Raw genomic sequence first — 57,571 nt, 5'->3', positions numbered from 1 at the left:
TTCTCACTGAGCAGAGAAAAGAAAAGATGCTTTGAATATTCATGCGGAAAAAAGTATTTATACCACTAGTTACTTAGCTGGAAAACCAAAGAAAAAGTGTTCCCTGCACTAAATGAACTTCCAGTATTTGGGGATGGATGACATGGGTATTAAGTCATAAATAGTGGGAGGAGGAGGTGGAGAGCATCAAGTGCGTTCTTTCTTTCCAAATTTGAAACCAGAAGTACCTTCCTGGAACTCCCATAAATACCTCAAGTTCAGAATATCCCAAACTGAAGCCATTATCTTTCCATAACAAAACTGCTTTGCTTCTCTTCTCATTGTGGTTAACGGTTTCATGATCCTTGCATTTACTCAAGAAAGAAACCAGGGAGTCATCCTAGACACCCTCTCACCTTCACATCACATCAGTCTCCAGGTTCATTGCTGTGTTTAATCCCTCATCTCTCATCTGGACCATCTTCAATGGTCTTCCAGCTCTACAACCCCTCCAATCCAAGCTCCCTAAGAGTGGTTTTTAAATTGTGTTGTTTGGAACTTTAGTAGATCTTGTTTTTTGCTAGTTTCGTTTTGCTTTTAGTTGGTTGTTTTGGCTTTGTTTGGCTTGGGAAGCCTTACTTCCACTCCACCTAGAATGTCTTCTGCTTTGCTCAGGGAGCCTTCCCTACCTCCCCATGGAGGGGAAGCATTTCGAGTCTTCTGTGTATGTAGCAGCTTTCATATGTGCCTCTGTAATTGGTTATCTGACGAAAGTGTTGTAATTATTCCATTTATAAATCTGTCTCCTCTGGAGTGCATTAAACTTCTATTCTTTATATACTCAGATAATTGCAGAATTCTGGGTTTGATTTATGTTTGGACAAAGAGTGTACTGTATTGTTAGTAACAAAGGTAGGAACAGCAGGAAAGCGCTAGTTTGTGCAGGAGTTAAATAATTTGCTTTTGAAGATACTGAGTTTGAGATTTCTGTAAGCAATCAGGCTGGAATAATTAGTAAGCAATATGGATGTGGAATTCAAAAGAGACATCCAATCTGAAGACGCAAACTTGATCATTATCAGGATATGGATAGTTAGGGCAACTCCAAATGAAAGCCATCTGTCTGTTTAACCCATTGATTCTGCTGTGGAGAGAATGGCTCTAATGTGAGGAAGACTCTGTGTGTCTTCCACCTTCCCACAGAAATGTACCAGCTGAAGATTGAAATTTACATTGTAGAAGGATGTATGTAAAATATTTAACACAGATTCATAGGAAGTATTTTTTCTTTTAGGATTGATAAGCTAAAAACACTTTCCATTGTAGTATGGACCTGAGAAGGCCATTTCAGAAGAAATGTTCAGGGGGTAATCACTGGTCAGCCTTACATTTAAATCCTTGCTCTACGAAAACCTAGCAGTCTGATCTTGTTTAAGTCAAGTAACCTCTCCAGGCCTCAGTTTTCTTATTGGTAAAAGGAATAATAAACACCTAAACTTAGAAGTATGTTATTAATATTTTCAATGAGATAACATTTGTGAAAGTATCCTGTAATGCTTGCACATAGTAGGTGCTCAGTAAATGTCTTCAACAAGCATTTACTGAGTTTCCTCCATGTTCCAGGCACTGTTTTAAGCACGAAGATCCCTGCCCTCATGGAGCTTACACTCAGATGTGAGGAGGGGAGAGAAAACAATGAACATAATGAAGAAGCAAATTATATTGTACACCAAATGGCAACATAATCCATTTTATATTGAAAATTCATGTAGTGTAAGTAGCCATAGCCTTTAACACCTGCAGGGTCCAGGAAAGTAATCAAAATAAATAAGTTAGGTTGGTTGAAAAGAGCAGCCCTTTTTATTATTCTGCTTTTGTGAAGATAAGAGCACAAAAAATACATCTCTTTTCTTTCCTTCATCTACCTTCAGAAAACAATAGTACAAGTGTCATGATAAATGGCAATTGACAGCCTTCTTATCTGAGACATAAATGGCAAGCCTCATAGGGCTCTGGCACTGGCAGAGACCCTGGGAAAGTCACTTGTCACTTCCAAGCAATTGGTGGTCTTTGGGAATATGGACTCAGTGTTTCCAGACCCGCCAGTTTTTCAAGGGAAGTCACAAATTTGCATTTGGGGTGAAATATCCTGATTTTTAATATAGCAGTTTATTCATAATTTTTTCAACTGTAAAAGATTCTCCTCTGCTCCCCCAAAACCCCCCAAAATTTGCAGGCCACATATGGCTTAAGGATGTAATCAGGTTTAAATCTCTGGAAAAAACTGAGGTTTTATTTATGTCACTTTAAAAATAAGCTTTAGCTCTGCAGTATTTTGTAAAACTTGGCATGTGAAAGAGTGTGAGCCACTCAAACTACTATATAGTCCACTAACTATTTTTTTTTATCGGAGTATAGTTGCTGTCGAATGTTGTGTTAGTTTCTGCTGTACAACGAAGTGAATCAGCTGTATGTGTACGTATATGTCTTCCCTCTTGGACCTCCCTCCCACCCCCCATCCCACCCATCTATGTCATCACAGAGCACCGAGCTGAGCTCCCTGTGCTATACAGCAGGTTCCCACTGGCTATTTATTTTACACATGGTAGTGTATATATGTCAGTCCTAATCTCCCAATTCATCCCACTCTCCCCTTCCACCCCCCCTCCCCGTCCACATGTCCGTTCTCTATGTCTGCGTCTCTACTCCTGCCCTGCAAATCATTATATAAGGAATAAATATTCTGCTAAGAATCTTACTGACCTGGGGCAGGGAACACTGGTTAAGAATAAGAAACAATATTTCTCCTGCATATTTGCCCCCAGATTACCTCCTATCATTATTAAATGTCTTCCTTAGTTACAGTGCCCTGATTTTGTTCAGCTGATAAACCACATTTTTCACTCTCTCTTGCAGCTAGGGATGGACAAGTGACTAAGTTCTCCCAAGGATATGTAGGCAGGAGTTGTTGGAGGGAGCTTCTGGAAACGCTCCCTAAAAAGAAAGTCTTCCTCCTTCCTCTTTTTTTCTGCCTCAGACTCAGATGTGATAGCTGGAGTTGCATGAGCCATCTTGTGATTGTGAAGCAATTTGTACAAAGGATGGTTGAGCAGAAAAAGTGAAGGCTCCTGGGACATTGATGATATTAAGAAGCCCCTGTAAGTCCAAGACTCTGAACTTGTTTTACATTAGTGAAAATGGACTTTTACCTATTTAAACCACTTTATAAGAAATTGATTCTTTACAAGAAATTGATTAATTTAAGAGATAATTAAGAGGTAGAGTGAACTGGTTGTAGTTCTATGTGGGATGTTGGATGGGGGAGGGCAGAGGGGGAGGAGTCAAGGGTGATGCCCAGGGTTCTGGCTTTGGCTACTGGGAGACAATGTGCCCTGAGCAGGCAGGATCATGTGGCTCATGATGTCTAAATAAATAAATAAACTACTTTATTTCTGTCACCAAGTAGTCTAATACAAGTCCTGAGATCATTTTTAAAATACCTTTTTATATAGCCTCTAATGTGGAAGAGCAGAATTCCAACTAAGTCAATAGGCATATGGAATCACCATTTGTCATACAGCAAAACCATAAAATTGTCTTCTTTGTCACCTGCTGAAACCTCCTCAACTTCCTGTGTTTGTTAAACTCATCTTTACTCATTTTGAAGTCTAGTTGAATTGGCATAAGAAATATTTTAGATTGTGATGTAATTTGTTGGATTAATAGGAAAATAAATTGTATTTGCTTTTATTTACCTATATATTAATTAACTGAAAAATGAGATCATGCCTCAGGCTATTAGAATGCAACCAAACATTGAATCCCTCAGACTTAAGGGAACACATCCATTTGATCACACAATTTATAGGGACAGAGACTGAAGCAGTGGAAATAGTATGCTAAATCTTAAAAGGTGTGTTTTAAAATTAGGGAAGATGTTTTCATTTAAGTTTTTAATTTAATGCATCAATTAAATACTAAATGCCATGTATATATACTATTGACACACACAAAATAAACAAACAAACAAAAACTCTTGTCAAGCACAGGTGTAAGGGAGAGCACAGTGATGACTGAAACATAATCGCTGCATTGAAGAACGTCAGTTTGGCTTATAAAACCAACAAATAAAAGCCTTTTTATAGTTGAGGGGATTGAAGTAAATGAGCTTCAATGGCTTTTTAAAGATCATACAACAGGTTAATAGAAAAATCCAGACTGCCTCACTCCTAGAGCCATGCCTTCTGACAAAGTCAGGCTTCTGACAAAGTCAGGCTTCTGACTTTAGGGAGAACAGAAAAGAGCGTTTTCAAGTGAAGAAAAGGTACACCTTTTTGACTTCCATTAAATAATTAATATTTCATTTTGCCTTGAGACTGTTTAGAGAACACAGAACTAGCTTCAAGAACAACCATTTTTGAAATCTTAGCCAAAAGAAAATGAGTTCCCAAGGCAGATTAAGTTGATTGAATCATGACTTAAGTAAAACAATTATTTCCATCCAGTCTCTGTTCTCTCCCTATATCAGATTAGACTAGCTACATTTAACAGAAAATCTTAACTTTCATTGCTTAAGCACAGAAAGGTTTAGTCACTCAAGTGGACAGGTCCAGAGGCAGGAAGACCAGGGCAGGTTTGGAGGCTCCACAAAGTCACAAGGGATTTAGGCACCTTCTATCATATTGCTCCACCATTCTCAACAAACGGCTCATGGTTTCCAATCTGAAGCATCATAAGATGGCTGCTTGAGCACCAGGCATCACATCTGTGTTCTCGAAGTCATGAAATTCAATTGAGGGATGCAAAAAACAAAATAAAACAGAACAAAAGCAAACAAAAAACCCTAAAAATATCTTCCAGCTGAATCAGCTCCTTTAAAACACCTACTCAGAAATTTCATACACAGCAATTCACTTGCTTCTCGTTGACCAGAATCTAGGACACGTCACACTTAGTTCAAGGGATTGGGAAATAATGGTCTCTTAGTAAGGCCCATAGCCATTCTGAATGAAATCAAGGTCTGTCTCTAAGAAATAGCTAGGTTAGGGGATAGTTGGTAAACAACCACAAGTCTCTGTCACAACTGTCACAAAATATCAAGGGACATGTGTTTGTTAGTGGCAAGTGTCCCCTTGATATTTAACTTCAAATGTATTTAATATTAAAACATCAATACCAAATTCATATTTCATTTTAATAATTATTTGTTATCTATTTAATATTAATAACACATAAATATTAGCTTAAAATATTAAAGTAACTCTGAAAATTTGTCTTCGTTTCCTTCTGCCTGATTTCCCAGTCTGAAATGAAAAGAAATAATCGTGACAGTATGGTTACTCAGTAAAACACAACTGGTTCTGACAGCTTCCTAGCCACACCTATGATATTCAAAGTCAGCTACACCCAGAAAAATAAAAGCTTAAAGAAGTACATGGTGATGAACTGGCTCAGTATGAAAAGAATACGTCAAGTCACCTATTTGCCAAAATGATCTCAGGATACTGCGAGTGTGTTGCTTAAACTATCCAGGTTATTCAGGTTGGTTTTTAAACATAATTTGGTAAATTTGTTGGATAGACCCTGACCAAAAATAATGTCAAAATGTGATTTTTTTCCCCTCAATTATGGGTTGGCAAAATATATTCACTAAGTAAAGTGGCAGTGAGTATGCCATGTACCTAAATTTGGTTACCCTATGTGCCATTGTATACCCTCCAATATATGGCACCATAAGGTACAAAGTATACAGAGAGTCAGTTATTCAGGTACAGAAGAACACAGAGTAGGGTGGGAGATTCTGCTGTGTGGGTGGACAGAAGAGATGTGGCCTTGAATTGGGGTCACCAGGTGAGCCGGGACAAATTTCCTTACCATCTGGCAGCCGTAGACCTGCTGCCTGAGACTACCAGTGTACTCACTCTAATTGGCTAATTGTGTTGTTCATCTATTAGTTTTTGCAGGTTCTAACCAAGGGATCATCTATGCAGTGCTTGTCAAATTTCATGTACAAAGCGATCTTCTGGGAGAGCTTGTTGAAATGCAGATTCTGATTCAATAGGTCTGGGGTGGGGCCTGAATCCACTTTCTTCACCTGCTGTCAGGTGTTATGAACAGCACTGAGTAGCAAAGACCTAGTACAGAGGTGAACTTGTACACTGGGAACACCTGCAGGGCCTCCCCCACAGAGTGTTTTCTTCAGTGGATCTGAGAAGGGACCCAAGAATTAGCATTTCTGGCACATTCCCAGGTCATGCTGATGCCTCTGGTCCAGGAACCACACTTCAAGAACCACTGATCTAGAATTTCATTATGGATCTCAAAGAGGTGAGAAATATGGTGGATGTAGAATAGTAACCTAGCTCTCTTACAGAATGCCTACTATGGACGAAAGGTCTTTGTGAAGTTGGATTTTAAATTTTATGTAAATGAACCATATAAATGTCATCCACTCTTTTTTTTTTTTTAAGTTTTTTTTTTAAATTTTATTTATTTATTTATGGCTGTGTTGAGTCTTCGTTTCTGTGCGAGGGCTTTCTCTAGTTGTGGCAAGTGGGGGCCACTCTTCATCACGGTGTGCGGGCCTCTCACTATCGCGGCCTCTCTTGTTGCGGAGCACAGGCTCCAGACGCGCAGGCTCAGCAATTGTGGCTCATGGGCCCAGTCGCTCCGCGGCATGTGGGATCTTCCCAGACCAGGGCTCGAACCTGTGTCCCCTGCATTGGCAGGCAGATTCTCAACCACTGCGCCACCAGGGAAGCCCAAAATTTCCTTTTAATAGTAATTCCATGTTATAGCATTTAATGATCCCTAAACATGGACAAATAAAAACACTCCACAATTACAGATATTCATTGTTGCACTCTGACAACTAAATTTTTAAAAATTTGAAATCTTATGTATCCTCAGACCAAATACAGAGGAAGGTCACACTTATTTTTAATTGTTTTTTTCTCTAAAGTTAGTAAATAAACAACGTCTAACTCCATAGATTGATTTTATAAAGGGCATTTTATTCCTATCAATCAAAAAACTTTAAGTAAAGATTTTAAAATAATTTGATCTATCCACATGAAATGCATATTATAAATATACTTTGCACATAACATTTCTTACACAAGTATTCTATCTATATATTTGAAAGTGGTTATTATTTTATTGGTAGCGGCAAGGATTTGAGATCAAGTGTGGTTTTTATTTTTTATTCAACACTATCCTTTCAAAGAGTTTTTTAAAACTATGCTCGCTTAAATTTACTGGGCCCTACAAAGTATACAAGGATCCATCCATTCTTTTTTTTTTTTTTTTTAATTTTTATTGGCGTATAGTTGCTTTATCCATTCTTTATCCATGCTATACGTAGTACTCTTTTCTTTAACCTAATTATGTAGAAAGACAAAGGCAGTTTCTGGTCAAATGAAATGTTCCTTCACATTTATTAGAAAAGCAGATAAAAGAGACCAGAAACATGTAGCAATATACATAATTTGTTTCATTACCCTAATCTAATTGAGGATTTTCAACTAGTACAGGACTTTTATAACTAACGCACACCAAAATGGAGTTAGCTTTTCCTCTATGATAATAAAAATCCTCAACTCTAGAACATCTATTGTGAACATTTTCCAAATAACATAGCATATTCCATTTTCTACAAGTAAACATATGCATAGATATCAAATTTTACAAAATATTTTTAATAAACCTAGGAGGAATTAAAAGCTCAGCAAAGTTACGGAAGTATTTAACAAAGCTCATTTATAACAATTATATCAATTTTCATCTGTCTTGGTGTTTCCATGGAATTTTTTCACATGAAATAGTTTGAGATCTTGATCAGGATAGGAAAGTTTAATTGTACATTTTCCCTAACTATAGATTTAATCCTTGAAAACAATTCAGAATGATTAACTTACTGACAATTAATTAACAGACAATTAACTTACATGAAATAATCCATAAAATACAATGTTCTATTAACAAAGTAAATTTGTAAACAGTCCAGTAGAGTTTCATAAATTTCATCAATCATACAATTAACATTTCATTTTGAGTGTAAATAAAGAATGACTTTGAATTTCCTAAATAAACCAAAAGGCGTCATAGTTCCTCTGTGAGATAAATTTTAACGATATTTTGAAAACATTTTAAAATAGTCGAAACTGCTTAATACAAATTCATTTCCCGCACTTTCTAATAATTTTGGTTATAGTTTTACAGTGTCTTCTCTTGCTGATTGAGAAATCAGCCTTTGGCCTTTAATTGTATTTTATGTTCAGATACAAATTTTCTCTTTCATTCTTAAATTTAAGAAATATGAAGACATAAACAAACATGTAAGTTAATGTTTGACTAGTGATTTTTAATTGCTTAGCAAACATACTGCATCTACATTCAAGAATATAACTTAACACGTTATTATTATATATTTCCAAAATTTTAATATTATATTTTAAAATTTCAAAACTGGTATCATTGTCAGAGTAACATGTACATCAAATAACAGATATCCAGAAATTGCATTACTCTCCAAAATTATTTTACTGACAATGGCTATAAAAATGGACACCTTTTAAAATATAGTCTTACTTATTAAAACTACTTTGTTTTTCTGCTCTAATATCCAACTTCATATCAAGAAACACCTTTACTTAGAAACTGTGGAGACTAATCACAAAATTTAAGAAATCAGATACTCATTTGTTTCAAAGGTTAACTAGCTAATAGATTAAAAAAATTATTTTTGTCTGAACGAGAAATATCCTTGTGATATATACAGTTAATGTGTATAAATCTATAGAGTTTGGCACAAAACACTATTAAAATATTATTTAAATAAATGGTTTCTTTCTAAATTAATAAAATATAATGTCCTATTAAAATGCTATAGATTCAAAATAGTTTATTAACTCATGTTTTCATTTTTTTATCCATCACCATTCAAAAAATGTTTGGTAAGAATTGCGTTAATAGATTTCAATTTTTTAACGTATATATGCCAGACACTTTTTCTGAAAGTGATTACCAATGCAGCCTGAGTATTAGGTTCCAGGTCAGATAGTCATTCAATCTTTAGCATACTCAAAGGGCGGAGCACTGTGTATGAGGGTTGTAAGCCTAATGCCTGCTGGGCTAGTTCCCCAAATGCTTGAAGATGGTGGCGTGTGTCACACTAGAGAGAGCATGTCCTTGCCAAGGTATTTATATTTTAAAAAACTAATAATACATCATGGTGGGCAAACAAAACACATTTGTGGGTTTCAGTCAACCCATGGGCATCAAGGCTGCAATTCTTTCATGGAAATCCTCTCACGTGATCCTTCAGAAAAAATCTCAGCGGCTCAAATTGCCGTGAGCTTGTTCTGGTCCATGTCTTTCCAACAATTCTGGAACCTGTAGGAACCTGATGATGCATCCACATGGACAGAGATCTCAGGATCGAGCTGGGAGCACCTCCGCAGGGTGAAAAATATAGTGGGAGATGAGCCGTATTCACCAGTTGGAGACTGTATCAAAGAATGTTTAAAGAATCCTTCAGCACAGAGCCATTCAGATAGAGGAAGCAATTCTCTTGCACCAAAGACAATACTTCTAAAAGCATAATTGTCCCCAAGACTGAGAAGAAAATATTTAATTTTCATCTAAAATAAAAATGTACTTTTCACTAGCTCCCCCATATACTCCTCCAGAGCATATCAAGTAACATAAGTTTTCAGATAGAAGGTGCAAGACAGCACATAGTACAGTCCTAGAAAGGACAATACGTACATGCATATAAATGGAAATTAACAAATGAAACATTTATTTCTAGAGAACATGGAAGTTATCTCAGACAAGGAGAATTAGAGGGAGCTTCGTATTTATAGTATCCTTATCTATATGACTGGAAGTTTACCTCCAATAAACAAACACTTTAGCAGATGCTGCTGTCATTTTACATTCAATAAACTCCTACATGTGCATTCGCAGATGTTACTCTATTAAAAGGCACATTTATTTCTTTACACATGTCTTTGCTATGGTCCTAAATTTGGGTTCCAGATGATCTAGAAACTCAAACCCCTCTTCTTCCGGCTGATCACTGCAGCAGCCAAACTGAGCCGGCCACAGACTCTTTTCCTTCATAGTTAGAGGAGTGGACGTAGTCTGCAGACTGTTTATGCTCCTCGTCTTTTCCACACAGATACACCTTCTGTTTTGAAAAAGCACATTTTATTATTTTTTAAAAAACACCTAAATGTATTAGCATAAAAATAATGTCTTTGATTTACCTTTTACTGTTTAATTTTTAATCAGAGTGTGTCCTCTAATGGATTCCTACATATAAAAAATGCACATGATTGGTCTGTGTTATATTCATTATTAAAACATAGCAAATATATAAATGCTGCTACTGAACACATGGACGAAAACAAAAGCTCCACATACATCACACAACTAGTTTACAATTTCCCATTTAAACATGAGATTGTATAACTGAAATGTATCTCTGCAACTTTGTCACATATTTGGGGGAAACTAATATAAGCTATGATTCTTACGTTTATACACTATTATATACCTATAATAATATAATACATTAACTGGCTAATATTAATCTTTGTTGATTGATCTGAGCATAAAACAAGGAGCTAAAACCCCAAATAAAAGCTTAACGATCTATCTGGTTGATGGCGATAGTCAGGATTTCATAACCACATGGAGGATTCAACATACTAAAAATATTTATAATTTGTGATCTGCACAGTACTCCACAACGAATATTTCACTCTAGGTGATTTTCCTGGCAACTTTTAGAGAAGAAGCTATCAGTCTTTTTACACGTCCTAAAGTATAAAATGCCTACATATGCCACTCCTAGATCAAGTTTTGTAAACCTTATTTTAAAAATTGAACTTTACAAGATCGTTTTTCTCTTTGGGTTTGGCCCTAACGTCCATCTATCTCTATGATAATTCAACATGAAAAAGGTGATGAGCTCCAGATGTATGAGGAGGAAAACTTTGGGGAAATCCTGATTTATAAGTAGTGTTTACTTTCATGTAATATGAACTTGAAGACACTGGCACTTACTTTGCCAAGCCGAGGTTGGGTGAAGCTGTGCCAGTCGGTGTATGTGTATCTGCTGGTGTCCGTCACTCCTTGCCCTACACCCTTGACAGATTCCAAGGTCTGATGTCTGCCTCCTTTGATGGGATCCAAAGTGTAGCAGCCTTTGGCCACATCAAAACTTTGATGTGTTTTGACTCCCTGGCCACCAAGTGTGCCAACAGACATGCTTGTGTCACAGATGTTGGATTTCTGTGTGGGGAGTCTAATATTTGCTTCTTAAAATGAATAAATCAAATTGAAACTAACAATTTTCTTTCATTTATTTCCCACCATGGGCTAATCACTTACCTGCTGTGCCTCTCTATTCCCACATGCATGAAATCAGGATAATAATAGTACCTGTATCATAGGTGTTATAGGTTAAATTGTATCCCCTCCCCCCCAACAAAATTCATATGTTGAAGTCCTAACCCTCAGTGCCTCAGAATGTGGTCTTATTTGAAGATAGGGTCATTATAGATGTAACTAGTTAAATTAAGATAAGGTCATACTCAATTAAGGTGGGTTCCTAATCCAAAAGGGAAAAGTTGGACACAGACACACACACATACAGAATGCCATATGAAGACTTGATTTATGCTGTCATAAGCCAAGGAACTATCAGAAGCTAGGAGAGAGGACTGGAACAGAATCCTAGCACCTTCAGAGGGAGATGGTTCTGTGAATACCTTGATCTCTAATTTCTAGCCTTCAGAACTGTGAGAAAATAAGTTTCAATTGTTTAAGTTACTCAGTTTGCGGCGCTTTGTTATTGCAGCCCTAGGAAACTAATACAATAGAATTATGAAGTTTAAGTGAATTAATACATGCAGGGCACTTGGAGCTCTGCTTGGCATAATAAGTGCTCAATAAGCATTAGCTGTTGTTATTATTATTACTATTTTACATAACAATCAACTGTCATCATTGAACCACCATACAAAGCAAAGTGCAATCTGATTTACTATCACTTCTTCTCCGGGTGCTTCAGTATTTGATACAATTATGTTTTGCTCGGCTACATCTTCTGGAAAACATTTCTTTACTGTACTCTTAGCAGTAACACAGATACATGTAAACAAAACATCTAAAAAATAAAAATATATAAGTAAAATAGCATTTTTTCATGCTGGTATATATTAAATCATTTGAATCATTTGATTTGTTTTAAAGTTTCTTCAGAGAACTTTTAAAAATTTGTTCCATAAATTGAGATCTCTTTGGGTCATAAAATTTAAAACAGAATATTAACAAATGTATTAGTATACAGACCAGCTCTGTCTTAGTGAGGTTATGTTATTAGGCTAAATAAGATACAAATCAATAAAAAAGAAGAAAGATGAAGTGAACATAGTTTTTTAATAGCTCTCTTCCCAGGTCCAGAATTAAATGCTTTCCTTATTTCCTCCACACTGAAATAGTAACTTCATTTGATTGGAATTTAAGCTAGTATTATTGGTATTTAAAATCCACACAGAACAACTCAAAGATCTTAGAATCACAAAACAAAGAACATTAGGCATAAATCAAACAGGAAAGGCAATTATGTAAAATCAGTGCCTGGCTTTGAAAGTGTACATCAAGTGCTAAGAGGAATATCCAGTTTAACCTGAAACACAAATCAATGAACACAGACAAAGGAAAGACTATGGGAAAAGTTTGTAAATGCAAATAGGCTGTATGTAGTCAAATAGATTGTTAAAAAAAGAAAGAAGGGAGGAAGGAAGGGAAAAGGAGCAAACAAAGGAAAGAAGAGAGAGAGGAAGAGAGGGAGGGAGGAAGGAAGGGGAGAAGCCTGGGTAATGATTTCCATCACTTTTGCATCTCCCAAAACCAGTTTGCAGAATGCAAAATCTTAGGATTCTTTGCATCCATTACTTTTCCTCAGTGGCTCACCATATGACCATTTCCCCCACGTTGGAGTCTTATTAAGATGTATGCTAAATCACTTCATTAATATACATTAATAATGTTGAGCATAAACATCTAAGTAAATTTTGAAACTACTCTTTTCACTAACTCTTTTTGTGCATTCACTACATGAACGTGACTGGTTGAGAGACTATAATATTTTGTATGGGAGAGCATAACGTTAATTTTATCCAACCTCTTCACTTCACACATGGAAAAAAGCACTTAAAGAAGAGGAAATGATTTACCCAGTGTCTCACAGCTAATTCTTGGAAGAACTAAGGCTATAGTTCTGAAAATTACTTTAAATTTAATCTGCTCTTACTGATAGGTTTATTCTTCTATGACTCAGCACCTCAAGCCACAGAGTTCGCGCAAGATTTTTAAAAGGACACATTTATCAAAGGCTATAAATGTCATTGATGTAAAGAACTGCCATATGTTTTTAAAAATATTAGATAACATTTCAGCTAACACATTCTAGATAATTATACTTACATGACGACAATGCAGAACCCAACACCATGGCAAGAATAGCCCATCTCCCAAGTATTGCATTTGATCGCCTTGCATCTCTCGGAACTTTAGTAGTCATTCTACATTCAGATGGAATTGTACAGTCACATACTCTCACTGATAACATGTGTTTTGCAGAAATGCCATGTCTATCTTTTATTTGGAGAGGCACAGAATAATAGTTATAATCAAGATTTTGCAGTTCACGAAGAATGGCAGTTTTACCTATGTGAAAAAAAGACAGATTTTGATTTCTTGAAAAGCCAGGAAAATTAACTGACATTGCTCTATGCTTACCTATACTATTCTATATTTACTATACTATACAAATATTATATTAAAATGGATTTGTATGTTTTCTTAAAGATATTCAGAACAAGAGTCTAAATATAAATATATTATTCATTGCTTTAAAAAACAAGGTACTATCCTTTTTCTGGGATCAATAAAATAATTTACTAAAATTAATATTTATTTATTATAATGAACTAAGGTGAAAATCTAGACCACCATCTTAAGTTCCTATTGATTAGAAGGTTTAGCATAACTACATACCATCCGTTAATGTCTCTATTGTCCAAAGTTTGCTGGCAGAATTATCGAGAATGAATTGAAAAGGTGGCCCATTATCAGGTCCATCTTGATCTACAGGGTTGAGAACAGCAACATCCTTACCATGCCGACAAATTGTCACTTCTTTTTCAATTTGTGGTGGGTGATCATTATCATCTTCCTAAAGAACTACTTATGTTCCAGTGCAAGATCTGTTATCTAAGAAAAACAAAAAATAGGATATTTCTTCACTTAAAGTTTATTTTCAACAATCTCTATGATGCACAGTTGACATCTGCTTTCTACTAGTTGTCTGAACTGGAATTTCATACACTTTCCGAACCACAAATAGCATTGCTACCAGTACAAAATAGTGACATTACTCTTCCTTGGAGATTGGTCGCTGTATCAGATGATATCTTGAGGTGCTTTTTAAAACTAAAAGGTATGAGATTACAAGTAATGTCACTAAGGAATAACCAGTTAAGAAGAAAATTGATTTCTCACATCTTTCTTTAGGAAGAACATACTTTCATGCTTAAAATACAAACACTTTACATTTGGTCATAGTCACTTCCTTGACTTCCTCTCCTGACCTTTTTCTTCATCTACTTCATCTACTCCTTGTTCAAACTTTGTTCAAACTTTGTGTGCAGCTTTGGCACATTCTATTGCCACTGCTGGGAATACGTTTCTTCTCTTCTCTGCCTGACAAAACCTTATTATCCTTTAAGAATCCATTCAAATATCACCTCCGCATGAAACCTGCTGTGACTTCTGCGGACAATGGTAGCCACATTCTCCTTCAATTTCTCAGAACCCTTGGTTCATCTTTGGCTCACGCACTGAACTGTGAACATGTTCATCCTAAGGGCTAAGTTGTATTCATCTTGAGAGCCTAGTGATCTGGGCACAGTATTTCTTGGCTAACTTAAAACTTAATACTAACACATTGAATATAATGCACTTACTATTTTTAGACTTTGTAAAAAAATTAATTGAATAAACTGTAAAAAAGTTGCACACTGCCCCCCCCCGCCCCCCCGCTGAATTTAATCAATTTGCTTTTAAGAATAAGAACTGTTGGGCTTCCCTGGTGGCGCAGTGGTTAAGAATCCAGCTGCCAATTCAGGGGACACGGATTCAAGCCCTGGTCCGGGAAGATCTCACAAGCCGCAGAGCAACTAAGCCCATGCGCCACAACTACTGAGCCTGTACTCTAGAGCCCATGAGCCATAACTACTGAGTCCATGAGCCACAACTACTGAAGCCCACGCGCCTAGAGCCCATGCTCTGCAACAAGAGAAGCCACCGCAATGAGAAGCCCACGCACGGCAACGAAGAGTAGCCCCCGCTTGCCGCAACTAGAGAAAGCCCGTGCGCAGCAACAAAGAACCAACACAGCCAAAAATAAATAAATAAAATAAATTTATAAAAAAAAGAGATGGCTTCCCTGGTGGCGCAGTGATTGAGAGTCTGCCTGCTAATGCAGGGGACACGGGTTCAAGCCCTGGTCTGGGAGGATCCCACATGCCGTGGAGCAACTGGGCCTGTGAGCCACAACTACTGAGCCTGCGTGTCTGGAGCTTGTGCTCCGCAACAAAAGAGGCCGCGACAGTGAGAGGCCCGCGCACCGCGATGAAGAGTGGCCCCTGCTCGCCACAACTAGAGAAAGCCCTCGCACAGAAATGAAGACCCAACACAGCCAAAAATAAATAAAAATTAAAAAAAAAAATTAAAAAAAATCCTTAAAAAAAAAAAGAGAATAAGAACTGTTACTCATCTCCAGCTCTCCACTATTACTGGCCTAATGTTTCACACATAAGTCTAAATAAATATTTTTAATTAACATAACGCCCATTACTGGTGCTTACAAGATAATGAAGTTTAAAGAACATGTTCAAATTTTATCATTTGTAATAAAATTACAAACTACTATAAATGGTAAGCTTTCAAAATTGAAATAAACAGAAAAATAACTGATGAAATTTCTCACTTTTTTTGCTTTGAATGCTAGTCTAAATTTTGGTGCATAAATATTGAATTTATCATAAAGACTACCATAAATCATGTGTAAAGGTAATCTGTTTTTTCTTTTTAAGTTGAAATAACAATTAAGCCATATTGGATAGTGTATTTCAGTGAAACTTTTTCTGTTGAATAACTAAAAAATTAATTTATTCAAAGTGACTTTTAAATTAATCACTTAAATAAGGTAACTGCAGTATATACCTATTTTATCTGAACAAGTTTTACAATATCTAGAAATTAAAGAGAGATACAGCGGGCTTCCCTGGTGGTGCAGTGGTTAAGAATCCACCTGCCAATTCAGGGGACACGGGTTCAAGCCCTGGTCCAGGAAGATCTTACATGCTACGGAACAACAAAGCCTGTGTGCCACAACTACTGAGCCCACGTGTCACAACTACTGAAGCTCGCATGCCTGGATCCCGTGCTCCACAGCAAGAGAAGCCAACGCAATGAAGAGTAGCCCCCACCCGCCACAACTAGAGAAAGCCCGCACACAGCAACGAAGACCTAACGCAGCCAAAAATAAATAAAATAAATAAATTTATTAAAAAATAAAAAATAAAGAGAGATACAAATTTTATTTTAAAAAATCTGCAATAGCATATAAACATTTGGGACTGCCATAAATTTGTAAATAAATTTGAATACAAGTAACAACTTCAAACCCTAACGAAGACGTAAATAATGGGGAAAAAGAAGCTTTTATTTTTTTAATTAAAAAAAAATAGTTACAGATACTACCTGTGAGTCAACATGTGTGCTCTGATTTTACTTTTTAAAATTTAAGCAGAGAACTATTTCTCTTTAAAGAACAATAGAAATCACACTTTTAAAAAATCTAATAAAGAAATAGGGGGACTTCCCTGGAGGTCCAGTGGTTAATAAGGGTCCGTACTTCCAGTGCAGGGGACGTGGGTTTGATCCCTGGTTGGGGAACTAAGATTCTGCATGCCGCAGTGCAGCAAAGAAGAAAAAAAAAAAAAAAAATTCAACCAACATTCATCACATAAATGATTATTTTCCATCACAGTCTGTTTTAAGCATGTTGTTAAAAAGGGGAAAACTTGAAATTGTTAAAATGGATAGTAGTCAAAGCCGCAGCTGAAAACAAATTCCTAGATGCCTTCTAAAACTATGAAAGGCTGATTGCAAATTTTTTCCTTACTTCTGGGAAATAGAGCAAAAAATAAGTAATTACTGATAATAGTTGAAGATTGTGAAAAGGTAATTGAGTGTGTATGTTTGTCTACTTCTAAACCTTATTTTAAATTAAGCACATAAGCAAATGCCAAGTATCGGTGAGTAAGGAATGTCATAATCTTGGGGCTAGACAGTACATCTTGGGTTAACTAAAATCTAAACTTACATGTCAACAATAGGGACTCTGAAAAGCAAGAGTTCCCCATTGCTATTTAAAAGTTTCCAGGAACCGGAAGTTCACTGTTATGAATCAGCCCACTCCATGTACAGAACTCTTTAATTAACCACTAGAAAGTTTTCAGGTTCTTTCTTATCAAGCTATAATACACCTCCTAATCATTTCCAATTTTTTCATGGGTTATTTTGGACTATACACAAAATGTTTACCTCTTCCACATGACAACACTGAAATATTTATTTTAAGAAAATTCTTTTTACAGCCGAATATAACAAAGCATTTGTAAACTTTGGAACTCAAGTTTCTATAATACATTAAAACTAATTGTTCCAGGTGCCTATTATGCACCTGAACTTGCAAAGCTCTTGGTAGTGAAATTCACAACCTGGACCTGGAGATTCACAGGGCTATCAAACAACAGAGGAATGACAAATATCAGTACCTACACGAAGCAAACATGCCAAGATCTCTGCCAGATGCTTGGTAAAAAAGATATTTAGCAATGATAAGGGTCCTTATATGAAAATGAGTTCAGAGTCTAGCTAGAGGAAAAGAATGTACATGAGAAACAATGAGAGCACCCTTTTATAGAGAAGACACATCACCTGTGATAATTACGATATTATTCCCAGGGAAGGAGGGCATAAAAGGTGTTCGTAGAAGAACTGAACAGGGACTCCCCTGGTGGCACAGTGGTTAAGAGTCCACCTGCCAGTGCAGGGGACATGGGTTCGAGCCCTGGTCTGGGAGGATCCCACATGCGGCGGAGCAACTAAGCCCGTGTGCCACAACTACTGAGCCTGCGTGCCGCAACTACTGAAGCCCGCACACCTAGAGCCTGTTCTCCGCAACAAAAGAAGCCACCACAATCAGAAGCCCGCGCACCACAGCAAAGAGTAACTCCCACTCACCACAACTAGAGAACGCCCGCGTGCAGCAATGAAGACCCCACGGAGCCAAAATAAATAAAATAAATTAAAAAAAAAAAAAAAAAGAACTGAACAAAGACTAGTGAGAGCTATCACAGATGTCACTGCCATTCATTTGAAGAAGCAAAGGGACCTGAATTTCAAACAGGAGGGGCAGTCGAATTCTAGGTGGAGGGTGTATAAAACAGTGCTTTCTAGAGTGAAAGCAGGGAAACCAGACTGACTGACAAAAAAATTGACACAAAAAAATACAAGGAAAGAAACTGGATTCTAAGAAAGCTAGAATACCTAGATCATCATCATAAAATATGTATGAGCATCAAAACTAAACATTCATTTGGAAATATAAGTACTTACTTATATATTTGGCCCTTGGAAGCATATATTAAATGGATTAAAGTTCAAATAAACAAAATCCTTCATGACACCATACGGTCTTTCTTTAACATTTATAGCACCCTTATCTTTACTTCTTGAGCACATCCAGGTTATCCATGGGCCTGGGACATAGACTCACAAAGTTTAGATTCGACATTTCATTTCTTTGTGCTATGATCACTGTATTTAAAGACATTCTTTTGTCACCAAAAGACCAAGTTAATTTCTTATATCTCTGTTTTCCATATTTTCCTTCTCTCCAAAATGTATTTCATTTTCTATCACCAAGCTTCTGCATTTCCATGAAGTTTCCTCCCTTTATCCTTTAATCTGGGTGGGCAACTCTTTAACTGATTTCCACTTCTCATGATATCCATACATTCTTTGATGGGGGAAAATTTTCATACCAGGGAATCTGTTATGAGAACATAATAATCCCTCAACTGATATTGTGTGAAAATTTGACCTTGTCTTATGAATCCTAATTTTCATGGCCTAGTACTTGGAACTTAAAAGACAATCAACATTTGTGGAATAAGTGAGTAAATATAAATCCTTGTTTGACATCATAATTGTGTTCCTGAACCATTCAGATTTCACTTTTGCTTATATAGAAGCAGCAAATCACCAGGATTATAAAGGAGTGGCAATATGAACTATATTTCTCAGTTAATGTTTTCCCCATTCTTTAGTAGATTTTTTTCCCTACTTATACTGAAAGAATTACATTAAAAGATTGTGTGAGAGGTATCAAGAGGAAAGGAAGATCATATGCTCATGATTAAGTAATAATATTCAAATTGAGGTTTTCTTTCGGATTTTGAAACCTAAAAATTTTTGGCTCATGGGCATAGTTCTTTCAAACTGCTTGGTCATCTCACTGATTATGATGTGCAACAGACCATTTCCATCCCAGGGTAACAGGAATAGACCAAGGCTGAGAGAGGAAGTAAGGAAAAAACCTGAATGGGACACATGTAGATGAACTGGCTTGCCCTTCCTCTATAAATCATAAGCAGCAGTATCTTCATTAGTTTAACCTTTGTCTCTCATCAGAGAATCTATTTTTTTCGTAGATGTGGCTTTTAGCGTAAAGCTATAGAAAAAAGTATGGGTATAATATGTGAGAAAACATTTGTCTTTATCTTATTATCAAAATATCAAGGGGCAAAATGAATAAACATGAAACATTTCATGACTTACTTTCAACTTTTGTTTATTTCCGTGGGATTTGATATGTGTTTATTCCTACACTCGCCCATTCCTTCTAAAGAAATTCAGTGATTCTATAGAAAAAGACCACAACATTGCCGTACCAGCTTGTTTGTTTTGAACATCTAGTGTATAAAAATATGCTAACCATAAAAATAATGGAAACCATCTTGGATTAAGCAGATAGTCAAAAACATAGGCTCTGTCATAAAAGCCCAAGTTCATTCACCTTTATCATTAATGGAAATTTACCCCAAATGAGTGAGTGTGTAATTGGTGTGGTGGAATGCCATATTGTAACTTCTATTTATATTTTTTATAATCTTCTTTTAATATCTATTTTTATGATGTATACATTAGCATAGTAGTATATGTATATAAATAAACACACTAGTAAATATATGGGAGTGGTTGTGGACTGGTCTCAGCCTATCAATAACCAAGGTTGCAGCTGAACTGGCCCTTGTGGTTCCTCTTATGATTGCAAGATGCCCTAAGTAATAACGATCAGGAAACACTGAAAAAAAAAAAAGGTTTATTACTTACAAGTCCTGGAAATTACATGGCACACATGGGGCCACACAGCAAGAGTAAGTTTGTGGGGAATGGACGGGGTGGGGCAAGGGGAGTGACACCTGGGATTCTGCTTTTATTGAGGTGGAGGCTGGGGCCTTGGGTTTCACGGGCTCACTCTTTCTTGATGAATTTAAAACACAAGAGCAGGAATTTAAAGCACAGGAAGAGAAAAAGCAAGCAGCCCAGATGGTGAGTTACTGAAATCAACCAAGATCTCTAAAACAAAGGAGCCTGGGGAGATGGGGTAGGGGTCAGCCTGGCTCTTGATCTAGTTCTGTGGTTAGCAATGTGTTTATTTGAGATATCAATCAAAGCTTAAGTCAGGCACTTGCATAACAAAAAGAGAAGCCAACTGACAGGGCTTACGCTGCAAAGGTTCATATTCAAAAATGATTTACTGCTTGGAGGATATATTCAAAAGAGCTTTGAGATCTCTACTTTAGGACATTGGAAGGACATTTCTTCACAAAAGAGTTTCTAGAATTAACCTTGGAGAATGATTGCAAACCTCAGCAAAAGACATTAAAAATCATTGTTTGACCATTTATTTAGGAAATAGGATAAATGTTTTATTCCCCAGTAAGAGAGACTCAGAACAAATCTATCTGAACCCAACTGTTGTAGGTGGGTTGAATCCCTCCAGCAAGTTCAAATCAGAATAATCTAAATCTGTACTCCTGAGAAAAATAGGGATCCTTGATGATGCCACTATGTCCATGGAAGAAGTCAAATAATATGGACCTCGAAACTGGGACTTCGGCCATTCACCACCTCCAAGTTTTGCATTAGTGATGCACTGGGACCTAAATTGGGTGGTTTCCAAGCAATTAAGCAATCATAATACAAACATTTTTTGCATTAAATTTTGATCTGGAAACAAACAAATTTAAATTTAGCTCCAAGATTTCCTTAAAATGTCCTATATTTATATTTTATTTCTAGAAAATTACACTCACCTGCATCCATTGCAATCACGGAAACATTGTATTTATTGGTTGTCTTTTACAAATGTTGATTCTCTATCTAGAACTTTTACAGTTTTCAAGTCACCAGTGTATTCATTAATTTCAAACCAGTTATCTTCATCTCTTATCTTCTTATATCTAGTTTTTAGAAATCAAATGTAAATGCTCAAACCAAAGAGTGGACATAATCTCAAAATCTGTCATTCTAAAAATACATAGAATGTTCCCAAATTTGAAATCAATTATCATCACAATTAAAAAGAAGGAAATTTTGAAAATACATTACCTTAAGCCCTCAGCAGTGCCGCTGTCCGGATCCACTGCTTCGTATCCAAGGAGTGTTGTGCCCACTGGGAGACCATCTTTACTCTTAATAACTTTTCCTGGTGGTTGGCATTCAGGGCCCTCATCATGGTCTTTAACTTTAACAGTGACAGTTGTAATGCACATAGTAGGAGTTTGTGAGTTTGCTGCTTTAGAGAATTGTGCTTCGTTAAGTATACCAATTTGCAAAACCATTTGGCGATGGACTTCATAGTTCAATGACTGTTCGATAAACATACCATAATGAGTCTATACATATATACATATATATATAGAAGACATAACTATGATTCCAAGTTTTAGCACAAAAGGGAAAATCATTTTTATGTATAAAATGTTACCAAAAGTTGTTGCTAATGTATTAACGACGAATAATTAGCTTCCTATAGTGACAAACACTATCAAATGCAAAATTGTTGATTTTTAAGATTCAACCAATTTTTCTTCTCACTTTCCTTTGGAAAGGTCCTGCTTTCATTTTTTTTTTTTTTATTACAAGTTTAAATACTAATAGAAATACAGAATAAGTGTTTGAATAAATTCAAATGGACTATTTCTCATTATTTTATTATTATCAAATGGGATAACAGTGATAACTAAATTAGCAAAAGTCCCTCTAAGCTAAGTATATAAAATAATTAGATAGACTGTAACCAAGCAGGACCCTATGGGGCCTTCCCAGGGCAGACTTCTCCCCCATGTCCTCTGCTTTAGCTCTTTTCTGCAGTACCTAGATAATAGTATCTGATGCACTTCCTGAGTTGTTTTAAAGATGTGAAAACCCCCCACCAAATGGAAGATGTTAACTACTTGTTGACCATGAGCTCATAGCCCCCAGGCCTAAGGACTGATAATGTTAACCCCTATGACACCACCCTGTTACCTCACCATCAACCAATCAGAGAATTGTGCAGGGGCTGATCACATACTCTGGGATGCCCCTCCCTCACCTTGCCTTTACAAATGCTTTGCTAAAATCCTTAGGGAAGTTTGGAGTTTTTGAGTGCAAGCCACCTGTTCTCCTTGTATTGGCACCTTTGCAATAAAGCTGCACTTTCCTTCACTACAACCTGGTGTCAGTAGATTGGCTTCACTGCCAGCGGGCGAGCGGACCTGAGTTTGATCAGTAATAAGACTACTAGGACATGAGATTTGGCTATAATGGAGCAGTTACTCTGAGTATCTGAGTCAAAAGATATAATCATATTATCTAGCAGCACCTTTTCAAAGTATATTATATACGAATTTGTTAGTTCATGAACTGAGTAACTAGAAAGAATCCCAAAACAATAAATGATTAGAGATTAAAATCTATCAAAATAACAAAAAAAGAAGGAAAGAAATCTAGAAAAAAGTCCAAAAATATTTTAAAAAGAAATTTTAAAAAAAGGAAAAATAAGCAATATTATAACTAAAGGACATTTTCTAAAAATTTTATAAGGAACGCAACATTTATGCATATCACTTCTAAGAAAATACACTGTCTCCAAGAAATTAACAAGGAAAGATGTAAGAGGTTAGTGAGGAGTGTAGGTAGAAAGACTCAGAAAGAAAACAAGTTCAGTTAAAGTGATCACACTCTTGAGTCAGTAAATGCAATTAAATTTTAAAAATCCCAAAGCACTGGCTACTTCAAATATAGGGGAATTAATGGGAATAGCTGCTAAATATTTAGTAAATGGTCTGTCTTATAAAATACATTATAGAGTGGTAAAAGTATAATATGAGCATGAAGGGAATTGAGAAGTCAAGAGGTTGATTTTTTATTGATTCTTCCATTTCTCTCTGTCTTGTGTTTCATAAGATATGGAATTTAGATAAGTGGGTGTCTAAGACCTCTTCTAAGGCTAGTATCTATTTACTAATTCAACATGTCTCTGCCTTGGTTTTCCTTGTATATAGAACAATCAGTTTTGTACCGGCCATGCCTTTCCTCTAAGAGAAAATGAGGATAAAATAATAATAATAAAAGGTTTATGTGTAAAACAATATAAATCATTTCAGCATTGCATTGCAACACTCTAGCTATATACATACAGGAATTACTTTTATATATATATGTATATATATATATGCTCAAGTGTAAGTTAGAATCTTGTAAAGTATTGCTTGATACATATATGTGTATATATATTTATATATGTATATTTACATGTATATTTACATAAATATTGAGTATATATATGTATATATATATATATTTTTTACCTTGACAACACACAAGACCGCTTCATTTGTATTTGGGTCTGTGCTAATTTTGAAGTTTCAGTTTTTATCTCCCTGTAGGATCTTGTATACAGCTTTTGAGTGAGGCGTGTTTGGCAAATCCTGGTCACGCACCGCCATCCGTAAAATCTCAAAGTCAATTCTGTTTTCTTCTACTTCTGTAAAATACTGAAACAATTGTCTCTTGTTATTATAAATTAATGATTTTAATTATGTGATTTTGTTACTCAAAGTTATATTTAAAGACAAAGAAAGCAAAGTGATATGGAAATGTGCAATTTTACAATGGGAAGAATTTGCACATTTAACACATAAACTCACTTCTTTCCTCAGTAAACTAATAATGCTGCTTCAAATCTTATCCATTCTTCAAAGACTAACTCATGTCTTAACTTTTCAACTTCTCTGAGGTGATTTTCCTAATCATTCAAGCCCTCAGATTTGTCTCTATTCTGAAGTACACTATTTACTTAGTGTATTTCCTAAGTAAAAGTTTGCTCATATATAACCCAGAAGGAGCCTGTGTATAGATGGCAGTGGGCAACCTGTACTACTGACTCTCCAGCAAAGCAGAAGATGTAAACTAGTCCCTTTGTTATCTTATGAAGTTGAGGTGTAAAGAACACAGGCAGATGCCCTCTTCTCCTTCACCCTATAAAAGGAATTTAAGTACAAAGAATCTGATACCAGAGCTTGGCATCCAAGAAACATTGACTACATGAATGAACTCAAGAGCTAAGAACTTGTAGATGGCCAAGAGAGCAGCTATTTTCCTAGCATCCAGAAATAACTGGCAATTTGATTATTTTTACAGAAATCATATTTTTCTGCCAATGTTATTTGTAAGTGGTAGCTATTAAAACCAAAATGTGTAATCTCACAGAGCTACCAAATTCCAGATTTGTTTTTTGAAAAAGTAAGTGAACCTAGATAAATGAATACAGAGATATACTCACAGAATTTTCTGTAAAACATGGTGAATTGTCATTTTCATCCTCAAGCGAAATAGTAATTGTTCCTGTATTAAATAAACCAAAAGGTTGGCCCCCCATGTCTTGCACTTCCATTATTAACTTGTACGTATCACATTTCTGAAAAAAAGGAAAAAGGTACACTGATGAACACTTGTATTTCCTGTAACTTGTGATTCTCATAGCCATTTCTCAGGCTCTGACTATTTTACAAACATTCTTTTTTGATTTTTTTTTTCAAAAAAAGCCACCATAAATACAAATATAGAAATAGAGATATTTCAGTCAGTACAGAGGAAAGCTGATGTTTCTAATATAACATTTTAAAGTGTAAAGCTATTTTAGCATCCACACATCAAACCAGGTCAATGATCTCTAAGTGAGACCTTGTACCTTCCCATAGTCTCTGTGGGGACAAAGGAAGGGTCCTGAGAAGCCCTAAACATAGCCTCTACGGAAACATTCTTGGAGAGGTGGCCACTGGGGGCCTTACTGTAACTTCTTTGGGAGTTCATGATCAGTTTACACATAGTTTAGTGATTGAGAAATTAATTAAGCAGTTCATTACTTCTCTATCCAGTAAACGTGTAGTTGTGGTGATGAAACCTGTGTCTGGATGTACGGAGAAATGTTTTAGATTGTCAGGAATTTGCTGTAAGATTTTATATTTCAGATGAGTATGTAGAGTGTCAGGTTCATCAAGGTCTATGGCAGTCACTTTTCCCACTGAAGTTCCTGTTTAGATAAATCCAATACCATCAACAACTTAAAATAGCGATATAATTGAATTACAAACAAAAATAAAATCAAGGCATTGCTGTGGCATGTTCTCCCAAAAAACCCAGAAGTTGACTGATTTTACAGATAAGTAGAGAAGTATCTAAATGCTTCCAAGTTCCCCTAACCTGGAAACTTCAATTAGGTGGCTACTGTGGATAACATGATTGTGTTCTGCATGTGTGAGAACACCCACCCCACGGCTGGTAACAGTGGTTCTCAAATTCTTCCTCCCAATCCAGTTCATGGGCCATTTTTGGATAGGACCTTCTCTGTATATCTTGTTTCTTTTATACCCCACTTGATAGTGTTAAAGGAAAAGCACAGCTTTGCATATGATAACAAAGGTTTTATGCTTTTATATTTTAATAAATGTGCTGAATTGTTAATACATACAAGACAAACATTATGCAACAGTCTGAATATGATCTGGACAAGCTTTATGGCTCAGAAATCAGAGTATTGGCAATGTTACTTTAGCAAACCATTTATTGTGGGAAAATAATACTAAATATGCACATAGAAACTAAGAACATATCTTGCGATTTTTGAGAATGAACTAGACTTGTTATGCCCTGTGGTTTGATGAGGTCACAATCTTGGGTCCTGAGAGCATCAAACCAGTTTAAAATGTTTTCAATTTGTTTGGAAAATAAGCTAAGTAAAGAAATGCCTATGTTGTTATAAGCCAGATCAGCATTTCCATACCATAATCTATTTCTGGGTCCTTGAAAATGTATTGCGACTTTATAAAGATTCAAATGCTCTATTGCTTTATAAATACATCTGGGACACATATGTACATGATCAAAATAGAAAATATAAACAGTCTTTGTCTGTCATTGTGGATTAATCTAACAAAGTTAGTAACTTTGTGTATCAGTTAGCTGCCTTCTACATGTGCCTAGAAAATGAGCACAAAAAGGTTTGCCTTTGAAGAGCCTATGATCTTATAAGGCTACAAAGTTTTATGTAGAATATCCATGAAAGTCAAGCATTTAAAAATGTTTTGCATAACTGTGCCTAAAACATTAATGAAGAATTCAACTGAAGCAAAATTCTCATGTTTTTCCTAAGATGTGAACTTACCGGTTTGGCAATTCTCAGGCACACTAAAGACAGTCACTTTGTCTTCAAAATATGCGGCATTATCGTTATTATCTTCAACTTTGAATAGTAAGGGGAGTGGGTACTCAGGTGCATAACCGTCCACAGTAGTTGCATAGACGTAGATCTGAAAGGTAGACAAACACCATCAGCTAATTCTTGAATAAAAAATTAGGCACAAAATTCAACCTAGCGGTTGGGGAAAGATGTAATATTTTAAAAAATCATTGGCAAAGGCCTATGTCACTAAGAACTTATGCAACAGAGAGACAACACAGCAGCACAGACTATGCCTGCCCTATGTCTTCAATCCTTTCTCATTATTCTCTCACCAAGTACCACGCACTCCAGCTGAAGGAGGCTACTCTGTTCCCTGAATTAACTGCATGCAGCTTTGCTTGTTAGAATGCACGTAGACTTCCCCTAGTCATGCTAATAACAAGTATTTTTTTCTAAAGTTTATACAAAATGTGATTCTAGTTATTTGTAGATTTATATACACATATAAATATCAACTATTTCTGGGTGATTCGATTGTGTTCTTTTCTCTACCTGTATTTTCTCATTTTTCTATCAGTAACATGTATTTCTTGCGTAGTAAAAATGCTAATAAAATCATATATATATATATATATATTCCAAACTCTCTCTCAGAATGATATATCTTGGTCCCAAATGTGAAGATTTAATGCCCTTTTTCTTTAAATACCATCAAATTATTTCTGAAGTTTTCTGGTAACTGGTTGTTGAGTTAAACAGATTTTCTCCACTGACAGGAACAACTAAACTTGCCCAAAGTGAAGTCTGTGTTAACTCAGTTCTTCGCCACAACTAGCCTTCCTGATTTCCCTACCTTAACCATTTTCTAAAATGAACCAGGATTAAAATCTCAGGTATCTAACTCCTCCCCCTCTTTAGCCTTATATTAGTCAGTTGCCAGGTTCTAGAGATTACAGCATTTCTGTGTCTCCGTCATTCACTTCTCTTTTCTATTCTCAATGCCATTATCCTCATGTGACTCCAAATGTATCCTATCAACCTTCATATTGTATCCTACACACTTGTCCTACCAACTTTCCCACAGTTGTCCTAACTGACCTTCTCCAAACTATGTAGCCCTCAGGAGTCAGATTCATTTCCACAAAGCACAATTTTAATCATGATATTAGCTAATCAGACTCTTCAATGATCTTCCTATCATCTACCAAAGTAACACAAAATCCTCACTGTTGTATGGAAAGGAAACATTTCATCTTCACATCCTAACCTGGAGGGGAAGAAATTTCCACTCCAATCTCTAGGACAGAAGGCTTTGAAATAACCATTCATGTTCTCTCTGTTCCCTTTTCCACTTTTCCCCAAACAACCTCCAGCTGGGCTTTTTCAGTAATAAAACTTATACTTTGATTTCTGTCAGTCTGATCCCTGTATCTTAATAAATTCTGCACTCAGGGATACAGGAGTATATTATCACCACTTCACCACCACCACCATCACCACTACCACCACACTATTCAGCCTTCCTATCAATCCCTCCCTCTCCCCTCATATTTGACATATTTTTTTCTTTCTTTAAACTACTGTCATTTTGAGAGTTTTGGCTAGAGAAAGCTATGTAATTGTTTTATGTCCCTATTAGTTTCCAATTGTCCTCCGGGGTGAAGCCTGAGACTTAGGATATTTGTGTGACTGAAGCACCTAACACAGTGCCTTACATTGGGTAATTCACCAATAAATATCTTGTTGCATTCAATTCCATCCATCTTTTTTTTTAGGAAAATAAACCACCCCTTAAGTCTGCCCTCTGTAAAAACTGTCGTAAACATTCTATGGGACCACTTGTAATGAATTCTTCTACTTCATCACGTTGGTATTAAAACATCTCCCTATCTAACCTAAGTCCATCCTGCTGTAATTTACACTAATTTTTGCTCGTTTTTCTCTTCAATGGAAATGATCATCTACTTCTTGCTGTATAATCACTTGTAGTTTAAAACAGGTCCTGATACTCAACTACAAATAAGTATCATTATTCTACATTCCACTGATTTTCAGATGTAGTGATTTTGTTTCTGGTACTATTTCAGGTACTAGTTTGATTTTTCACTATTAATGTGCTGAGCATCTCCAAAATAAATAAAAATTCAAATAATTATTGTAAAGATGATTTAAACTAGAAAGGCAGCTGAACTTTAAACCACAGCCTGGATCCCTAGGAGAATCCACTAATATTCATATGATAAAGAAACTAATTATAAATATTTTCATAATTAGTCACTAAAGCAACAGTTTCAGAAAGCTCAATAAAACTAATGGTTTTGCAGTCTAGTTCCCATTATTCTATATTAAAAGCAATAATAATATATTTAAATATTGTTACAATACCTATAAATAGAATACTATACTCTAGTAGAATTAGTCATATTTTTAGCTAAGTTAGAAGAGTATTATTTAAATTTCTTGTATCTACTATTGTGATATTTCCCCCTTGAATTCTTCTGTAGCTTGAAGAACCTCATGTCTTTTAGCCCTTTTGCACTATAATTTGCCCTTATCTCTGTAATTGCTCTCATCTTTGGGAATGTGTAAACAGCTGTCAACAGAAGTTGGGGCTTGAATTTACCCTTGTAGAGAGGGGTATTGAGTGTAGACTGGGCAGAGGAAGGGAGAGAGCAGTGACACCAAAGCTGAGTGTGTACAGAATGTAACTAGCAACATGAATTTAAAGACAATGGATAGACTTGTGTGTCTGGAAAAGAAATCATATGTTACAAGATAGTAAGGCTCTGGCTGGATAGGTAAGAAGGGACCAGATAGAGCTGATTTTTCCCTATAAACTTATAAAAGGTACAGACTCTCCTCAACATTCAAAGAGGAAGAGTGTTTGCAGCTGCTTTCTTTCATGAAATAACTTGGAATTATTGAAGAAAATTCACTTCTTATACAACTCTTCTCTAAAAAACTTGCAAAAGGGCCTTATATAAATCCCTAAAAGACTAGATGCATTGAATGGTTTAAAACAAATTCCTCCAACTGCAATAATGGTGTGACCCATCCAGAAAAATCTTTACCAGCCAAAATTAAACAATACAACATGGGGCAATAGAGCAAATGGGAGCACAGTAATGATATGTATTGAATTAGACCCTGTTCCCAATAATCAAGGAAATCAAATTATTTCGAACAACAATAATTTATTAACACTTAACATTCAAATACATTAGATAAAAGCAAAGAATTGGAAAATCCCATCAAAAGCCCCAGTCTTGAGGACAAAATTCTGGAATATGTGCATTATTTGATCTGCCATTAGAATATTTTTAGAGAGCTTTACTGTTTATATGGTGATTTTGTCAGCATTATGGCATTTAATGATCACAACAGCTCTGAGGTAGATAAGACAACAATTAGCAGCCCATAAAACAGAGAAGAAAACAAGATTCTTGAAGTTGCGACTTGTCCAAGACTAAAAGCAAAAGTGGCAGATACTGAAGATCCACTAATTTCCAGAGAAATAAGCTTTCCAGTATAAAACAGTAAATGAAACTGATTTGATAGAAAAACAAAGGCATACTATTTTAATTTTAACCTCTATGTTGACAGAGAAGGCTTCTATTCCACATTGTCTCAAGTGATTTTACAACTTGTACCATGTTTACATCTGGTTGTTATACTTTATGAATTTTGTTGATTTGCAGTTGGTGTTTCTTAATGTCAATTCAATCTTAAGCATGTTAATGGAAACTAGAGAAACACAATTCTGAAGGAAAATTACTCAAAAGGCCAACTTTGAGCAAAATTTCCAAACTATTTTATTCCTTTGTCCTTTAAAAGACGTCAAAAAGTAGTGAAGTAACTTATTTTATTTTGTTTTATTTTATTTTATTTTAGGCCACACCATATGGCTCTTGGGATCTTAGTTCCCTGACCATATATATCCCCTCAGCAGCGAAAGTGCAACGTCCTAACCACTGGACCGCCAGGGAATTCCCAGTAACTTATTTTATTTTATTTTATTTATTTTTTTTTAAAGGAATTCCTTTATTTTTATTATTTATTTATTTATTTATTTATTCATTTTCGGCTGTGTTGGGTCTTCGTTTCTGTGCGAGGGCTTTCTCTAGTTGCGGCAAGCGGGGGCCACTCTTCATCGCGGTGTGCGGGCCTCTCACTGTCGCGGCCTCTCTTGTTGCGGGGCACAGGCTCCAGACGCGCAGGCTCAGTAGCTGTGGCTCACGGGCCTAGTTGCTCCGCGGCATGTGGGATCTTCCCAGACCAGGGCTCGAACCCGTGTCCCCTGCATTGGCAGGCAGACTCCCAACCACTGCGCCACCAGGGAAGCCCAGTAACTTATTTTAATTATAAACTATTCTCTTTCCCTTCCCTCTTGCAATGATCTTAATAAGAAGCCAAAAGAGACAGCAGATTGACCAGTGAGAAGCAGCTAAAGACCTCAAAAATCCATAAACAGCATGTTATCAGCAGAATAAGAAATGAAGTGTACATCACAATGTACAGAGCAGGCAGCTTTTTATTTCTCCACAAGAGTGACTGCTAGTGTTAGAGCTTTTCTTCCTATGAAGAAGTTATAAAAGCAGCAGAGAACTTATATATTTACATGCGCATGTATATAAATATACATATTTATCAATTCTTTATTTGGCTTTTTGATAAAAAGGTCAAAATGTTTAAAGTAGTGATTAGCATACTTCTCCAATAAGACCCTACGTAAGCTATTTTTTAAGGTGAGAGTTTGATATTATTATGAGTAAAGTATATTTATTCTAGAGAATTTGGAAGGGAGCATAAAGTTATACAGAAAATGTTTCATTCTAATCCAAGCATTTTATTTAACTATGAAATCCCTAAAGTGGAACATTTATGTTGTTTCAAAAATTTCACTACCTTATATTGTGCTTTGACATCCTTAACATAGGGGCCTTAGCATGAAATATCAGGTCCTTCCCACTCTGATCTTTACTCATTGCTCTAGCCTCACATTTCACAGTCTTCCTTAGCTTCAAACTACACTCCTGCCAGGGTTTGTTGCTGTTCTTGTTGATTTCTTTTAAACCCATGGGTCTTTCTATTGCTGATGCCTCTGCCTAGAGCGCTTAGCTACGCCCTCCCACTCCATGGCACCATTTATTGACTTCTTTCGTGGCTGCCTTTCTGTGGCCACCAATTCCTACTCATCTTTCAGATGTCTGCTAAGATATTACTTTCTGGACTGCCCGAGTATCAGTTTCCCTTTCATGTACTCCTTGAGCAAAGAATTCCTTTACTACACTCTTATAATTCAAAGATACCACGTGCTTAAACAGTTTCATTCACCATCACGCTGAAACTCACTGTAAATTTCTCTTGTATGTCAGATTAGGTATCAGAACACTAAGGAGATATGTGAAGCTGAAACAGAAAAACAAAGGATTTAATTTTCAGAAGAGTTAGAATTTTTCTTTGGAAAAGATTAGATGGAATAAGATGAATTGGTAAGTTCATTTTGCATGACTGAGGAAAGAAATTGATATTCAAGATATTTGTTGCTGAAGGACAGTCAGAGGGAAAGAAAGAAAAGAAGGTCAGTGCAACGCAAGAGGCTAAAGCAGGGGATCTTAACCTCAAGATACATTTAGAATCACCTTGGGTGACTTCAAATTTTCAATTGCCTGGACCCCATCCTAGAACAGTTAAATCAGAATTTCTGGGAATTGGCCGATCATCAGTTTTTTTTTTTTTAATTATCATGTGATTTATAATGTACAGTCAGGTTTGAGAATAATTGGGCTAAGTTATTATAGGGAACTTTAAACTCAATAAAATTCACTGTTATTGTCCCAGGATTATACAGATCAAAACCTGTCCTTTAAAATTGTTATTATATTTTCTATCGCTTTCCCCCACTTTCTTCCTTTGTGACATCCATTATCTTTCTTCATCTATGGCACCAATAGAAATTTGAAGTTTATATTACACATGAACACTATTTAAAATATTAAAAGAAATAATTGATTCTTCTGATACATAAATAAACAGCTTGAAAATATTAAACCAGTAATAAAAAACATAATTCCGAATTAATAATGCAATCATCTTACCAGAAACTCTTGATACTGCTCACGGTCTATGCTTCATGTACAAAAGATATCCCCCGTGTCTTTATTTATGAAGAACAGATTTAAGGACTCTTTGTCTACTCCTGGTCCACTTATGGAGTAAAAGATGGTGTAGTTCTGTGCAGCATCAGGCTGGACCTGTAACAATAAGTGACAATTTAGGAAAGGAACAAATATGTCATGATAAATATTTTTAACCCAATCTCTTGTGATGGTTTATTTTTTATCACTTGCTCTCTTTCCTACATATCTATTCTTTCTTTCCTCTGCTTGTCTACCTACTGTCCCCCATGTTTTTCAAATTCTTAATCATATCCTGCAATGTGCAAAGCCACAAACTGTCACTTATTTGATCCCAAATTCTTTTGAGTTATCTGCATATGTATGGAAAAATCATGGCGTTGAATATTCCTTTACAATTCTTATTCCTATAAAGTACAGTAATGATTTCAGTGATTTTGAATCATTTGGAATGGAAATTTTGTGACTGAAAAAACAGAAATAACGCAACTTTCCTCCCACAATTAATACTTCATGAATTGCATAATTTCGAAACTGGCCTATGCCTACACTCGGTAATGTGGCAGCGATAGCACTTTTTTGAAAACAGAAATACTGGCCTTTTTTTTTGTGAGGATAAGTGCTAATTAAAGGGAGAACTGAATCATGCAAAATCTGTAGGCATGTCTTCTGTACGTGAATGCTAAAATCTGGCAGGTTATTCAGGAGAATCTGGATGCAGAACTACAAACATCAGAAACTCAAAATATGCAACTTGTTTCTAAATTCTAAATGGGATTTTTTTGGAGGGAAGTGATAAAATTACACTGACTCTCTTCTATAGGACCCTAGTTCTGGTGAAGAGATGATCTTTATTAGTACCAACAGGTACTAATTCAATTCAATTCAAATGGAAAGTTCTAAAAACAGAGAAACAAAACTAACATATAAAATCAAACAAGATGGAATGTACCTGCTGAACGGTGCTGTGGAAATGGACCTAGTGAGTTCTCCATCAGCGAACACGGAATAGGCGCCCATCGCCTCTTGCTTCGCTTGAGGTCTGTATCTTTGGGATATCTCTTAGGAATCTGCATTTGATGAGAGGTGAAGAAATATAGCATTACTTATCATTCTAGATACATGATTTTCACATATATAGTAACGTAAAGAAAATAAGTAACGATTGTATATAACAATATCATGGATAATGCCCAAACAATTTCTGTTTATCATAAGTTCTGTTTTTTATTAATAAGACACACACACACACACACACACACACACGGAGTAAGAACCAGTTTCACCTATTTCCTGATTTAATCACTTGTCACTTAACCAACCAGAACTTTATAGGGTTTTGGTGAAAGATGCTATCTTGAGAAATGTTGACCCGCCTAAAAAGAGATAATCCATTAACAAATATTAAAGAATTGATTTTATTCCACTAGAAGTGGTACGATGAAAATTTGTTAAAATACTAGCTACTGTGCAAAGCATTTGTATACCTATAGAAAGACACACAGGTCAGCGTGTGTTCCAGCATATTTTATTTTATGGGATATGGAGACTCTTTACAATTTGGACATAAAATAATATTTTGTAAGCCTTATTCTAAATGTATAACAAATGTAAGGTATATGTAATATGTAAGCATATTCTAAATTTGATGAATTCTTGTAATCAAAACAAATTTAGCTGGGAAAGTCTCTTATAAATCGAGTCCCTTATTAATAAATCATCTCATAAGACCAGATTCATCGTGCAGAGTTTGCTTAAAGTGAGATTTATGTGAATTCCAGTAACCTTCTCCCTTCCCACTCGCTGGTTACCACCACTCACTGCAAGAAGACGAGCTTAGCGTCAGGACATTCAAACCAATCCAGTGCACCGGCCCTACTGCATTCTCTGAAGAGAGGGACCTCGTAGAATGTTCTATTAAGATGGGAATAAACTGTAGACGGTCTCATCTCCTCTTTAAAGAGAGACTCAAACCCATAGTTACTTGGGAGAAAGCCACTCATGGTGGAGCACCACATCTCCAGCCAGAATCAATCTTCACTGGCCCACCTTGCCTTGTTCTGCAGGTAGGGCGTTCTTATTGCCACACCTGAAAACATTTGATATTCTGACTTTGCTCCCTGGCTACTGCGTTGTTCATTTTTACACCAGTTGTAAATAGCCCTATTATTCCTTAAAACAGTCTAGTCTTTATGTATGTTAATTATAAGTGGAATAGACAAACAAGTGAGCATTCAAGAGCAAAAATTTTAGCACAGAAGGAAGTAGATGAGATGAAGGGCTCTTGTGAGCAGATTATCGTGCTTAAGTCTTGCCTAATATACCTTCCTTCCTCCTGCTTCCAGTACAATTTCTATCTCCTTCTGTTCCTGTCCCTGAGTGTCTGAAAGCAAAATGGAAAAACTCTTCTTTTCAGAAGACAAAATGAGGTCATGTGTTGTGTAAATGGAGCCATCTTCTAGAATTCTGAAGTCAGGATCGCTTGACTGAATTAGGCTGGCCGACTGGAGACACTCCTTCAGATTCACTGCAGGGAAGAAATTTCACTGTAATTTGTAAAGTGAAACAAGAACAGAACAAGTTTTACAGGAATGACAACCTCCAGTTAGTGCGTGAGAAGCAAATACGGGGAGGTGACGCTTGGAATGTGTGGAGTAATTACTATTCTAAAACTTAGAGGCCTTAAAAATTAGGTAATTAAATGGATGGAGTCACTGTTTCCACTGCTTTCATCATAAAATAATTTATGAACAGACATAAAATATTTTTAATGTCACTGGATTTATTGTTTCCACTTTAACTCATGTATATGTACAAATGTGTTGTTTTCTATTATATGTAGTAAACTGTATGATGTCAGATTTTGAACTTGTTTGCAATAATCTGTGATAGTTAAAACTATTTGCAAAAAATAAGAAAACTGGTCTATACTTAAGTAATAGTTCTCAGTAATACTGCAAGTACTAATTCTATAAAACCTTTTGGAGGCTTAATAAACCCCAAGCTTAATAATGCTTAGTGGTTGTATCAAAATATTTCCTTTACTGATTCATATTTAATATATTTACCATATTTACTATGTGTCTTTAGAGTATAGACTGTGTACCTTTTAAGTGCTTTTAAAAGATATAAGGGATTAATTCAAAACCTCAAAGTCCTGGGCAAAGTATACAGAAGTATACCACTTCTGTATACAAGGTGTGTTTTTCTAGATGTAAACTTAAGGCTAATGAAAAACATTGATGAAAGTAATGTTACCCCTGGACTCAGAACAACCAACCCATGCCTCAGGTATGGCTGTGATAGTAAGACTACTTAAATTTTTATTTGACTTTCAGAAGCTATTCTGTGAAATAGATCACATAAATTCTCGATGGGTACTTGGTCATTGTAATCAAACTCAAGCATAAATTTTATTTTGGGACATTTCAATTTTGACACATCTGTTTTACATGTAATCAATTAAAGAATGTTGGAAGCAGATCAGTCATAGGAAACTAAAACATGTTTCTGGTTTTGGTGCCTCTCTTTGTACTAAACTAAAATAATTTAGCCCTCTGATGTTTGCTAATTTTTCTGGCAAGAAAAGTGTACAGCTAACTTGGTACTTTAATTGTTTCTAACCACTACCAAAAAACAAGTAGTTTATCTTTCATTTCATGTCGAATTTTAATGCAAGTAGCTACCATATGGCTTTTATCCCAAACTTTACAAGAGCAGCTGGAAGCTAAATGTAGTAGTTAAAACTACGAAATTCATAACATGGTTTCTCACCTTTGCCTACAAGTGCTTCAGCCTGAAGATGAGAAGGAACCTGAAGAGAAATTTTCTGACAAGCATCGCAAAATAATATTAAAACTTCAAAAGAAGGGAAAAAATCAGGAATTACATTTGATCACAAACTTTCACATTACAGTTTTGTCTTATTGATAAAAGTATTGTCAATTTCAGAAACAAATTAATCTTCCAATCCTTCAATATTTTTCATATTCATTTTAAAAGGAAACAGCAAAGAAAGTGGCTTTAGGGACACAACAGTCATTTAGTATCAATGAAAAAATTAATATGAATAGAGTTCTTAGAACCCGAATTGTATTGCATCCTTTCAAGAAAATGTGTTACAAACCATTGACTCTATATAGAGTTTATCATCTCTAAGACCATTTGTAAATGTCATTCTGATTTCTTAGCATGAAGAAAGTACTTAACTCTGGAATATAATAATCACATATTTGTACACAAATCATCATTTTCACAGCCCCAAGCAATTTGACCTGTAGTTAAGTCGAGAAAATATTCGAGGATGTTTTTAACCATCTGAAGACCAACGTCCACAAATATTCACTGATCTCAAATTACTCCTTGGACTGGCTTTGCATAAACTTCAAAGTCTAAATGATCTCATTCACAAAACTAGTCTAAAAAGAAATACATTTCAAAATTTAGAGAGTAGACTTCAACAGGGTAAAGAGTTTTAATTAAATTCAAGACACAAATATTGCTTTAAAAAGCTATATACCTAACTCAAGGAAAGAAGACAGAGACTATCTGAAAAATAAGAGAAAAGCTATCAGTTTAAAAGTGAATGTAAGTTCAAAACCTATTTTACTTATTTTTCTCGGCATTTTCTGTTTATTTGCTTCCTCTACTGTTTTTCCAAATGACAGTTTCGTTATTATTTAAATATAAAACAGAGCTAGGACAGGGCTTTCTTGGCGGCATAGTGGTTAAGAATCCGCCTGCCAATGCAAGGGACACGGGTTCGAGCTCTGGTCCGGGAAGATCCCACATGCCTCGGAGCAACTAAGCCCATGCGCCACAACTACTGAGCCTGTGCTCTACCGCCTGCAAGCCACAACTACTAAGCCCGTGTGCCACAACTACTGAAGCCCACGTGCCTAGAGCCTGTGCTCCGCAACAAGAGAAGCCACCGCAATGAGAAGCCCACGCACCGCAACGAAGAGTAGCCCCCACTCGCTGCAGCTAGAGAAAGCCTGCATGCACCAATGAAGACCTAATGCAGCCAAAAATAAATAAGTAAAATAAATAAATTAAAAAAAGAAAAGATTAAGAAAAAAAGTCTTGACCAATACAGATACTAATTAAAATGCAATTAAAAAATAGAGCTAGAACAGATAGGTCAATTTTATAACCAATTTTTCTCTGAGGACATATTTCTAGAGTTATGGGACCCACTATTTGGGAGAAGGAAAGAAAACCATCAGCCATATTATGGGTGTATGTTTCTTTTCTAACTCAGCCCAAGTTTATTGACTATATCGTGTCAGCCTATTTAAACAGTCTGTAATTTTACAATGACTCTGTTAGGCAGATAATACTAAAAACTGGAATTTAAAAAGTTGCATTTGTATTCCACTTTAAATAACCACTTTTTAAAAAATGAGTCTTTTTATTTACTTGACATAATATTTTCATTTCTATAATATTTTCATTCCTTTTTTTAAAATAGTGATTACTTCTTTTTATTATGAATTTATTTATTTTTGGCTGTATTGCGTCTTCGTTGCTGCACGCGGGCTTTCTCTAATTGTGGCGAGCGGGGGCTACTCTTTGTTGCGGTGTGCAGGCTTCTCATTGCGGTGGCTTCTCTCGTTGCAGACCACGGGCTCTAGGCACACGGGCTTCAGTAGTTGTGGCTTGTGGGCTCTAGAGCACAGGCTCAGTAGTTGTGGTGCACGGTCTTAGTTGCTCCGTAACATGTAGGATCATCCCAGACCAGGGCTCGAACCCATGTCCCCTGCATTGGCAGGCGGATTCTTAACCACTGTGTCACCAGGGAAGTCCCAATATTTTCATTCTTAATACCAGGGAATGAAGTACACAGTTACAAAGCTATTAAAAACCTAAGTGGAAGCCAAGTTTCTGTATTTTTTCAAGACTGTCACATTTTTCTTTATTATTTTTTTTCAAGTTAAACGCCTTGCTTGAACTAAGAGCTCTGTCCTTCTTTTAGCCCTTCCTGGGTAAAATTAAGAAAGTCCTGGATATTTCACCTCTCCACCCAGAATCCTTTTCCTCTTCTCGCAGCTCAGTGGAACTAAGTATGTTAAATAAGTACAGCTTATTTACTAGTAGCAAAAGCAAACCTCAGAACCTCCTGGGTCAAATGGCTGAGGAGTGAATTCATTCCATCACTCCTTAGAAAAACACCACAGCAAGACTGAACAGGGGATTCCCTTGAAAAACTAACAGGTTGGCAGTGGAAACTTGAAGAGCAAACCAAACACCTGTCATCCCGGGTCACAAGTCTCTCGACTCTTCCTTGAATTTTTCTCAGATCTGTTTTTGTTCTCCCAGTCTACCCTCTCTGCCTTCCATTACCACCCTACTCTCTTTCAAGCCCAGACTGAAGGAAGGAAGCGCACAGTAACATGCTTGAACTCCCTAATCCTTTGCTTGCTACTCACCAGGAAAGAGAAAAGGAGCTGCTTAGAGAAGATGCTCCCTGGGGCGGTGGAGGCCACAGCCATCAGAAGTGGTCCCAATGGTCACGGATGGTGGCTGGATAACAGGGCAGCTTGGGATGCACAGGGTGTCTTCAGCAGATTCCCGACAGCTGGCACTTGTACAGGATATTCTGCTGCCACCTTGGCGTGGATGAGCTTGATTTGGAGAAGAGTCAGGAGGCAAGTGGTAAAAATGACCGGAGGAGGAACAACAGAACAATTGCTTTCCTCCTATTCTCAGGTCAGTCCTTCTCCTTCAATTCAATTACCTCGGAATGGAAAGAGGTTTTCCTATAAGTGGGGAGTGTGAGGTACAAAACACTCCTAAACCCAGCCACTAGCTCTTCCTCACAGCTTGCAAAATTTCTACGGCCACTTGACACATAGGCAGAAGCAACAGGGAGCACCCTCAGTCCTCAGCCCTCCTCCCTTTCCCCCCATGTTAAGGCTCTGAAGTCCTCCCTGGCTGTTACCCGCTCCCATGTCCTCCCCTCCTTCTTGGCCTTGTTAACCTGTCTTGGCCCTGGGTACAAACATAGATCGTGTGTGCACGAACTCCACTCAAAGAAGTGATGCCTCCTCAGCTGCCATTGGCAAATCAGGAATACACAGGCATCTGCAATCACATCCATCAGAAGTTATCCCCCCATCTAAGCATTTTGGTGTAGTCTGTCACACCTAGCACTGCAGTTCTGCCCGAGATCTGGCGCTCTGGTCCACAGCAGCAACTTCACAGATGTGTTGTGTCTACTCCTTATTATTGTCTGCACACTGTGGTTTGATTCTCTAGATGTCACAGGAATTTCCCACAGTGCATATTGAAGTTATACAAGTAAGTGAATAAAGAAATAGCTGGGATATAATTTTCTTATTGCAGTCTTTAAAATTTTTTAAATTCAGTTTATTTAAACTAAAAAAAAAAAAAAAGAAAAACCCAGTTCACCCATTTCTCCCACCATTTCCCATCCCCTGCTTCTTCTTTTAAACCACAAATCTATTCTCTGTATCTATGAGCTTGGCTTTTTATTTATTTATTTTTTCTTAGATTCCACATGTGAGTGAGATCATGGGTATTTGTCTTTCTCTGACCTACTTATTTCGTTTAGCATAATGCCCTCCAGGTCTGTTCACGTTGTTGCACATGGCAAGATTTCATTATTTTTATAGTTGAATAATATTCCATTGTATATATATACCATAGTTTCTTCATCCATTCGTTCATTGATGGGCACTTAGGTTGATTCCATATCTTGGTTTTTGTAAGTAATGCTGCAGTGAACACGGAGGTGCATATATCTTTTCAAATTAGTGTTTTCATTTTCCTTGGATAAATACCCAGAAGTGGAACTGCTGGATATGGTAGTTCTATTTTTACTTTTTTGAGGAACCTCTATACGGTTTTCCATAGTGGTTGTACCAATTTACATTCCCACCAACATTGCACAAGTGTTCCTTTTCTCCACATCCTCACCAACATTTGTTATTTCTTGTCTTTTTGATGGTAGCCACTCTAACAGGTATGAGGTGATATCTCATTGTGGTTTTGATTTGCATTTCCCTGTTGATTAGTGATATTGAGCATCTTTTCATGTACCTACTGACCATCTGCACATTTTCTTTGGAGAAATGTCTATTCAGATCTTCTGTCCATTTTTAAATTGGATTGTTTGCTTTTCTGCTATTGAGTTGTATGAATTCTTTATATGTTTTGGATTATTAGCCCCTTATCAGATATATGACTTGCAGCTGTTTTCTCCCATTCAGTAGTTTGCCTTTTCATTTTGTTGATAGTTTCCTTTGCTATGCAGAAGCTTTTTAATTTATATAGTCCCGCTTGCTTGCATTTGCTTTTGTTGTTTTTGCTTTTGGATTAGATTCAAAAAATCATGGCCAAGATTTATTTCAAGGAGCTTACCACCTATGTTTTCTTTTAGGACTTTATGGTTTCAAGTCTTATGTTCAAGTCTTACTCATTTTGAGTTTTTGTGTATGAAGACTGTGGTCCTGTCTCATTTTTTTGTATTTGGCTGTCCAGTTTTTCTAGCACCATTTATTGAAGAAACTGTCCTTTCCCCATTGTATATCTTTGGCTCCTTTGTCATAAATTAACTGACCATATATGTGTAGGTTTATTTCTGGGCTGTTTATTCTGTTCCATTGATTTATGTGTCTGTTTTTATGCCAGTGCCAGAATTTTTTTTTTTTTTTTTTGCAGTATTGGAAGGTACTTTATTTTATTTTTATTTATTTATTTATTTTGGCTGCGTTGGGTCTTCGTTGCTGTGTGCGGGCTTCTCACTGCAGTGGCCTCTCCTGTTGTGGAGCACAAGCTCAGTAGTTGTGGCACGTGAGCTCCAGAGTGCAGGCTCAGCAGTTGTGGTGCACGGGCTTAGCTGCTCCGTGGAATGTGGGATCCTCCCGGAGCAGGGATCGAACCCATGTCCCCTGCATTGGCAGTCGGATTCCTAACCACTGCGCCACCAGGGAAGCCCCAGAATTAAAAAAAAAAAAAAAAAAAAAAAAAAGATATTAGGAAGTACTTCTCATAGACTGCATCCTGGTCAGGGCCCTCCTTGTCCTCCTTGAGGAGGTAGTGCCCCTTGGCCGACATCCTCAACCCCTGGCACACCCGCCCAGCAGTACACTAAGGAAACCCCAAGGCCTGGGGAGCTTCTGTCTGCCCTGTGCACCTGGGCCTCTGGTCTCTCCAAGCCTGGCAGGCGGGGCTGAGGATGCACTCCCTCAGCCTGCAGCTCCACAGGCACACGGGCCTGCACTGCTCCTGCTGCCAGGCCTTACTCACTGCATCACTGGACTCTTCCTTAGCATCCTTTGCATCCAGGCTCAGCTGACCAGACATGCGGGTCCTCAGCTCTGCTGCTGCTACTCCACTCTGCGTCTGCTCCTGCAGACATCACCTGAGTGCAATACCATGCTATTTTAATTACTATAGCTTCGTAATAGAGTTTGAAAGCAGGAACCATGATGCTTCCAGCTTTGTTCTTTCTCAAGACTGCTTTGGCTATTCTGGGCCTTCTGTGGTTCCATACAAATTTTAGGACTGTTTGTTCTATTTCTGTGAAAAATACTATTGGAATATAAATATTCATTCTTTTCTTACTGCATTCTTTTTATTACTCATGAGGAGATTTTTTTCTTGAGTATCTTTGTTCAAGAACACCTATGATCTAAGACCAACTCTTTTTAAAATCACTCCATTCATCCAAATTACTTGTACCTTACATGCAGGACATCCTAGTGTAAAAGTACATTATCCCATCGAGCTTAGTTTTGTAAACACTAATGACCCTTGCAATGGAAACTTTAGCATCATTTCTCCTATCACAACTCAATGAGTTCAATATCAGTCTCACACAACAGCAGTGATGGCACTTAGGAAAGGAGGGTAAATATTTTCAAATGGTAATTGTTTAATTTGGGTTATAGAAAGGGAACTAAAATTCATATTTAGGGAATTCCCTGGCAGTCCAGTGGTTAGGGCTCCACACTTTCACTGCCAAGGATGTGAGTTCAATCCCTGGTCGGGGGACTAAGATCCCCACAAGCTGCGTGATGTGGCCAATAAATAAATAAATAAATAAATAATAAAATTCCTATTTAATGAGCCACTGTTAAGAACGAGAAACCATGACAGGCATTTCACTGAATCCTCCCAAACAACCCAGTGAGGGCTCCTTTTAGATAATGAAAACTTGAGAAAGTAAGTAACCCATTAATCCAGAGATGATGGAGAAGTAAACATTTGAGCCCAGGTCTGACTGCCACCAAAGTGCTACTCTTTTCACTCTCTCATGCTATTTTGACAATAAATGTATATCAATATATTAAAAATGAGCAGAAAATGATGACCGAGTATGTGAGAATTCTGTCTTGTTGAACAATAAGCCTGTTTGAGGCCAGTGAAATGTATTCAGAAGCAGTTATAACCTATACGTCTTGATTACAGTCAATCATCCTAGAATACTGTGAGCATCTGGCCTTTTTTGTGAGCATCATTGTAGTCAAGTAAAATGGCTGTTTGACTACTTACTTTGTAAATGTTTATACTTGAAATTACTCTTCCTGCTCTTGTTACTTATATCTCTACCTCGTGTTTAACTGAAAAGAAAAGGTACAGCTCAATCCCCATGCTGCTGAGAAAGGAAAAATGGAAGATTTACTTTTGCTTATTTGACTGTGAATGTAGAAATGTAAATAATAATATAGCTGCTTCTTTGGAATTAGAGGTCAAGAAGGCTTGGGAAATAAAACATTCTGGAAAAAGAACTAGATGATGTCTTGTAGTATATTATTGCCAAAGGTACAACCACCAATAAATATTTACTTTGAATCTGCATTGGAATTTGATTTCTCAATGAGAAAATAAAATCACTTTAATTAGGGACTTCCTTGATGGTCCAGTGGTTAAGAATCCGCCTTCCAATTCAGGGGACATGGGTGAAAGATTTAAGTCTAAAGACCCACCTGACCATTGCAGTTCTTTAGTTTTTAGCTTAAGAGGTGTCAAGAATATAAGCCTTTCTATAAATTTCAAAGAATGTGTCTTATAGAAATACAGTGACAAATTTCATAAAAGATATTTATTCATAGCTAACTTGCAGAAAGTACTGGTTATGAATAAATTCAAGGCCTCAATATAGCCTCTTACTCATAAAATTATTGTCCCTGTTAGGTGACCCAATTTATTCTAACAGACTTTGGACTGGTAGCAATGCTTTATACATTAATAAAGCCCTAACAAGGCATTTTGGGTTAAGTTTACATGGCTGAAGATAACAGAAACTACAGGGGTAAAATAGGGTGCGTGGTCCTAAAATAGAAGATTAGAAGTGTATGAACAAATTAAAAAGAAGTCAACTATAGAAGACATCTGGGTCTCAGGAGTTTAATTCTCAGGGGAAAACCCCTTCAATTCCAATGAACTCATGGACTTTTATCTGGGTAAAAGGTTATTAAAACTTAGAAGCAACTCATAGGTATTGATGATTACTAGCAATGATTTCTTAAGGCTGTTTACATAGAATACTGACTAATTGTACATAAAATGACTACTTCCCATTATTATCAAAATTGTTGGCAGACTTATGAAAAGAAATGTCAGCATAAATATCAGTATAATTTAGAACTCTATTCAGCACACATACCAAACTCAAACTGGCTTAAGAGAAACATAACAAAACAAAACAAAATTGTTGAGGATAAAGGGATTTGTTAGGTCATGGAATTGGAAAGTCCAGGGATCTCCTAGATTCAGGCATAGCTCAAGCCAAGTTATCAAATGGTGTCACCAAGATACTGGTTCTCTCTCTTAGCTCTGCCTTTCTTTGTGTTGGTTTCATTATCATTCAGTTTTCTCAGTGCAGAGGCAAAGATGGTCACCAGAAGCTCCAAGATTACATTCAACTGTTCAGTAATGCATAGTTGAAAGTGCATGTCTTATTTTTAATAGTTGGAGCAAAACACAATCTCACTGGAGAATCTTGCCCAAAAGGCTAAAGTCAGGGATGGCCAGATCACATGGGCAAAAAGCCGTGAGGGGGTCTTGCTCCAAAACAACTGTCAGCTACTTACAGAAAAAGGAGGCTAGACAAGCAAATTAAACGAAGCCCGTAAACTGACCTTTTCTTTATTGTCACCTCAATAATGCTGGTCAATTATCCATCAATCATTTATTAACACCTTTTATATTCTAAGCGCTACTAATGGTGCTGCTGATTGGAATCTGAAGAAAACATTATCTCTGCCCTCATGGAGCTTACAGTCTACTCTCGGTTTTGAAAATTAGTTAAAGTACTTCATATGATACGATCAGGATTGAAATCCTGGTGAAATAAACACAATGAATATTTTAGATTTTTATTTACTTCCTGATATTTCCTCCAATTATTAATTTCTTTGGTGGCCTTCAAAGTTAAATGTTTAAAAATTGTTTTTTTAAAATGAAGGTGGAATTTTACTGTCAATTATTTATATTACATATTAAAATCATATTTTTAAATGTTGATTTTTAAACATTAAGAGTACATATCCCCTATCTAAACTTTGTTAAGATAGAAAATGAGGAGAGGAAACTTCACCTATGATCTAAAGGTAATTTTCCAGGGTATATCTTCCAGTCTAGTTTCTGTGTATAGAACTTTTAACATTTTTATACTGTGCTATAAATATAATTGTGTAGCATGCATTGTCCCCTTCCTAATATAAAACAAATATTTGTCTTATGTCATGACAAGCCCTAAATGGATTTGCTAGAAACTGTATTAAACTTATTCAGACAGTTGATTTACCCTCTCCATAATATTGGGTATTTAAGTTGTTGCCAATTTTTCATCGTTATAAAGACCATCTTCTCTAGATTTAGGAGTATCTTTGTGAGACAGGGTCCCACAAGTAAAAGTTCTAGGTCAAATGATTTAATGGGACTTAATAGCTTTTGGTATATAAAGCCAATTTGCATCACAAAAGCAGAGTACCAATGTACATTCTTACAATGAATGCAACAATAAATATCCTAGACAGGATCAAATGTTATCATTTCATTAAAAATCCTGCTATTTTAATCAGTAAAATATTGTAATTTTAATCTGAATTATTTGTCTAGTGATGATGTCTAGCACTTTTCACAACTGCAAAGCAATTGTATTTTTTTATTATGTATATGCTCTTTTAATATATTGGCACATATTTGGAACTGTAAGGAAATTGGCACCTTTTGGAATAAACCAAACAAGTTAATAACTAAAACTCTTTCTTCAATGGAGCTTCTTGAGTTGAGAAGGTTATTACACTTAGCTTCTAGCCTTTTATAACTTTGTGATTGAATCTGATGATTGTGCAAAAGTATTTTTGCCTTATAAATCTATTGAAATGCTAATCTTCCCTGAGAAACTGCTGGTATTTTCTGAAGTAACAACCATAAACTCAACCCAGAGATTTATAAATTGATTTGTTGGCTAGATTGAAATATGTGTTGTCATCTATAGCAAATGTGATACATAGTCAGAGGAACCATTTGTAATTTCTTTGCTCTTGAACTAAAAATGAAACCCATTCCCCAAGGTTCCTGCAGCTTGCTTTGGATATAACAAAAATAAATCTCTATTGATCAGATTCTGTATAGTGTTTCATGAAATGCCCCTAAGAATTTGTTCTTACCTAAGTTTAATTTAACAAACAGACTGTCATCTCAGTGGTCCTGCTGCTGTTTGAGGGTCAAAGGGTGAAGATGAGGGATTAGAATGGTTGCTATGAACTGCTGCTCTTTCTTTTATATGGAAGATAATTAGGAAAATGAGAATGGGAAACAAATTGCTCTGCATGATCAAACAAAACAAGTTCTCCTGTTTGAATAGAGAAACACTTTGTAAATTGTTTTGTCTTTTGATAAAAGTTTCCCTATACAAATTCGAACTAGAATATTTCTGAGAATGTTTGTCTGTACTTTGAAGATGTGAATGGCTGCACGCTGTGCTTCTCCTGAGACAGATCAGAGGTCTCAGGTACAGTGAAAAAGTTCAGGTTTACCTCAACTTAGCCTAGACTGTTGTGCTGACTCTTTTGCTATTTTACCTTTTTTGTGGGGAGGGGGCCACGCGACATGCAGGATATTAGTCTCCCAACCAGGGATCGAACCTGTGCCCCCTGCAGTGGAAGCATGGAGGTTTAACCACTGGACTGCCAGGGGAGTCCCATTTTACCATTATTCTGAAAGGAAAGCACATTATGGTCTGTTTTGCTGAAGCCCTAGTGGTGTTATTTTCATTAATAGAATATATAAGAACTTTTAACTCATATAATGTATAATGTATAAAATAGTAATGGGATGGAGAAAGGGAAGATAGTAACCCATGAATGTTTTTGGACTAAACTACATTAAAAATACACGTCTACACTTTACATTTGTATTAACCGAGGTTTCCTTTGTGTGAATGGAATAAGAGTGATTAACATTAAACAAAAGAAACTACACCCTTTAAAGCATACACCCTTTATGAAATAGCCTCAATTAGCCACTGGGCTCAAATTATTATTGCATCATAGGTGCTTCTGCAGTCAATTGGTAACATACAATTCTCCTGCCATGGAATAATTTAGGGAAAGTGAGTCTAGAAAGTGCTAACTTTAGGAACTCCCTGACTTAATTCGCAGAGTTTGGATTCAGATTGGAATTGGCCCAATATTTTGCCAGGTCCTCAGATAGTGTGAGTTAGAATACGTTCCCTATTTTTTAATAAATACCTGTTATGTGTCTATCACACTGCTTGAGAATGTGAGAAAAACAGAATTTGTAGGGGAGAATAATTATGCCCTAAAAATGCTTACAGTGTTGTTAAGCAGACAAGATGCATATGTATCAAGGAGAGAACAGAACGAGAAATACATAACCGCATGCTAAGTATTGGTACAGAGTTTAAGTGTTTCCAGCATTCAGAGAAAAGACATTCACAGAAGAGTAAGATAATCAGAAAACCAGACAATCAGAACATCTTAGCCAAATATTAGATGACCTGTGAGGAATTCAAGCATAGCCCAAGACAAGGGTCCTGAACTCAGATAAAGTAAATGTGCGTTAAAACAAATTAATGGTGCCTACCTAACCATAAGTGAAACGAAGGTTCAGAAAGAAATCAGTATATCTTGTAAATGGAGAATTGAAAGGTAGACTGGAATTAGACAAGCAGAAAGAGGATGCAGAACACCTGGTATAAGAGAGGCACAGGAACCCAGTCAGCCCTCCACATCCATGGTTGCGGTTACCTTCTGTATCCATGGATTCCAACCCATGGATACCGAGAGCCAATTGTACTACATCATTTTACATCAGGGACTTGTGCCTCTGCAGATTTTGGTATCCTCGGTGTGGGGGTGAGGTTGGGGGTTCCTGGAACCAATCCTCCTTGGACACCCAGGGACAACTCTAAATATGAACAGAGAACTGACCAAAATGGATTGTCTGGAACAGCTAGTCTAGATAGGACCAACTTTATCAACTGATAATTAGCACACCCCTTCTGTGTGTCAGGAGCTTTTCTAGGTTTTTCAGGGTACAGACATGGCCTCTTCTCATAGTTTCATAAAAGAAACAAATGAGGAAAAATATAACACTGCATGATGAAATAACAGCTATGAACAAGTGCCGTGAGAGTACAGAGAAGAGAGAAAGTCATTCGGCATGGTGGATAGGAAAGCAATGCCATAGATTTGGTATGTCACAAAGGAGAAGGTGCAGTTTTAGTGGCTCTTGAAAGATGAATTGAAGTTAAGCAGATAAAGGAATCCAAAGGAAACACAGTCTTCAGAGAAGTTTTTAATCAAAACCAAAGAAGTGTGGAAGAACAATGCTTATTCAGGAATGATGAGAAACTCCCAGGATGGAAGAACTTGAAGCTGTATCATGCAAAGAATGATTAAAGAAACTGGGAATTTCCATCCTACAGAAAAGCGGATTCAGTGGTGATATTATATAATAATTGTTTCCAAATATTTATTACATAGGGAAAATCTTACACTTGGTATTTTTGCCATTTTTGTGTTTATGTTTATGTTTCAGATTTACAGAAAAATTGCAAAGGCAGAACAGAGAGATCCTATACACTTCACACTCACTTTCCCCTATTATTAATATCTTACATTAGTGTGGTACATTTGTTATAATTGGTGAGCCAAGATTAATACATTATTATTAACTAAAATCCATACTTTATTCAGATTTTTCTTTAGTTTTTACTTCTTTTTTCTGTTCCAGCATCCCATCAAGGATTTCACATTACATTTAGTAGTTGGGTCTTCTTAGGTTCTTCTTGACTGTAATAGTCTCTCAGACTTTCCTTGCTTTTGATGACCTTGATAGTTTTAAAGAGCACTGGTCAGGTATTGTGGGTCCTATGAGATTTGTCTGATATTTTTCCCATAATTGGATTACAGGAAAGTGCTATTTTTCATTACATCGTATCAAGTTACATACTATCAACATGACATACTTTACACTTGTTTTGAAACATGCTGAGAAGTAGAAAACATTCAAAAGGAGATAAAGATTTATACCATTTTTCTAGATTCCACATATATGTGTTATTTTGCAAAGCAGAAATAGAGACATAGAGGATACCAAGGGGGAAAAGGGTGGGGAGGGAGGAATTGGGAGACTGGGATTGACACATATACATTATTGATACTATGTATAAAATAGACAACTGATGGGAACATATGTATAGCACAGGGAACTCTACCTAACACACTGTGGTAACCTAAATGGGAGGGAAGTCCAAAAGGGTGGGGATGTCTGTACGTGTATGGCTGATTCATTTTGTTGTGCAGTGGAGGCTAACACAACATTGTAAAGCAACCACACTCCAATAAAAATTAATTAAAAAAAAAAGAGATTTAAATACATTAGTCAGAAGGACTCAGGATCAGAGAGAATGAAGTTACTTGCCTGAGTTCACATGGCTAGTAAGGATCTAGACCAAGGCTCAAACCCAACTGTCCTGATTTTAAGTTTCTTCTTAAACTTCATCAGGTTATAATACATATTAAATGAGCAAATGCCACAACGTTCTGGCCAGGGGTGTGGTGAAGCTGCATGTCCTGTTTCTTTATAGCCAACTATGCACATCTCTTCCAAAATCTGCACTCAGAGACATCACGTTGGTAGCTGGAAACCAGTTATGGTGGGAGTATTTACACCATGGCAAACATCATATGTTCTAAATCAGAGCATTTTAAAAATACATTTTTTTCTGGAGAGTTGGTTGTTTAACAACCAACAAGGAAAACATTGATTGTTTATTCTATTTGTTTTGTTTTGGTTTTACACTAGAACAATCTTACTCTATTTCCAATTGTGAGTAGAAAAAAGAAAAAGAAAGACAATATGTCAATATGTTTCACCTTCTCGTAGAAAAATTAAAACAAAATAAACATGTTGGAGCCTAAGTAAAAAATCTAACTACAGAGGGTCTGAAGATCCAAGTGAAAAATAGCCACAGGTAAAAGGGAAGAGTATAGTGAAGAAGGAAAGAGAACGAGAACTCCATGGGTTCTTGTACCCAGATGTGTTATTTTGTCATTATTGTCGTTGGTAATAATGCTGTTCTATTCATTTTTGTTTGTTTGTTAAATCTGGAAATCCTAGTATGTTTGGAGCAGCGACTTGATATTTATTTCCTGAATACAAGTTCCAAAGAAATCTTTCTGTGTGAAATGTATATTTCTAGATCTCCTTGCTGATTTAAGAAGCACACATGTGCTTAATAGATTCTGTAAATTAGAATGCTGCTTCTAATATTTAAACTATGAAAATATAGAAGGAGTTCCTTCCTCCCTACCCCACCCCACTGACTTGGTAGTTGCAGTTTGATTCCTGGTTGAAAGACACCTGTCTAATAAGAAACAGCTTTTATAGACACTTACTGGGCAGAGTCACTTGAAACGTCTGGTCAGCAGGATGGAGCTCCCTTCCCACCCACAATTAGTGGTGTTATCTCCCGAATGAGGATGAGGATGAGGATGAGGTGTTGTGACAGGGAAGACTTGAAGGAAATTGAAGGAAAGTGCTTGACTGTAGGCATTCTCTATCCAGTGCTGTCAGACTCTAAGAATGTCATTTAAGAATCCCAAATTCATATGGATAGAACATGGTGATTCAGAGTCGGTGAGGAAAGTAGCATCTGATTGTGAAGCAATTTTTCCCAAAGAAAAATATCATTTAAAAACGTCCTTTTAGGGCTTCCCTGGTGGCACAGTGGTTGAGAGTCTGCCTGCCAATGCAGGGGACACGGGTTCGAGCCCTGGTCTGGGAGGATCCCACGTGCCGCGGAGCGGCTGGGCCCGTGAGCCACAACTACTGAGCCTGCGCGTCTGGAGCCTGTGCTCCGCAACAAGAGAGGCCGCGATAGTGAGAGGCCCGCGCACCGCGATGAAGAGTGGCCCCCGCTTGCCACAACTAGAGAAAGCCCTCGTACAGAAACGAAGACCCAACACAGCCATAAATATAAATAAATAAACAAATACTTAAAAAAAAAAAAAGTCCTTTTAGTGTTTAAGAGTGATTAAATATACACAAATATTTAACCACTATTTAGTTTTTTTTTTTTTTTAATGTTGTGGGCATCTGTGACTGCATGTGTATAAAATAAATATTGCAAATTGGTGCTTGAATGCTCTGAAAGGGGTGGATGGCTAGTTAAACCCAATACACATACACAAACACACACATATGCACGGAAAAAGTATAAAATTTTAAAACGAAAAATAATTTTTTTTTCAATGAGAGGCAAGCAAGAAGATGAGTTTGAGGGAATTTTGTCATCAAGCAAAAAACAGACCAGTTGAGCATTGTTTTGAATTTTTATTGGATGTCCCCAGTGTTTCTCAAACTTGGCTAATTATCAAAAATACCCAGGATGCTTGTTAAAAGTACAGATTCCTTTGGTCCACCTCAGACTTACGGAATCAGATTCTTGCGGGAGTGGCGCAGGAATCTACATTTTTAACAATTGTCCCTGGTGATTCTGACGACTAGCCAAGGATGAGAAACATTGCCTAGATCAGGGGTTCTCAACTGTGGCTGCACACTTCTATCAGTTATAGAGTTAAAAAAAAAGAATGCTGATGTCTGGGTCCCACCCCAGGCCAATTAAATCAGAATCTCTGGGATTGGAGCTGAGATATTTAAATAAACAAACAAACCAAACAAACATACCCTTCCAGGTGATTTTAATGTGCTGCTAAGAGTGAGGACCACTGGCCGACCTAAATAATAAGCTAACACAGGAATCAATGAACTTATAGTAAGAAATGCCTGTTGTCCAATCTGTTGATATCTTTAGAAATTTAGAAGAAAAGGTAGCAAGTTTGGGGGCACTTCTGACTACAAAGAAGTGAATCTATTTCTTCCTCTTGTCATTTTATGTATTCATTTTTAACTAGATAGGGAAGTGGAAGAAAGGGAGGAAAAAAAGTGGGAGAACTCTCATGTATATTCTGAGTATTTAAAATCTCTAAGGACATCTCACCCATTCCCCTAACAATTTAAACTTGAGCTTACCCTATGTACACAAATATCTGCTTGTTATTTAAGAATTTCCTTTTTATTTTCATTACCCAGTCTTGTAGAGAAATTGTGCTCCTTTAATTTTAATAAATTCCAATAAACATTTAAATAAATAAAAAGTCATGGCTAAGATTCATATTGTTGGAGAAAGCCTTCTTTTAAAAAAATTAGGTTTCTTAAAATTTCCAGTTTAGATTGCTTGTGAATACCATTGTTACTTATGCAATAAAATATAGAACTAATGTAATTATCGAGAACAGCTTACAAAGCTGGCATATTTACCTGTAAACATTTTCTTTGAACAGACAAGAGAAATGTCATGCTTTATATTTAATGAATTAGGAAGATTTATTTTGCTTTTACATACTTTGTGGTATATGCTAGTTTACAGGCTCTGTGAAACAAGGTGTAGCATTTTTCAAAAAATAGGCTTTATTTTTTAGAGTAGTTTTAGGGTCACAACAGTATTAAGAAGAAAGTACAGAGACTTCCCATACACCCCCTAACCCCACGTATTGTAGCTTACCCCATTATCAACATCCCCACCAGAGTAGGACATTTGTTACAACTGATGACACACTGATACATCATTGTTACCCAATGTCCATAGTTTACATTAGAGTTTATTCTTGGTGGTGTACAATGTATGGTTTGGACATATGTGTGACATGTATCCTCCATTATAATATTGTACAAAATAGTTTCATTACCTTAAAATTATGCTGTGTTCCGCCTATTCATCCTTCCTCCCCACCCCCAACCTCTGAAGACCACTGATCATTTTACTGTCTCCATAATTTCTCCTTTTCCAGAAATGTCATATAGTTGGAATTATACAGCATATAGCCTTTCAGATTGGCTTCTTTCACTTTGTAATATACATTAATTTTCTTCATTGTCTTTTCATGACCTGATAGCTCATTTCTTTTTAGTACTAATTAATATTCCATTGTCTCGATGTATTGCAATCTGTTTATCCATTCACTTACTGAAGGACATCTTGGTTGCTTCCAAGTTTTGGCAGTTATGAATAAAAATGCTATAAACATCCGTGTGCAGGTTTTTGTGTGGACAAATGTTTTCAGTTCCCTTGGATAGATACAAAGGGGTACCATTGCTGGATCAATTTTGTGTGGTAAAAGTATGTTTAATTTTGTAAGAAACTGCCAAACTGTCTTTAACATGGCTGCACCATTTTGCATTCCTGTTGTTCCTCATCCTTGTCAGGATTTGGTGGTGTCAGCGCCCTGGATTTTGGCCACTCTAATAGGTGTGCAGTGGTATCTCATTGTTATTTCAAGTTGTATTTCCCTGATAAAATATGATGTGGAGCAAATTTTCATATGCTCATTTGCCATCTGTATATCATTGTTGGTGAGGACTCAAGTTCTTTGGCCCATTTTTTAGTTGGCTTGTTTGTTTTCTCATTGCTGAATTTCTAAGCGTTCTTCATATATTTTGGATACCAGTCCTTTATCAGATATATCTTTTCCAAATATTTTCTCCCAAGGGAGTAGCATTTTTGTTTGTGTGTGTGTGTTTTTAGTATACATTGCCAAGTTATAAATGAATGTATATACATTCTGTATATTCATTTCTGTATATTCCTTTCATTTAATACAATAATGTAGGTATTTCCTAGTTTATGTCTGTATTAGTTTGCTAGGGCTGCTGTAACAAAATATCACAAACTGGGTGACTTAAACAACAGAAATTTACTATTTCATTGTTCACAAGATGTCAGCAAGGTGGTTTTTTCTGATGGAAGGATCTGTTCCAGTCCTCTTTCCTTGACTTATAGATGACTGTCTTTTCCCTATGCCTCTGCACATTATCTTCCCTTTATATGTGTCCAAATTTCCCCTTTTTATAAGGATACCAGTCATATTAGATTAGGGTCCATCATAATAACCTCATCTTAACTAATGGCATATGCAATGACCCTGTTTCCAAATAAGGTCACATTCTGAGGTACTGGGGGGCAGGACCTCAACATATGAATATGGGGGGAACACAATTCAATCATAACAATGTTGAAGTCATTTATTCAACTCTTTCAATCCAATGAAAAAGGACAATTACACCCTCTGTGCTTTCATGCCCTGTTAGTTATATATAACTCCACTTATGCCCAGGTGTCTGCTTAGATGTTGGTTACCAGGAAAGGTAACAAACCTTCCCTGGTTCTGTTACCCCCACCTGAACTGGTATTAGGTGTGTTTCTCATATAAAACCTCTTTACCCTGATTAGCCAACTCCAGTTGACTGGCAAGTTTTCCTCCCTGGATGATAAATTCTTTCTATTCAGGGACTGTTTATTCCCAGTGGCTAGAATTATGCCTCCCACGTGGAGGGAACGAAATAAATATTTGTTGAATAAAAAATAACAGGATTAAGTATTGAGAAATTAATTTGTCCCTACAAGACCACACACTTCAGTAGTCATTCTTGTCTTGACTTGGCCATGCCCCATCTCTCTGTCTGGAATGCCCCCTCACCAGCTAGCTCATCCTCCTTTATCAAGAATCAGTTTAAATCTTCCTTTCAGAGAGCTTCTCCTGGCCATCTAATTTAAAGCAGATCTCACGGTCCCCATTATTTTCTCTGCCAGACCCTTTTTTGTTTCCTTCTTAGCAGTTATTACAAACTAACATTGTATTTTACTTATTTTCGCTTTTTGTCTCTTTGTCTATTGTCCCCATTAGAATATGCCCTTCATTAGGGCAGGGCCCCAACAGTCTTGTTCATCATCATATCCTCAGAATCCAGCAGTGTCCAGCACACAGATTTTGTCCCTTTCCCGGCTGCTGTGGTTTTCCTGGGGGGAAAAAATAAGTATATAATGATTAGATTGTTTCTCTCCTCCTTTTAGGAAAAATTAACAGGCTTTTGCATTCTGAGTTTGGAATTCCTTGCCCAAAAATCCATTCAAAAAACAGATTTAGAGTTCAAAAAATTAATTTCAAGTGGAAAAAAGAGAGATAGAAGAAAAAGAAGGAAGAAGGAGAGGAAATATGGCCAAGCTCCTGGAATAATGCTCCCATTTAGCATAATAGGTAAAGTCATTTAGCCATTTAGTCATTTAGTCAGAATTTAAATGGTAGGTCTGCCTCTTACACTTGTGTAATTTGAGTTAAAACACTTCTCTGCAAATAAGTTGTTTAATCTGCGAAATTTGCTGTCAACTGGATTAAATATAAAAATAATTTTGTTTTCAGCCTAGGTACATGTTTTGTGAATTTGGAAATATTCGAAATTGAATTTCCATTGATTTCACACAAGGCAGACAATTTGTTAGGGTATAATATTCTTGGTCACATTTTAGTTTATTTTCCCTTAAACTTATTTTGTTTCATTTTCTGCTAATTCTTATATTTCTGCCTGTACTCTTTTAGGATGCATTTTGTTCCTGAAGTAGAATAATTCTGCCAATATATTTCTAGGTGTGGGTCTTTTAAAATTTACTTCACCTAGAACAGAGGCAGTTCCACAAATCTTTATCCATTGTAATTTTTGTGGGTATGTCTTTTTCCCTTTTCTAAATTTAATTTTTTATTTATAACAAGAAAGTATGTAAATTCAAATATACTGGCTAAAAATATAATAGTTTATTGCCTTTCTCCTCCCAAATCCCAATTCTTACTCCTTAAAAGTAACTACATTCAACTTTTAAAACCATTTCTTCTGCTATTTGCCACTGCATTGCTAAATAATGTGCTTATACAGAAATTATTTTCCAAATTTAGACTATTATTTATTGACTTTCTGCTATAGAAAATATGTGTTTACCTCTTACATCCCCCCCACCATCCACAATTCTCTACTTCCCAGCCAACTTCCTTCATAAACTTTGACTAAATTAATGTTCAATTCCACATTATTATGACTATCAACGAGCTCAGACATACCAAGTAGTAGCTCAGTTCTATTTATATCTCGCAGGCATTCTTCCTGAATACCTCCATCCTGCCCCAAGCTGGCCTTGCAGAGTTTTAGGCCTTCAGCACAGCTGATATCCTGAGACTTCGCTTCAATATTATCATGGGAATTTCCTTTGTCAGTTTCATCTCTTTTTGTATGTCTCTGTTTTTTTTTTTCTGTAAACTTGATGACCCAGTAGCAATGAGCACACCCAGTGCCTAGATCTTGATTTCTAAATTTCTAATAAAAAGATCCAGAAATCCTAGAAAACTGATTGATTGCAGGTCTGGGCAGGAAAAATTCAAGATGAGCATAGATGTCAATGTCAGATGTCAGATCTCAAGATGTTGAAAACAAGGAAATGTTTAGAAAAGAAAAAGGGATGGTGGCAGGTCAAAGCGGCATAGGGGCCAACCTGAAAGAGCTCCCAAAGGCCAACCTTAGAACAGCCCAAGCAACAAAATAATTACACATTATTGGACTACAACCCAAAGAATAAAATAAATATTACAAGCCCATACTGATATAAATAACTGGACAAATACATAAATGGGGGTAAATAGACAATTCTTGTTTTACAGATGAACTCCTATTAATAAATGTGGAGGGAAAGAAGGAAATAGAAAATCACCTTTCAATGATCACAATAGTAACTGCCACAGGCAAGATCCACCCATGGAGGCTAAAATGTGTGGATGAAAGTTTTTATAAAAAAGAAAAATTATGACTTTATAATAAAGAATCCTAGCAGAGACCACCTTAATCACACAACAACCAAGATTAACATCATCAATAATATATATCAGCTCCATGTAGCTTTTTGATACAATGTACTGAGAAAGGAATATCACCTCTGTGGCATCCTTCAAAAAATGCAGAACATGTCTAATCGTGAGAAAATAGCAGATAAACTTAAATTGAGGAACATTCTAAAATATAGTTGACAGGGTATTCCTCAAAATGTTAAGGCAATGAAAGAGGAAGGAAGACTGAGGAACTGGTACAGATTGGAGGAATCAGGTGGTAAGACAACTAAATGAAACATTGT

The 57,571-nt window shown here is 36.4% G+C and overlaps 1 protein-coding gene across 1 annotated transcript; it reads right to left on the bottom strand.

Moving 5' to 3' along the window:
* Nucleotides 1–9,972: 9,972 nt before the first annotated feature.
* DSC1 (desmocollin 1) lies at nt 9,973–39,551 on the bottom strand. Its single transcript, XM_061169802.1, is given in 19 exon segments — nt 9,973–10,071; nt 10,073–10,171; nt 11,053–11,306; nt 11,503; nt 12,036–12,157; nt 13,480–13,722; nt 14,053–14,268; nt 21,510–21,543; nt 21,545–21,656; nt 21,805–22,064; nt 24,051–24,236; nt 25,025–25,159; nt 25,608–25,774; nt 26,906–27,050; nt 33,022–33,189; nt 34,026–34,130; nt 35,385–35,587; nt 36,835–36,918; nt 39,485–39,551. Coding segments are annotated over 19 exon segments (2,700 nt in total).
* Nucleotides 39,552–57,571: the final 18,020 nt, after the last annotated feature.

The sequence above is a fragment of the Eubalaena glacialis genome, chromosome 15, assembly GCF_028564815.1.
Source record: "Eubalaena glacialis isolate mEubGla1 chromosome 15, mEubGla1.1.hap2.+ XY, whole genome shotgun sequence".
Lineage (NCBI taxonomy): Eukaryota > Metazoa > Chordata > Mammalia > Artiodactyla > Balaenidae > Eubalaena > Eubalaena glacialis.
This window is presented reverse-complemented; position numbering and strand designations above follow the sequence as displayed.